The 63,450-nt window shown below is 44.0% G+C and overlaps 1 protein-coding gene and 1 long non-coding RNA gene across 2 annotated transcripts; one reads left to right on the forward strand and one right to left on the reverse strand.

Moving 5' to 3' along the window:
* Positions 1–8,657: 8,657 nt before the first annotated feature.
* Positions 8,658–40,904, reverse strand: LOC137883582 (uncharacterized). Its single transcript, XR_011104582.1, has 3 exons — positions 40,847–40,904; positions 40,381–40,484; positions 8,658–9,092 (listed from the first exon to the last, which is right to left on the reverse strand). It is a non-coding gene; the product is annotated as an uncharacterized lncRNA (long non-coding RNA).
* Positions 40,905–60,195: 19,291 nt separating this feature from the next.
* foxq1b (forkhead box Q1b) lies at positions 60,196–61,785 on the forward strand. Its single transcript, XM_068725058.1, has one exon. The coding sequence runs from the start codon at positions 60,337–60,339 to the stop codon at positions 61,231–61,233; it is 897 nt and encodes a 298-aa protein (XP_068581159.1). The 5' UTR covers positions 60,196–60,336; the 3' UTR covers positions 61,234–61,785.
* The last annotated feature ends 1,665 nt before the right edge of the window (positions 61,786–63,450 follow it).

Consider the following 63,450-nt stretch of genomic DNA (forward strand, 5'->3'; position numbering starts at 1 on the left):
AATAAAAGATAATAATATATAACATAGGCTCATTTTTGCTGTACAAATGTCAGACGACCAAACAAAACACTCAACTGTACACAATAATAATAATAATAATAATAATAATAATAATAATAATAATAATAATAACAACAACAATACCCACCAGATCTTAAAAAGGGATACAAATAATCTTTATGTCAACATGCAACCCTGATCATAATAAGTACGGTAAAAATAAAATATAAATATATATATTTTCTTAACACAAATATTGCGATTTTTTTGGAATCCGAGCAGCATTTGGCTGGCAGCTAGTGTCAACCGTCCCGCCCTGCAGGTCTCCTAACAACGTTTGCATCGCTGCAGTTATCTCTCAGATAATAGGAAAAATAGAGAAGGGAGCCAAGAGCGAAGGAGCAGACGGAGAGCAGGGAGGGAAGGAAGAATGTAAACCTCACAGCGAAGGATAAATAAACCTGGCCTCCCCAATCATTCCGCATAAGCCCGCACAACACAGCGCAGATTATGGTACCAACGAAGAAGCACCCGTGCAAATCAGTTCATGTTGGGGCTGAGCTGAAAGGGAAAGATTCCAACGGTAAAAATTCAAGGGATGTATTTCAGCAGATGTTTGCTAATAAATTACTGCCAGGTCTCAAAAAAAGGGGGGGGCTGACCGATCCGGACTCTCAGTCTGAGCAAGTCTTCCGCCCTTCTGCTCCGAAGCCAAAACACGTCGTCCACAAACAATGCAGCGGTTCACACGGACCGGACCTGAAAGCGAGCTCACGCCGGTGACCCTTTGTACAGTTATACGGTCACTAATTAGGTGTCGGCGTACAGCTGAGGTGTAAGGAGACTTCCAAGTGTCAACGACGAAACGCTAATATCAAAAGGAAATCAAAACCAGTGGAGCACGACACTGATTAGTCTACTGGCTAGAGACACTTTCCTGTGTTTCAACCACTGCCAGCATCAAAGAGCCATAAACCAGGGCTATAAATAACATCGTCTATAAAATGGGAAAAATCTCCAATCTTCAAGAGATCGATTCATCTTCAAGTTGCTAGTTGGGTGAGGCCAGCAGTCTGAAACGCAAACACATTTTGTTTAAAATGAGGTAAAACAGTGAAAAGGAGATAATCCTCACATTAGAGAAGAGATGTTGAACATTGTGGTTTAATAGATCACTGGAACCATTAGTCTGTACTGTATCTGTGACCCGGGAGCGAGACCTCATTGGGGTCGCCTGATATGCAAAAACGGTTACAAGAAGACGACAAAAAAAATCAGATTTTTACATATTACGTTTTTTATTTTAAAAAACTTGTACGCTTTGATTATGTATGTTTTAATTATATACGCTATGAACCTGACACAATTATTTAAAATTCATCAGGAACTATTTTTACGATAGTTTAAGTCTTAAATGTGGAACATTGCTCAGTGTCAGCTTCTCATCCGTGGGGATTCTTTTTGCTTTTCTTTATCGTTTATGTATTTTGGGGGTTTTAGCATTTTACAGACCAAATGATTAGTTCATCTATCAAGTCATTCCTTAATGGATAATGGAAATAATCCTTAGTTGCAACCCTTCTTCACAGGATTGCACTTTAATTAAAGCAGCTTGGCATTGATATTAAAGTCCACTGACTTTAGGCTGCAGCGCCACATACAATCACAACTCTCTCACTGAATGGACTGCATTTATACAGCGGCGTTCCACCGTAACAAAGCGGTTAACAGTCTTCCTCTCAATCACACATTTACACACACGTGTTCATTTTTTGCCGTTGAGGTTGGTGATGGTGTTTTACTGAGCTGCATTATATTCTGATATGTTTACATCATAGTCATGCATGTAAATAAAAGGACAAAAAACGCCTTTCACTACAATGCAGTCCAGTACAACACCACCTTTAACTGTGACCTCAGCAATAACAATAATAAGTTCAATTAAATGCAATTTACTTTCACTTTATGTCACCAAAAAGTGGACGTTATAAACGTTGTAAAGGTAGAATTGATAGCAGAGCAGAGATAGTACAGGTGTACCTGATGAAGTGTTCAGTAAAACATATGCCTGTCTTTTAAAAAGTATCCAATAACAAGGACCTACTTTAGTTGAAAATAGATGATATAGATCAAGTGTAATTGGGACCCGGAGCCAAAAAAGTTGACCTAAATGATTATTTCCCATTGATTTACTTCAACAGTTAATAGACTAATTGTTTCAGAACTTACAACACATCGTATGAAAACCTCTCAACACTGAAGTCCCAGCAGACAACACTTCATGACAGTCGCTGAAGCTGAACACTTGGCTCATGGCACTAAGTAGACTTCTGAAATTGTGGGAATATATAAGTAGAGAATGACACAGCAAAAACACACAGAAGCATTAAAAGCTGCAGTGGGACAGCAGCACATGTATTGACCTAGAAACCTCCTGGAGCAGGAACCTTTTAGGGGAGACCCAATTCTGTACGATTCTGATTCGGCTTCAAGGAGTGTTTCTAGACTACCACGCCAACCCCACCCCACCCCACCCCACCCCACCCCACCCCACCCCTCACCCCGATACATCTGAGAAACACACGTGCACAAACACACAGATAGCCAGCCTGCCCCCCCCCCCCCCCCCCCCCCCCCCCCCCCCCCCCCCCCCCCCACACCCCCACACCCACACACACACACACAAACATATACATACATACAAGCTGGGCAGAATGACAGCTCAGCTAGGTTGCGTGCGAGGGGGCCCGAGCTGGTGTTGTGTGGTCTGTGTGTATGTGCGAGTATGTGGAAGGATCTGCGGAGAGGTCTGGGCAGTGTGTGTGTGTGTGTGTGTGTGTGTGTGTGTGTGTGTGTGTGTCTGTGTCTGTGTGTGTGTGTGTGGTCTGGGTGTGTGGTCTCTGGCGCGGGCCTGGGGAGAGCCTGCTGACGGCTGGGATGAGAAAAGAGCCGCTGTGTTTACTTTACTCTGGGGGCTGTGCATGGACACGGGAACACTGCCCAGACCCCTCTCTATAACGCCAGCGTGTAGAGACACACACACACGCACGCACGCACACACACACACACACACACACACACACACACACGCAACAAGTCGCGCAGAAATTAAGCGGACTCTTGCACAAGTCGAATGTCACACACCACCACAAATGCCCTGTAAACTAGGCAATGCATACTTTATACAGACCGGGAACAAACTGGGTGAATTTTTTTTTCTTCAAAGAAGCATGAAGAGGAAAACAAAAGAAAAGGTTTCTGAAGCTCCAACTGGAAAACTCGTGAGGTCGGCGGCATTTTTCCACAAGCGGAGTGAACGTATTAACCTCTAGGTGGCATCAGAGGATCCCCGCAACAACGGAGCAACATATGTCAAGTCACGTCTTACTGCGAAGGCTAAATTTAATCAATGACAACACGCAACCAGATTCGGCCCATTTTCTCTCACTCCATTTCTCTTCCAGCCAACGACGCCGTTTAGCCCCCCAGCCCCAAAAACCCTCGATCTGGTCACAGGGCTAAAAAGGCAGGTTTGTTTTCCTTGGAGGCTGACGTGCAAACAGCCGGGTTGGCTCTAATCTGTGGAAGTCTGAGGCTCGGGATCTTCTCGCAGCGCTGCTTACGAACGGCATCCCTCCCTCTGCCTTGTGCTGGCGTACGCAGACACACAGGAAAGACTGTGATTAAAGCTCTTTAATGTTGAGACAGTCGGCACACAAAAGGAAAAGGCTACTAGAAAACCAGTTCATAAGCACAAGTATTATTGTCTATAGCTTGTGATATAATGCTTTGGGTTTCAGTCACACGTTCTGATGCATCACATCGTTCCTTATTTACCGATAAATTGTCTAAACACCCCGAATAACTGGCCTGCAGGGAAGAGCGTTTACAGTAAACAAGGCAACTTTCATACAGCGGGAAATATGTAGTATATATATTCTGAATATGCTGCTATTAAGCAAAATATACTAGCAGATAAAGATGTACTTATATGTTCAAAATAATAATTAAAATCCATATTACACTGCAAAAATGTTTTTTAATATTAAAATCCCATATGAAATAGTAGATCAAGTCTACAAATGTAAAACAAACATTCATTTTGCATGGGTTTGAACTACAATAGGCTTGGAATCAATAAGGTGAGATTCCACTGAAAGTATATTAACACTAGCATACAATTATCTGGTTGATTCATTATTAAACATTATGTGATGAGGTTGTGGATTTAGACATCTGAGACACTCTGGTCTCTGAGAAATTGCGATGGATATTTCATATACCATTAACTCATAAATAAACTAAAAAGAAAAACTGACATTCCTTAGTCGCAGATCTACAATGATCAGTCAACAAAGCCACGTCACTTCCATGTCACAGGTTCACATCAGGGAGCTTCGTCGCATCACTCTCTCTCTCTCTCACACACACACACACACACACACTCTCTCACACGCACACCCTTCTTTCTCTCACCCTTTCCTGACTTTTTCCGCTGTGATATTAAATTAAGCGATATCCTAAGAGAAACAACAGTCTAACTTCAGAACACGACGGACTCTGCAGCACCACGACCACGGGCAGCCATCTACCTGCCGCACGACTCTCTCATAAACACGACGTCCACAATCATATGCTGCTCTTGAGCTCAAAGGTCACTCACATATGGCAGTGATTGGCAACTCTCTCTGTGTGTGTGTGTGTGTGTGTGTGTGTGTGTGTGTGTGTGTGAGAGAGAGAGTGATGGGTTTAAGGGGCACAAAGGGACCCATTTAGACAGATCATCACTCCCCCACCCCAAACACACACACACACACACACACACACACACACACACACACACACTGACACCATTTCACTCCGTGCTCCCCAACATTACACAAACACTAGATCTCATCAAAGAGCCCCCTCCAGACTCCTCTGAATGGACAGAGCGGGCTAAACATGGCCCAGCCTGAGTTGACTGGTCTAATCACACAGAACCGGTCGGAGCGTCGAACAATCCTCCACAGTGTTCCCTCACACCCTGGCCGCCACGTGCCTCTAAGATGTGGTGAGGGCAATGTGGCCAAATTGACCGTAATACGCGCCGAACCGCATCGCGTGTCGTATAAATGGATCGCGTCGACGTGAACTGTGCCGGTTCTGTTTGAACACAGACACTGCGAACCGCTGTCCGGTCACCGTTCTTCCGCGATGAGTCAGCATCTCCCGTGCATGAGGACGGCCCCCGGCCTTCACCGGAGAGTCTTTCGTGACAAACAAAAAAAGAAGGACAGAGAGAGATCGGATGTGTGCCTCTGGCTCGCTATCCGACCATCATGTTGTCTGCCCACGAGCTTTGTTATCTTCAGTGCCGTCTGTTTGTTTGTTTGTCAGTCTCAAGTGCTTTTCAGAGCCAGGCCTAACGAAGTGGAGTCCCCAATTTCCCACATAAAAAACCCTGGAATAACAAACAGAAATGTGAAGTATGGGCCCGCGAATGCAGGAAGATGTTTTCAGAGGATTAAGGGACTGGAGACAGGCGGCTTTGCCCAGTGACACGGCGAGATGGAGAGATGTGAACCTCCGTGAGCCCGGCTGTAACACTGCTGCTTTACATAAAACACAGCAGCGTGAGAACCGTCCCCACAGTCACAGACTACCACGAGCTGGACCAACGGCGTCGCTCACAACACAAATCAACCCTTTTATTTAGGAGCATCTTCATTATCAATTAATCCATTGATACATGTTTGATTCATTTATTGTCCAAATGGCTGCAAATGGTCTATTGTAGTTACATTGTGGGTTATTCATAAATTGTTCGTTCAATAAAGACATTTAGATAGATTTTGTGACTTTTTGGTGCTGATTTATTAAGTGAATATCAAAGTTCAGAATCATTTTCTGAAAATGGACTCAATTAAATGGTAAAAAATTAAAGGAAAAAGTAGCCTAATATTAGCAGAAGGGTAACGTCTTAAAAAGGTATTCAATTCACAATATAAAACTTAAAAAACACATTTGATAAGTTGAAACCAGTAAATGTTCATAAATCAATGTTGATTTAAATTATACAATCAATTAGGGCTGCAATTAACAATAGTTTTACTAACAGTATCAAATAACCATTTGGTCTATAAAATTGTATTTATTAATATATAATAATAATAACAATATAATAACTAAATATTCAGTTTGCTATCACACAACACAGCAAAAAGCAGCAAGTACTTAAGTAGTCAGAAACCAAGGGTAAAATAGATATGAGTAATCAATGTAGTGCCACTCTATAACACATTGTGCTCGGATCTACTCTGAATGAGCTGAGTCCATCCGGACTGAGCTCGTCTCTGAGCGGTGCCGTCTGCTGTGACCCGTATTCAGCTCCTCTGTCTGTCTGTCCATGTCTCACAGAACCCACACCGTGAAAACCAGTGGCCCAGCGAGCCCGTCAGCAGGCTACCAGGTGGGGGCAGACTGTGGAGAGCAGACCGGGGGGGGGGGGGGGTGAGAGAGAGAGAGAGAGAGAGAGAGAGAGAGAGAGAGAGAGAGAGAGAGAGAGAGAGAGAGAGAGAGAAGCGCCGCTTCACAAACACGGCTCGGCCTGACCCCCGTCGCTCCATTCACCCCGGGGTCCGCGGAGCAGCGGCACTGAGGAAAAGCCTCAAAAAAACACAACCCACCCGCATTCCACCAAAAACAAACAAGCAGGGCCACCCAATTTTTCAATTAGAGCCCCAAGAGGGGGGCAGGAAATGGAACGGCGTAGCGTTGCCCTCCCCCCCCCCAACCAAGCAGTGCTGACTTTGGGGAAGAGAAGGAGATAGACAGAGCTCTGTAGGCTGAGGACCAGTTAGCATGATGGAGGAGCTCAATGACAACTTATTACTGCGACGTGGCGCCCGCCTTCAACAGACCTGTCGATCAATTGCTCTCACTCGCCGCCTCACATGATCAATCAGTTGCACAAACACACACGGTTCCCCCCTTAAAAAGCCCATTTAAAGAAAGTACGCTAGAACAACATTTGACAAAAGTACACAAGAGCAGAGATTATAGAGGCTTAAGACTCTGCTCTGTTTGAAAACACTTCACTTAATGAGGCTCAGCTGAGAGAAGTGTCTCTATCACAACGGTGAGGACAGGGAGGTTTTAAATCAGGATGTTCTTAACCCCTCAAGACCTACGAGAAGACAGCAGAGTTCAACCACAGCTGAAACAGGGCTTTCTTTTAAAGTAACTCAGGCTTGATCCGACTTCTCTAAAACTAAATAAGCTGAGCTCAAGTTATCACTCCTTACTCCAGCTATTCTGTTCTTTAGACACTGAACAGATTTGGGTTTTAGACTGTTGTTCAAATAAAGCAAGCAACTGGAATACATCTCCTCGAGTTGTTGGAAAATCATTAATAATTAATTAATTTCTAATTCTAATTAATAACAGGCATTTTTCGGTATTTTCTGACATTCTATAGACAAAACAATGAATCGAATAAATCTAGAAAACAATCAGGAGATAAATAAAAATAATAGTTGCAGATATTCCATATTTTCAAAATAAGAGAAGCAGCAACTCCAACCCGTGCAGATCCTCCCTGAACACCAGGGCTGATATACAGTTTGCAAAACAGACAAACAACAAATTGATGCTAATGATGAACAAAGAGTCGGTTCAGTACAGATGACTGATCGTTGTGTGACAAAGGCACGGCAGTGAAACAAGGTAGGAAACGGTTTCACCTGAAATAAAGCAGCTTTATGAAATATTAAGATGATTGGGTATTAAATCCAAACCAAGAAACTAGATGGATGAGCTGCTGATGCATTCCCCTCATTAACAGCACTCTAATGTTTATTCTCATCAAAGCGTCTCCCAATCAACGGACGTCACATGATGTCATTTGATGTGATCGCTTCTTTCTCTTGACTCATTCCCATCTGTGCATGGAATGTTTTTCCACGTATAAGAAAGGTGTTAAGTCCAATACATGTTCTTTGTTTTCGTAGAGCCCTATAGGCAATCATTATTTTCTGTGTTAAAAGGCAGTTAATTCATCTGTTTACACTGGAATGGATTGCACGGTGTTTATAGAAGTCATGCCACCTGGCAATGAGTAACCACTGCAGGTCCTCTGTTACTCACTCACACACACACACACACACACACACACACACACACACACACACACACACACACACACACACACACACACACTCCAGTCCGTAACTGATTTGTGCTGTTTGAAGTTATCACAATCACACTATTGTAATTGCTTCACTTGATGCGAGAGATGATTCCGGTGCTGGTTGGACGACAGGATGGAGGTTTCTGAGGCTGTAAATAAAATACTGTTCTGTTCTGATATAGATAAATATAGCTAGATTGCAGGGAAAGTCTTCCTTTATGTTGCAAAAGTAATTGCCAAAAGTTAAACCTCGTTTTTTCATATTGCTGTTGAGTCAAGTGCTGTGTTTTTCTTACAACTACACTGACTATGAGAATTAATATTAAAACATACAGTAAAAACAGAGATATATCAATAGCATGTTTGCACGATAGAGCCGTTATAAAACCAGTGACCACAGCTAAATAAGTACCGCTTCATGCATCACGTCGAATCTACTAGAAGACGTTAAAGGCATTCATAAAGCCTTAAGACGTGTTATTATTAACACACAACACAACCGTTAAAGTGGCAGACATTTAAATGGAGTATGGTTCAGGTAATCAGAATGCCGTCTATCAGCTGTTTCCTGTTATTATATACGGTGCAACACACTAAACAACCCGTCGGGGATTTTAGAGAAGGCAAATCAGCTTTGTTGACGATTTTGACAGCTAACGTTAGCTTAGGCTAACCTGTGTTCGCTCGCGAGCTATTCGTTGTCCGAAAGGGTTCGCGGTGGCTGTCACGTGAATTCGTCGTAATCTTACAAACCGCATATAATTATCACATTTTCTACCACAACGACGCGTGACTCTACCTGGAGCACTTAGGAGATAAATAGCTTAGATAAAATGGTAACTTACAGTTTTCAACGGTTGGGCTGCAGCGACCTTTTCCGGTATCCTGTGAGTACTTCCGGCTCTCCGGTCTCAGCCACTGCCTTCAAAATAAAACAATGATACGGTAAATTGAAACGCCTGGTATTGATGCAGACACATTCTACTTCTCCTGAATATATACATTTATATTATATGTTTGCATGTATTGTGTCTCACTTTGATTTATAAATCTCTATGACATCAAATCACATTATCTGTCTGTGCAGTAACTGATTACATTTACTTAACTATGTACTAAAGTACAGTTTTGTGGCATTTGTAGCCTACTTTACTTGAATATTTCCATTTTTATGTAGCTTTATACTTCTACACCAAAACATTTCAGTGGTAAATAGTGTACTTTTTTCTCTACTTCATTTATCTGACAGTTGTGGTTGATGATGACGCGTTACTTCCCCAAATTATCTCAAACTGCAACAACATTAAAATGCTTCTATGCGTCTCCAATAATAAGCAAATAGTATAATACATATTAGGACTCGTTGAAAGGGGCCGCTCTGAATAATGAGCACTTTTGACACTGACGGTGCATGTTATTTTTAATACTTCTGTACGTTTCCCTCGGCAGCATTATGAATGCTTGACTTTCACTTGTGACAGTGTGTTTTTACATTGCAATATTGCTACTTCCTACTTTTACTTAATACTAACTACCTGAACAGACTGATCTGTGATCTGGGTAAATGTCTCAAATTTCTCTCTTCTTTTTTTTTTTTTTTTTTTATTGACTTTGACATCATACCGGCTCTTTTGGTGGATTGTTTGTTCTGCAACTCCATCTTGAAGGCCCTTTTTAGGAAGTTAATGAAGATAGTGTTGTTCTGTAACAACATCTAATGAGCCGTTTGATCTAAGGGTCATCTGGTTTGTGCTCAGAGTGGATGTAAGATTAAATGCAGCAGAAACAGCATTATAAGTGTTGGATGTCATTTGTGTGAGAATTCTGAGGCCCAGTGGGAGCTTTTTGCTTCTTTCTTCATCTCTCTTTTCACGGTGCATCACTGAGGTATTTCCACTTGTTCTGGGAAAGGCGCAGCATCATTAGAAATGCAACAGAGACCACCCAGGCACACACTAGAGCACTGATACCATTACATTTATCTCACCAAATTGTGCAGGGCAGAAATCATTTACGTGATAAGGCAAGGCCCAATCCCTGGGGAAACAATATTGTCCAATTAGACGCTGTAATCTGATAATTGAGGGATCAAACTGTGACTCGGGAGTTTGCACAGATGCTGATGCAACACAGGGGCTGTTTGTCTATGTAAACACCGACTTACAGCAATGACGGTGGAAGATTTTGATCTTAGTCTCAGTAGTACAGTCTTTGCCATTGAATGAGAACATCAGTCGCATACCAACTGGTGAATCAACAAATCCGTGGGTTATTTGGCACATTGTAAATAAAATAGTAAAGATGAATATTTAAGATAAGATAAGTTTATCTCAATTTTTATCAGTATTTATCTACCAAGGCCAGTTTTTTGGCATTTTACAGTCTACCGTTTTACAGTTTTACCACCATTTTCTTTTTTGCAGAGAAGAGAGTATGATAAGACAATTGTTTTCACTGTGATATCTGTTGGTTAAATATGAAGGTGGAGTCAGGAGATGGTTAGCTTAGCTGAGCATAAAGACTGGAAACAGGCAGAAACAGTTAGCCTTTCTCTATCGAAAAGGTCACAACATCTCCCAAATAAACACATTTTATCTCTTGTTGTATATATATTTCTATTTTTTTATTTGGTTAATCTGCAAAAAAAACAAAGTGTAAAAAGAAGTTGGAGTTCAACTAGTGGTAATGTGCTGCACAGTGTCTTAAGTGGCAGTTGTTTCCCCCTGTTTCTAGTCGTTATGCTCAGCTAAGCCAACCAGCTGATGGCTGGTTAGCCTCATATTTAATATTTAACGGACAGATGTGAGCGCGCTGTCTTGGCAAGAATGCATATAAGCATATGTAAAACTTTTCCTTGAAGCACCCTCGGCTAGCAACATCCTCATCCAGCGAGGCACACGTGATCGCCGGTCGTCTCTTTAAATAGCACAGGCTCTCTGAGCAGGTGTCCCAGGTGTGCTCCTGAGGGACACCGCTGGTGCCTTGATCCTTGCTGTGACCCCCCAAACCCTCTGCAATCCACATCCCGTAATGGCACATGCTGCGCTGGCACCATTGCTCATCCCTGAACCCTATTGTTCATTGTTTGTCCTCTCCAGTTTTTTCCCATGGGCCCCTGGCCAGTGAGAGGAAAAGGTCACTGTAAATATTGCACTGAAATCCTCCCTCCCTCCCATAGAGCTCCTGAAGATGGAACAGGCGACCAGTGGGTGAGCACTTCCTTCCTGCGTAGGGCATTGCAACTGTAAGACATCAAACGAGCATGAATCCCTCAATGTCAAAGATCGCTGCAGTGAGATCATATGCTCAGTGTTGACATTACAATAACCTGGGCAGGTCTCAGCTCCTTGTGAAGAGCATAAGATCGCATGATATCTTCATATATGGCTCCATGTGCATCGCAAAGCTGCAATTTATCAAGAAGACTGGACTGTACACATTGAATACTTCTATGTGTTCCCATTATGAGAATACTACCCACACATATCCCATATCTGCTTTTTAGTCAGTCGCTATAACTGTTAAATGAGTAATAATATCTTATTAATGACTAAGCATGAATCCAATCCCAGTCTGTACTTTCACTCTCACAAAATACACAAAATGTGGATTCCAAAGAATATTAAGTGAGGCTTAGCAACCTCTGACCCATGTGTGGCTAATCACTAGCCTGTAGCACTGCTGTTAATATAAGACAGGGAGATTTTAAATAAACCCCCGATATTTGGGTTTGTTTTGTTTCTGAGTGGCGCTCCATCTCCCGCTGCTCCCCTTTCCCGGAGGAGTCCAGTTCCCTGGGCTCACAATTTGGGCTCCGGAAATTCAGGCCTGTGCCAGGCTTAGCTTGGAAAAGCATCCAGACGAACACAACGTAGGAGGGAGAGCTGAGGGGAACAGAGAGCCTTTCACACTGAGCGCTGACACATTGCTTGACACAGTGGCAGGATAACACAACCAATAAAGGGATGGAGAGATGAAGTACAGGAATGATTTTACAACAAGGTGGAGAAAAATCGTCTGATATGCCTCTGATGATTATCTTATTTTATTGTATGTTATCCCTCCCATGACCTTAAGGCGTAGTTCAACCAGATTACCAAAAAAAAATGTCAGGGGATCACCGAAGTCACAGATACTGATATATACTGATATATTTCAGTGGTGGACGAACCATGAAGTCGACATAATCATTGATCCAATGTTAAAAACGCAATAGCAGCAGCAACAACAGTGTCCTTGTTCCTCCTCAAGATAATCCACACACTGTCAGCAGTTCTCAGGAAGCATTATTTTCAAAGTAGTTCCAATGAAATCTGTTTACAGGGAGGTCTGTGGACCAGAACCATGCACCATTGAGGACACAAGACACATGTCCAAGGTATTTTCTCTGGAAATTCGGGGGCTCTCCAAATTGCGCAGTGGACACAGTGAATATTTAGCCTTTCCACTCAGTGTCGTCATATCAACAATGGCTTCAATGACCTAATGTAATGTGAAAGGAGTCACTTTTAGACTTGTCTCCTGACTCCCTCTGCTTTTTTTTAGAACGTTTTAGCTCATTGTTTTTTTGGATTTACGGGCACAGCTTCCGTTAAGTTTTCGTTAAGTCTCACCGCTCTCATCACCTCTCACCTGCACCTGCAACAGGAAGCTGTTATGAGCAACAACAACAAAAAGCTCAATAAACCAAAAGTATAGATAAAGTTAGTGACTGTGGGGAACATTCATACTTCTAACTCCTGAGTCTTCCCACACAAGTTGGTGGAGATCAAATTCATCAGAACACAAACACAACTTTAAATGAAGTGCTTTATGTCTACACTGTGTCCGTTTTGTTTTCATCGCCTGTTGCACTGCCCAAAGTGGTCAAACAAGCTCAACTAATTAAAAAACAGAAAAAGTTAAAAGGATATCTTGTATTTCTCTGCCTGAATTACAGTATATCCAGCCGTTGTGCACAATACAGGGATCTGAAACTGCATTTATTGTGTGGGGAGATTAGTTATTAGAGACAATATGATCAAACAGTTATATGAAGCATATGAAAGTTATGACTCGTTAATGAACAGTCAAACATTTCTTTGGGGAGGAGGGGTTGAAGTTGGAGGAATTTGGACTCAGTTTTATGACCTCAGTAGTTCTAAAATCTTAGTTAAGGCCCTGCTGGGGACTATCCACACAGTAACAGGACAATAACATATATGTTTGTTTTATTTCCCTTGTTTTGTGGGTGACGTTTTAAGACACGGGATAGATTGGAGAATTCCTGCAGTTAAGTGTAGAATCGGAATAAAAAGAGTGGGTGTGAGAGGGTATAAAGGGGCATTTTCCCAAATATGTTCAGGCGTTTACCACCCAGGTTAACATAACATGTTCTTTGCCTTCTCATAACACCGCTCCTTCGGCCCCACAGGCCAGACAACAGGCTACTGTGTCTCGGGAGGCACAGGCGGGATCAACCCTGAGAACTGTGGAGGAGCGCTCGCTCTCTGGGAAAAGTCTAGGAAAGTCAAATGAAAAATCCACAAGGGCGCTGAAGACGAAGAGGAGAGACAGAATGATTTCCTCTGACGCGTATTGTCTTCCGCAAAAAAAAAAAAGGGTTGTTGTGGAGACCCGGCTCATGTTTTACTGTTTTACTGTTACATGTTCATGAGTGACATGACTTTGAGAGGAAACAGCTTTCATCCACGGGGGGCCAGCTGAAGCCGTCGATGCATGCTGCAGCGTGCGCTCCGTCTGTGATGAGATGTGACAGGTCGGAGTGTGTTCAGAACTGTTTGTGTTTATAAACAGGTGGACTTGGTTACAGCTCGGGGTTAGTTGTGCGCCGACTGGGCCTGAGCCAATCGCAATCAAGAGGAGAGCAGAGAATCGCACACTCACCTGGCTGATGTTATACGCTCAGGGTATGTTTTCTGCCGTCACTGGTCAGATGTTTAGATTTCTTTTGATTGGCCTGATATATAAATATTAATTTATATTAAAATTCCCACTCTATCTACAGCACTTAAATATAGCTTATTGTACTAAAATAAAAACTTTTTGTAAAGATGAGTGGCTTTAATTTCACACCAACCCCAGTGTCACACGAGGTTATTATATTCTTATTGTGTTTTTGGAGTAACATCTATCTGCAAAGATAATCAGCATATTTCCCTTGTGTGTGTAAGACACATATTTGTTTTGAGTTACATGCAAATGAAGCGCTGACAGAGGGAGAAGTATGCATGGAGGACGTTTAATAAAACGTTGTGAAGCGCTAAGCAGAGATGAGAACCCTGAAGTAAACCGTACAGTATCGTTGGGAAAATATAGGCGACCAAAAAGTAGGGGATTACTGAGACATCAGAGATTGAAAATAGCATATGACTCAAACATGAATTCTAACTAATGTTCCACTGTGTGAAAGGAAGAGAGGGTCTTAAGTTGAATGAGCCCTCTAATGCCACACATGGGTTTTCTATCCCATGGATCAGCCTGTAAGGATTTAACACACTCAGGAGGAACTCAGTCGGCCTCAGTGAATATTAACTGGACTTAATGTGCAGCATATTGGCTCGCAAATGATTTAATAATATGTCTTCATTTCCTTTGTTAAATCAATGACAGTAAGGATTCAGGCCTTATTGGCGGGAAGCCTCGCTGTGTCCTCTTTGTGCAAGTCCAATCATTTCTCCAGGAAATAAACCCATGGTGGCTTCAGACCAGAAGGGGGCGCCCAAGAATGTCATTTCTGAACTCGGCCTCTCCTCCGATGGTCTCGTTTGCAAGAGGAGGAGAGCAAAAGATGCCCGGTGGATGAGAGGAGCACAGGAGGTTTTGTTTTGGTTCAGAGTGGGTGAGAGATCGGTGATCGCAGGGTTGACGTCACACCATATGTGAAACACCTTACAGCATAGAGCAGGTAATAACAACGCATGAAACATCCTCAAAAACCACCGTCTAGTTCTGTTGTTTAGTGTTGTTCAGTACGGCATGAAACCAAAACACCTCACACTGATGAACATGAATACTGCTCAACAAAACCATTTTGTTTTCCATTGATCGAAGAAGTCAACATTTGTCAAAACACAGAGTTAAACTGTGAACATTTTTATTATTATCTGATGAAGGAACACATAAACAAGATTAAAATGTGTGACCAGACATATAGCTTTACGTAATTAGACATATTTTGGTGGGTGCCAAAAGCCTTGAGCCTTAATATTCTGCCAACAACAACAACAATAATAAAAATAATAAGAATAACTTATCAAGCAGGAAAGCAAAGTGCTTTCCTTTAATTAGAAAAATAAAGTTCAAAAACAGGGACTAAGGCTACCAAAAGAAGAATAAAGTAAAAGTAAAATAGATAATATAGTATAATAAACAATAGTATAAAAGTGTTGTTTTCTCCATTCTCTGCATTAATACATGTTGTGTAATGTAAACGATAGGTAGGTGCCTTTAATTTGGTTTTCTGAATCAATGAAGAAAATTTTAAAAAGTTGTGTCTATAGAGTGAATATTTGCCTCCATCAAACACAAACTACAGGTGTGATCAGCCATTGAGTTAATGACTTATTTTGGGAGCTTAAATGTACATAGTTAAGAGTATGCTTATGTGTGTACACAAATACTGTATGTGTATACATTACAGTGTGTGTGTGTGTGTGTGTGTGTGTGTGTGGTGGAGTTGAAGCAGAGAGGCTGTTTGTAGTGAAAACAGTGAGAAAGAAGACACAGAGAGGAAGCTAAACACAGGCCGCTCTTTGAAGTACAGAGCAGGGTTGTGCTATTGTACGTCAGGTTATTTAACCAACACAAACACGAGTTATATATTATTCTGGGCCATATCTGATCCTCTACATCTGATAATATGTGATATATGGCGTAAAACTGTATAAATTGTGCAGATTAAAGTGAATAAATGTCATGGAGGCTATAAATTGTACTAGTAATGGGTTGGAGGCGGCGAGAGATTTCCCCGTGTTAAGTGGATGAGGTAGTGTGGCATACAGGAAGGGAAATAGCATGTGTGTAGTTCAGAGGGAGGTGGTGCAGGGGATGTAAGGAGAACTATAGGCCTGTGTATGTTGGAGAGGTGCGGAGTGCGCAGCGGTGCAAATTGAGGTCAGTTTCAGCCGAGTAGCCTTTTAGCTTTGATCCCTCGGCTGAACTGGATGAAAGACATCCTGCTTCCCTCGCCAAGGAGGGAGGAAGGGGAGGCGAGCATGGGGAGGACCTCAGCTTTCTACCTGACAAATATGGCTTGATGCAGCACAACCCGTTTCCTCTATTACACCGATAATCTTCTTTTTTTTTGTTGCGTCATCAGTCTCTCCTCTCCCCTGACTGTCTTTCGTCCCTTGCCTTTCTGTAGTCCCCCTCCCCTCCCTTTTTTCCCGATCGGCGTTATCAATGCTTTGTCCCGATCTATTCTTCCCTGACTCCCTTCTCCTCTGTTGTTTTTCCTTTATACTGCATTCAAAATCTGAACTTTGATCCTCCCACGACCTGTCAGACGGCAGCCCCGTAGCCCGGAGCGATCCGCCGGTTGCGTGTGTGTGTGTGTGTGTGTGTGTGTGTGTGTGGGGGGGGGGGGGGGGGGGGGGGGGGGGGGGGGGGGGGGGGGGGCCTCGTGAGCGCAAAAGCATCCGAGTTCATGCCAATCAGTGTGCGTGTGATCAGAAAATAATGACTTAATGAGATTACGGTGTTTGGACTTGACTCGCTGTGTCACTAATGTGTCTTCACTGCATGTGAACGTAGTGTGGATGCCATGGTTCAGAGCAGCCGCCTCCACTCCGGCAGTGGGACTATTATTTATTAAAGGGAAATCTGGTTAATGAATGATAATTGCAGTTTATTACAAATTAGGTGTTATGTCTGTGGTTTTTAAGCATCATTTCTACCAGTTACTAAAACGCTGTAACGGAGCATCACTGCAACAAAAACCAACATGGCAAGAAACAGTGACATACTCAAGTTTAGTACGCAAACTATTTAACACAATTTGATGACTGTGGTAAATGAGACTCACTTTTAACTTTGACCCATCGGGCTTACCGTAGATCCATCAGCTGCGACAACGCACGCTAACCCAAAATGAAAAGACTTGTGCAATCACTCCAATGCAGCACGTTTATTGGGAGTGAGCCCTTTAAATGGCAGCCTATACAATAGCCACAGGCGTGGCCTCGACTTTGACGTTTGTTGGAGTAGTGGGTGGTGCAAAGCTGAGGCGTAGACTGCAATGACAGCAAAGACACAAAACAGGTAAAGTGGTTTCTGTGTCCTAGAGACCACCACGCTGTGGGATCACCCCAACGCCCCTTTCTCAGACCTGGCCCATTTCCAAACTCTGCTGTCGTTTTAATCCAAACTGCACACCTGTACATTTTAGTGGCAGCGTCTCGCGAAGCTATCGCGGTGATCAAAATCTGTCCACAGAAATAGGAACGCCTGACAGAAAGGCCTCTGTGGCGCTTCCCGCTACGGTCGGTGTCTCCGGGAGCACATTTCGCCACGATGACTCACACACAGACTCACCGGGTGAAAACAATACCGGCGTCGCCATCGTGGCGGCTAATCATAGCCGCTGAAAGGTCGAGCCCGAGAGCACGTCATCTTTTGTGTGCCATCACTTTCTGTTTCACCTGCAAGTGAAGTGATTTACACGAACAGCTCATTTCATGTCGTAGTGTTTCCTCAGATCTCAGAAATGAAAGATGCTCTGTGGCGTTTACATCCGGTGTCACTCAACAAAACACATTTAAAAAATATCTTGAGGTAAACATCGGCAAATTATCTTTTATTTGAAATCATGCATCGTCTACATACATGTTTGCCAGCTTGCAGTGGTCACCTTCAAAGACTCCACAGGGTATCTTTAACGTGGTGAATGAAATGTTATCTTTATGAATGTGGAAAGTAAAATAAGAACCAAGTCGTGACAAAGTGTCCGGCTCTCGCCTAATCTTCATTTAGCTTGTCCTCACTTCTCATTCGGCGTTCTCTCTTTGTCGTCACCTTTCTGCTGCGAAGCTGAAACACTTCAAAGCGTTTCTTCGCTCTGGAAAGAACGGACACATAAGGAACATAAATGACAGGATGGAACTATAAATTCAAATACAATGGAGCTCAGGAACAAAGAGGATTAATAGAGGGCCACTTTCCTGTGTTTGACATTGGACCAGTAGACGGTAAATGTCCTGTATGTTCTTCATTTATTTGTTCTTGTCAGCGTAGAGCTTGTAAATGATGAAACAATGAAAACAGACATCTGGAAAGAGAGTTTGTACAGTTGAAGTTAATCCATCATAAACATCTAAAAAGAAGACCTCCAGTAAGATTTCAGGACAGAGCTTTTGAGAAGAGGCTCCTTGGATACCTTTGTAAACACTATAACAGATGTTAGACTACCTGGTTATATATATATATATATATATATATATATATATATATATATATATATATATATATAATTATGACAGATAATGATGACTCTCATACGGCATGGAAACTTGCACACAAAGAATGCAATTTTGAAATAGCCTCCATCATAATGCATGACTGACGTTAGCATAAATAATCCGATTATGACAAACAAAAGCAAGCTGTTGACCAGGTTGCTAATTTAGAACTCAACCTTGATTGATGGGTTGATTGATGGGCGGGTTGACGTCTCACACCCAAACGCTAACGTGCCCCGAGGACAAACACAACAACAACAACTGAAGAATGAGCCTATTTCCATTCGGCCATCTTGTTTCTCAGCTTGCCGCAATCACCGGGTTACATTGCATAATGAGACATGTCCCAACCGCTGGGGATCTCTCCGGCTCTCTAAACTAATCTTCCCTGACAACTCCTCCTGCAGAACAGGCGAGCGCCTCGTTCAATGAGCTGCAGTACGGGTCGTTCTGTGACGGATTAGTGTTGGCTTAACTTTGAATTCACCAGCAAACAGGTTGATATTCACAGGTGTTTGTGGCGTTGTGCATGCAAGGCGCAGGTTATCCTTTGGTGTGAGGAACATTAAGCTCCTTTATTCACGTTAAACCAGAAAAACATCAATGCAAAAGTACGACAAGTTTAAGTCAGAGTTTTTCAACAAAATGTACTCAAGAATCAAGAGTACTCATGATGCAGATGATGCAGTAACATATGGACAACTTTAACCACTTTACAGTGTATGTATACTGTTTAGGTATTTAAATCTACAGCAAGTCAAAGTAAAAAGCACAATATTCCCACGTTAAATGTAGTAGTACAAAGTATAGAGCAGCATAAAACTGTGCTACTACAGTAAAGTACAAGTACTTCAAGATTGTATATTCCTTCAGTAAATGTGCTACTCGCTCGTCTTCTTTGCTGACCCTGAGAACTCACATCTGTTGAAGTGTCCTTAGGACGGGACAGGAAAGGTAGTAAACTCCTAAATCAATCTCCCACTCCAGATTTAATTACATCCGGCTCCCACGCCACACATTCCCAACTCCACTTGTGTGCAACAGGAAATAGAATATTAGGCATTTGCGTCGGTTAATACGTTTCATAAGCGTAACAATTACAGTTACATTAAAGAGTAATGATTTCCTCAGAGAACATCCATCATGGGTCTGAACAGCCAGCAGACGAAGCTCTCGCTTTTCACACACACTCACACACACACACACACACACACACACACACACACACACACACACACACACACACACACACACACACACACGTTAGCATATAGACACTGGGACAGAGAATTCCCCAGATTTGCATAATGGTAACTGTCATTTGGTTTACACAAACACACACAAACACACACACACACACACACACACACACACGGTGACGCAGAGGCAGAGCCGTGTTGTGATCTTTCAACACCCAAGCGTTGCCCATCGCGTGTGACTGCGGCGCAGAAAGCGAGCGCACACAGGGAGGTTTCTTGGATGTTTAACATGTCATCCAACCTGTTTCAGCTCATAATGAGGTGGCAGTTGGATAGCTATCAGGGAGCCGCACAAAGGCAGGATTGACACGGGCTGACACCTCAGTGGGCTGCTCATTGACCTGGGATCAGTCTGGCGTCAGGCGCGTCATCAAAGAGCAACAACAAACCCAAACTGTCTGCCATGAAACAGAAGCAGCCATGCAGTACCATACATAGACATGTGTATGGCCATCTTATCATGATCTTATAGCCAAAATGATTTGCACGTACATAATCATAATGAAAATGTTACTGAAAAATGTCAACATGTTTTTTATTTCAATCTAAAATACCTGACTAACGTTTGTGCACACTTTGACCATTCCTTCTATTTTCTTCGTCTTGCCGTGACGATAACGGCAACAACCAAAACTTCCGTATCATTTCAAGTAGAATGAACTTGATACAGTTGATTGATTCTTTTTAAAAAGCAGGGATATACTAAATCATTCGCTGTGCTGTCTGTGCACCAGTTTCCACATGTGGCTCTGTCTCCTCTGAAAATGAACTTGGTGGGAATAAGTTGTGGCCAATGGCCTCTAAAGGTTTGAGCATAATCAATGAAATATTGATCACATAACTGCTGTTGTTTGTAATGAGTACTACTGTTTTGTGGACCTTGGTTGACACATAGTGAGTTGTCAGTAACTCACTGAAGGTATAACGGCCGAATAAAGTAAATAGACGCTTCCTCTGCATCCACCTCGTCAATACACTACAGAAACAATACATGAATGAAACTCGATGGTGGATGCTTAGAGCAACCCCAACAACAACAACAACAACACAAGGCCGACCTCGAGCCTCCAGGAACTGAACCGGACGGTGAGGTGGTGATCTTAGGAGGCTGGATTCAATACATGCATGGTTATGGTTTACTAACAAGCACTGACCCAACGGGGACATTATCATCTGTACTGGAACATAAAGAAAGCACAGTGAGTACGTTTAACTAGGTCATGCCTTTGCACCAGCTACACCAGGCACATTTGAACCAGCGTACTTTCACAGAGTATATCCAGGGTTTAGGAATAAATACATTTTGTACTTCGTGACAAAGATCCATGATTGAAATGTAGAAGAACGCATGAATTAGTTCGTACGGGAGCATAAAGTAAGGAGCGGATTCTGCTTTCCGCCTTTAGTGTATACGATGGACGTTAAGTGTAGATAACATTCAAAGCCAGCACTCAAGGCCTCCTTCAGTAACGTAAATCAGTCTCCGTGTCGTGTCCACAGCAGCAGCAGCAGCAGCAGCAGCAGCAGCAGCAGTGTGGGGCTACAGGCTGCAGTTAGAGTTTCACCAGAGAGGCTGTGTGGTCCTCCGGTCTCCTGCTATTAGTTTGTTTACAGAAGTTAAAGCTGTGAGCTGCTGAGTGCCCGGGGCCAGCATTCCAATACAGTGGCTCATACAAGCATGCACGGGCACACTCTACAAAGCTGTTGTCTCTCAATACAATGTATGCAAACTCGCAGCATCGAGCAGCACGCCCCAAAACTCTCCTCCCGAGCTCTTCTTTTTCCGTTTCTCTCCTGTGAAAGAATCCTTCTTCCTCACCGCACACACACTTCCTCTTCTCTTTTTCTAGTGATCCACATTTCAGAAATCCTTTTGTTCCTCACTTGGAACGTGCACAACCATCTCTTCACGCCGCAAAACTTAACCGCACGCCGGCCCCGCTATGGGAATGGAGGGACGGTGGCCGGTCTGGTCCGTATTGGTCGTCTGAACAGCAGGTGATAGCTGTTGCACGTTGAAATGAGCCGTTACGCGTGCATTTGTATGTACAGGTGAGATGCCGCGTGCTGATAACACAAGAGCAGTGGGCTTGTGTGCATCGTACACAAATGAGTTATCGTCCGCTTTCTGCGACCAAGCGGAACGGGAAAAGTTCACCTCGGAACAGACGAACTGGCATAGTTAATGAAACCAACAGTTGATTGATGAGATGACACACGGGGTGTAATTAGTTATGGGCCCGACAGCTACTTGAAACTGTTTTCAGTCTTGGGGGAACGGACAAAATATGCAGACATAATTCCTATTCTGTATTTGAAGAATCTGTGTATCCATCTATAGCACGCACTGTTATGTACCAACACGTCAAGTAGAATGGAAGGAATGTAAATAGCTTTTAAATGTGCAAGCATACAGTAGGGACAAAGCAATGCAACTAAACTGCAGTAATTAGTCAGGGTCACAGGGTTGTTTAAAGAATGCTGGTTGTATTGAAAAGACTGTATCAACTGCCTCTGGCATGAAATGGCTGTCATTTCACATGCTGATAAGAACGGCATATTCATCTCTCGGTCTTTGTCTGAAGACTTTAGTGGGCAAACTTTTGAGCTGCTTATCAGTACAGGTGTTACACATGTTGACTCGAAAGCGTCGATCTCGAACGACTACACACCTGAGCTGGTAATGGACTCGCCTTATCTCGTTTAAACAGTTCTGATTGTTGATAGGCAGGCGCGTTCACACCTAGAGACAAGAAACAACACTGCTCCGAAGCTTAGCTGCCATTGTTCTCTCAAACTATGGTCGCACATAAACTATTTGCTACATTGTGCTGTCAAAGATTGGTGGAAACTTGAGTAATCTCAAACCAAATCCTCACCAAAACACATATACAGTTTCAGTATCAGACTCTTGTGCAATAGAACTCTTTGCGGAACTTCGATCTTTGCTCAGTAAAACAAAAACGTGATCTTTGGAACGTCTCCTAGTGACCATTTCACCCGAGTCGCTCTGTACCTGAGCACTGCTGGCCACATTGCGTCAACATTTCACTCTCCATTCAACAACCATAAAACTGTCATCTCATTTATGTTAATGTGAATGCTTAGTCATTCCCACACGCAGAAAATTGGACAATATGCAGACACACCCTGCGCTAATGGCCCCAAATGCCGTTGGCCACAGGTATTGCCGAATTCTCCACTACTTGGCAAACGGCCCAGGTCTTTCAAGGCAGATGACGACCTCAGTTTACAGTCAGAGCACTTGTGTAGTCTGCAGTCACGCTATCCACTAAAACGCTGAATAACATCCTTCAGCGGCCCCTCTTCAGTTTCAGATGAACTTCAACGTGTCTTTGTTTCTGTAAACTTGAGGAAAATTCATACACAGCGTCGCTACGTCACTCCTCCGCATTCCAAATACGGTAACTTCTGTTCATCGGTTGCAAAAAAACAACATGGCGACGGTCGTAATCCAAGATGGCGACGGTCGTAATCCAAGATGGCGACGGTCGTAATCCAAGATGGCGACGGTGAAATCGCAAGGCTTCAAAATAGCAATCCGCAAACCAATAGGTGATGTCACGATGACTACGTCCACAGTCTATGGTCAGGACCAATGAATAACTTTTTAAGAATAAATTACAGTTTGGCATTTTTATTAGACTGTAATGACGTTATTACTGTAACATGTCTGTAACATATTATTATTATTAAACACAACGAGGCGTTTTCCACCGGTGTTGAAACAGTCTCAATGTAATACTGAGTAAACGCGACCATCAGTGAGAAGATTGGCTATTTCTATATAATTGTCAATTTTCCCTCAGTTATTGACAAGATTTATAAATAAACCTCTTGATTTAAAAGGCACCCAGGGTGTACCACGCCTTGTCTTTATGTAAGGAATTTAAAAGGCATCTATAATAATTTGGTCGGAAGACTTTTGTTTCAGGTTTTGACACATCCACACCCAGATGTACATGGAGACGCAAGAGCAGAAGAACTCCACATACACCGTCATTATTCTCTGAGTGAAAACTGATGCAACTCAAACAAAGGGCACTTTAATTCAGTATACACGTCAATCAAAGTGAAGTCTAGTCTAGTCTGCATTAATATATTAGACAATGATTACTGACTGCCAAAATACAGCACACAAGGCACGTAAGAAATACCCAAAATACACTGCAACGAAATAAAATACACTTGGAAAAGGTATTACAAATAATATACCAATTTCCCATTTGGGGTGTTTCAGCAAAGTCGAAATATCCATCATAGATCACAAACGGTTTTGCATTAATCACAAAGATCTTATTTGAAGTGTACCACTCTGCCTACAGCTATAGCTACTCATAGCATTTGCATTAACGGATGGATCACTGTGTGTGTTTGCATTGGTACACTGTACTGTACACACATCACCATTCAGGCATGGATAACCTACAGAATAACGACCATGCTTCTCGACAAAGTTCACCGCCTAACCCTGAGGCCACACAACCATTATCAGATACTTCTGCTGAAGCCATTCACTGGTTTACACCTTGATGCCCCATGTGTACACACACTGGAAGTGCAGTTCAGGGCACAGGGAGGAATACGAATATCACGTAAATGAGCAGGCTGCTGAACGTCACACAGCTTATGCTATCGTGAGCAACGTCTGGTCGCACGAGTGGTGGAAAAGTCGTGAAACCAAGAAGCTGTAAACACTTAACCCCTACCACCTTAAACTGTGAAGAAACCTAGCATAGTGAAGCCAATGCAAACACTCCGAGCAAAAACATTACGCACAGTTTGTGCTGTTAATATGCAAATGTGAGCAGATCTTCATGACTGATACCTCAGCCATACAGTATAAGGACGTGTTTGTGGTGCACATGTGACGGGCTAAACATAATACTGGCTGATGACGCCTCACTGAGTCCATTTGAGTTGGGCGATGCTCATTTATGTAAGTCAGTACGTTACCGATACGGCAAAGATGACACGGTCCCATCTCACATGTTGTTCTGTTACGTGACGGAGGGTAATTTATGTAACCGCGCGCTCAACGCGACACGTAAAAGACACCCCCAGAAGTCGCTCAGAAGCTGGGTTGTGTAACTGTCTCGTTCCCAGAGGCTGCCATTGTTTGTGCCGTCCCCTGAGAGCGTCTGTGTCTGTTGTGTAAATGGCTGCCACATGCCCTGAGGCCTCCGCCTGTGAAATAACCATTTCTATTTTTGGCCCTTTCTCCACAAAACCCAGCAGGCATCGTGCAACAAAAAAAAAAGAAAATGTTTTGTGTTTAAGTTTGCATCCGGGAGTGTGTTTGGATTCAACGATTTACAGTAAAGCAAAGCAGTCAAAACAACCTCTCACTTGCATTAAGTGCTCCAGTAAAGACAAAAAGACAAAAAAGATGTAGCAAAATTCATGGGAGATACCGGCCGCAACAAAAACACATTGTGATTTTTAAAAGTAAACTAACTGCTTGAGTTTGCAATGATATCATCACACAACTAGACGCATGATAACGAATTTAAAGATTTGAAGATTTAAAGATTTTTGATTTGTGTTTTCAAGCTTCCTTTAATGTTACCAGCAATAAATCGACTTTACCCCTAGAAGGCACTTCAATTTGTCAGAAAATCTGCACCAAAATCCAAAATATAGCAACCACAGAGTCCTGTATGAAATCAAAACACTGGTGTGAAGGCAGATTGATGAAGAGCAAACATAAACTTCAGTTTTTGGAAGTAGAGTCTTGTAAAAAAACACTTTTGATGATCTTTACAATGAATCTTTAGGCTCCAGTGAATCTCCTGGAATTCTAATCAGTACAAGGCGATTGTAGATGTGAGAGTATTACGTGGGAAAGAGCAGGACTGTGTGTGTGTGTGTGTGTGTGTGTGTGTGTGTGTGTGTGTGTGTGTGTGTGTGTGTGTGCGTGTGTGTGTTCGGTCTCTGGCTGGGTAACCACAGGGCAGGTGAAGTAATGCCTGTCAGTGAACCCACGCAGGATGGCGTGTCTGGCAGAGCCAGCTGCTATAGAGGTGTCGAAAACCTCTCTCTGCTCGCTTGTACTGTACTCCATCTCTGCCCTCCAGCTTCTCTGCTTCTCTGTTTACCTCCCTGGTTCAATTTTCAGTCTCCATCACAGAGAGAGAGAGAAAAAAAACACACACACACACACACACACACACACACACACACACACATCTGTTCTGTTTGAATGTTGTAGCACACATTTAAGATAGTGTTACATTTCTGAACAATTTTGAGCAACTTTCTGCTTTTACTCACTCCATTTATCTGAAGGATTGACTTTAAGGTTTTACATTCAACATTAGACACGATCTTTATTTCCCCCTGACTCATTTAGTTTCTTCGGCTGATCTGAATGGAGACAAATCCCACAAAACTGTAAATATAATCTTTTTGAGTTATGGCAAAACTAAACTCCACTCCTTCACAGTAGGTCTACTTTACAGTAGATATTTGGAAATACATGCACTCTAGTATTCAGTGGTGGAAAAAGAGATCCTTCAGATCCTTTACTTAAGCACCACAATTCAAGCACAAACGTTTAGTTGATGAATTGAACCGTTGGTCTACTGACCCTCCCGTCTCTCCTTCTCTGCTCTTTCTTGACCTCCGTCTCTCCACACTCTCTCCACACACAGTGGGCCTGAGGGAAAAGGGAGAAGCTGCTGAACTACTGCGCTAAGCGAGGGCTGGTACGGCGTGTTCTCTCATATTGTCTTTCCAGCACTCCAGATGTCCTCAGACACACCTAATATCATGTAAAACACCCTCATACGAGAACAGCTCTCATGGTTCACCTGCGAGACGAGGCGAGCTGTGAACTTCTAGAGATCAGGACACCAAAAAAAACACAACATGTACCTCCACTTAACCCGCAAGTGTTTGAGTGACTCGGCAAACAAAGGCTGGAGGTAACACCCACAGCTTATATGAACTGTATCTGCAGTCATTACTCAGACCCGTGGGCCGCTATAACACAAGAGGGCCGACCTTAGCCGTTGTTAGTGGGAGAACGCGCAAGTGTTCATGCATGATATCACCACATCCAGTCACGAAAGGATTGTTTGCGCAGATAAACAGCCTTCTTATTTGATATCTCACTCCCAGCAGTCCAGAAAGCCCCTGAACACATGCAGCTAACTGTGGGAGAGACGCACAAATACCTGCTGGCTTCGGGAACGCGCGACAAGCTACATGCCACTCAAAAACCTGCCTCTCATTGTGAGCGGTAATAAAGCCGTGCATATGCAGAGCGGGGATGTCTAGCATCCTTATTGTGTTCGCTATACACAGGCACTCAAAGCAGCGAGTCACTGAAGAACAGGCCTGCTGTAGATTAGACGCCGTTACAGCGACCCTTGCGTCTAATCCTTGCACGCACGCCACCGGGAATGTGCTACTCCCAAGACACAGGCCTGGATTAAAGCTGGGAGTTATCGGCATGTGCGGCGCACACACAAAGAGAGAGCCATTAACATAGAGAACGGTACAAGCTGCTCTCCTTTGTGTGGGGTGAGATGAAGTCGAGCAGCCACTTCTGCATAAACAGAAGTCACCGGCGAAGGAGCAGCGAGAGGGGAAACAGACAACAGCGATGACAAGGAGTGAAATTTGGTCTGAAACTCCGCCGAGCCATATTAAAATGACAAAGGCTGGAAACTTGCTCTTTATGTTGTTGCCGTGATGCAGCCTCTTAAACTCGGAAAAACATCCTTTCATTTTGCAATATGATTTCCCCAATTTCCCCATGGGGATCATTAAAGTTTCATCCTTCTTATAATGACTGAGCGCATTGTGCTCCAACAACAAAAAACTACTATTTGCAGTTGTGTACACTCTGAATGTGCCAAATACTAGAAGCTTCTTGTTGATATTAAGTTGCAGCATCTTTTACATAAATCAAATCTCCCGTTTCAAAGCTTAGAAATCGTATATAAAAAGTCCTCCTTGGTGGATGGGAATCAATAAGATTAAAAGAGTTGGTTTATCCATGTTACAAAATCATAATTTCTCATATATTTTTAGTGGCATCTAACCATGCAATTTTTTTTTGGTGCAGCTTTAGAGATATCTGTCATTATTTCTGCACCCACACCAATCTAAAACAAATCAATTTGGTTTTTGGTGCTCGCATACATAAAACATCAACCCTTTCCAGAAACCCTACCCCCGTTAAGATGTGTTCACACAGAGAGGGGTCACTCAGAAGAAAGACCTCACTGTATATCAGGGAAAGAGAGAAACTTGTAGCGTTACGGAAAGCCTCCATGCAGCTTCAACACAGCTGTTCTGCTCATTTTCTGTAGCCGGTGTAACGTTAGCGTTAAAACGTGGCGGAATTAGCAAGCTAACGTTAGCTAGCTAACTACCTAGCCGCTAAAAGAGAAACATTAAACAACTAAATGTTTCATCTACACACAGCGCAGGACAGCACAATGCTTTCATTAACAGTGATTCACCAGACCTAGCTTCATGCTGAACGCTTCAGGTCTAGTCCACAGAAAGACGAGAACAGGGGGTCAGACTGAAGAGCGTTAACGTTCTTTTATTTTATGATTTATTGATTCTATCTCAGATTTGGCCTTTGCAAGATTAGGACCGATCTAAAACAGTAGATGGAGTTTTGAGTCATTTTCAACTATGAGATGCAGATTGTTGCAGATGTCTCTACAGTCATATCGTTTAGTTTATATCTTAAAAACACATTTTGTTCAGCAGTTACTCTTTAAAGGAGTCCTGTGGAGATTTTGACCACTTGTAGCGCTACAGAGCAATGCAAGTGGGTGCCTGGATTGTTTGCATGACGCACAAGCACAAGCACACGTGCATATGGGTGAGGCGATACAAAGTCCTGCTGCTGGTTTCACGCTGTTCCACCGATTGACAGTTGATGGACGTTACGCGCAAAGAAGCACAGCAATGAATCAACCAAGGCGGGGAAGGAGAATACTGCAAGCTAGCAAACATGGACGTAAAGCCTAAACAAGTCAGGATTTAAACATTCCAAAAAATTGAGCTTTGTAAATGTTTTATGAGAAAGGAAATGCGTTCAACACATTTGCTAGACTTCAAGGATCTCGTGAGAAACACTGAATAAAAACTTGTCTTTTGTTTGTTTATCAGAAAGCCCCATAGGGCCACCTTGAACTTGTAATAGTGTTCTGTGGATTATCAAGAAACAAGAAACACTGCTGCTGAAAAAAACAAAATTCTCTTCAATTGTTTCGGGATGAAGGCAGCAATTACAGAGACAGATATTTACAACAACCCTATATATAAGATAAGAGAGAATGTTTTGGTTTTTTTGTCATTTGAGTGAACTGACCCTTTAATCATTTGCCCCCAATTCACCCCATCACTATGCCGTTTGACGAGCAACACAAAAATAGTGTTTCTGTGTATATGCAAAAACGCGTCTGTTTGTTTAACATGAAACTGCTTCCTGTCTAACTGCAGCCTGTCACAGGCTGGCAGACGGAGTGTGCATTGTGAGTGTGTGCAACACACTCTGACCGATCAATCAACCGCCCATGTTTGTGTCGAGCTGCTGAGGCTCAGAAAAGGTCCCGAGTTCGGTGACTCACGAAGTTTGGCCGCATGCTGGATGCTGACAATGTGTTTTCGTCTTCTGCTCAGGCATTCATTCAGTATCTGGCCAGGCGTTGTGAAACCTGGGAGTATCCCAGCTTCATTAATCCAACTCCCAGACAACAGCGTGTAAAGGCAAATGTTTGAAACGGTCGCGTTAGTCAACTAACGGGTTGAGTCATTGTTTTGAGCATGCATCCAAACAGCTTGACAAGAGGTTAGAGAAAAGCCCCTCGAATGCCAGCACAGACCCCAGTACCTCAACCCCCAACCCAGGTCAAAAAATAGAAACACGCAACTATAAAATATTTAGAAAAGTGACCAAAGACAATTCAAGACGATGAACAGCAATTCAACAGTCTTCCCTGTATACAAACAAAAGTTACATGGATTATTTTCACACAACGTCAGTTGAATAACATGTAGTAAATCATCACCGTTAACATTTACTTTGGCCGTGTTCAGCCAATACATCCAAGGGAACTTATGAGCCTCAAGAACTAAACCCGGTAGCTTAATATCAATTTTAAAAACCATGACGATTAGGCAAAACAGACTGGTAAAGGAGTGAAGTGACGGTGGTTTGTGTCGTGTTTTCTACCATCAGCAGCTGTTGACTTATTTTGGACATGGCAGCAATGACTGACTCTTCCGAAGCTTAACCAAGTAGTTTAAGACTAGACTAAAAAGAAGTCCAGGTCAATTGACCATCTACCACATCTCATGGTCATCATCAGCGGCGGGAGATTGCTTAGTTGTCGTCTTGTGACATATGATAGCAGGTGTTCGTGTGTGTGTGGGGTTAGGGTTAGTCCACATTGTCTCGCCTTCCTGATTTGACTTTCTCAAACTGCTATTTACATGAGTTGTTTTTGAATGGAGTCGATCTCCGAGATTCAGAACCGCAAACTCCACCTGGATGGTGCGTGAAAATGCAAGTAGTGTGCCTGAGTTCCTCAAAACGGTTCCTGTAAAAGTTAATATAGGGAAAAAGTGCCATACAACTGTAATTTACTATGAAGGAATGCTGCTCAAACCTCTTGTAAAAACAGCAGCTGCTGAGGCGACACAAGGCACCACAATGCTTGAATCATCCTCCAAGTGCTGTTAATCTGCAGCCAACGAGGTTGTGAATGACTTTTGCAACGGTTCTGTTGCTCAAGTTGTTTTGTTTAAATTTTTTGCGATGTTGCATAATAACCCAGTTTTTCTTTAGATTTGTGAGGTCAGTGCACAATCTAAGTTTGCCAATTTTGCAACAGTCAAGGAATATCATTTAATAACCTTACTGACGCCTCGTAACACAACAAATAGCATCCTCCGCTCAAAATGCACTGTTAGATATTCAGTCTCTAATAAATGACATAAAAAGCAGAACTCTGTGAATCACATAACAGTGAACTACAACTCAGGTGATTCACATCTGAGTACAATTTGTATTAACCTCAACCACACCCTGATTAACCAAGCTTGTCTAAGTTGCGTTGACTTAATCATTAGCTAACCTTTCATCACATTAACCAATTTGTGGTTTTAGAATGTTTGTCCGCCAAACACCTAATCTGTGTTTAAGGGTTTAAGTGGAGCTGAATAGCTGTGAAGTTGATGGGATTTTAGTGATTTTTCTCAGTTTTACTATACAAGCTTTTCGTCTCAGTTTCTGCTGCGTTTGTAATTTGGCTTATTGGCCTTTTAATAAATGTCTCCATCCAAAAGGTGTTTCTCTACATATTACCCTTTGGTGAAAGAGGTTTGGGTGTGTCAGAGGCTCACAATGAGAAGGAAAAGGAAATTAAGGTCACGCACAGCATGAAAACCATTCAATAAGAATGTATGTAACTGTATTTTACACCAGTCAACATGACCTGGGTTTTTTGTCTAGAGCTGAACTTTTGGCTGCACATGCTGAGAGCTGCAGTTGTAAAGTAATATCACATATTTTGATAAAGTTGTGAACTTTGTCATGTGTGGCCACAAGCTAGTTCATTTACAGAGAGTCATTAAAGACAGTTATCGTCCATAATCATTACTGTTGACACAGTCCATACATGACTGTTTTACTGTAAAACATGCTTAGTCATGTGGAGTTATCTCACTGTTACTCGTCTACATACAAAACAGTCGACGTGAAATTAAAGAAATACGTCAGTTTGATTTTACAGTGGTTTCACGTTTTTTTTTTTACCTTTCAAGTCAGCTGTACATTTCTGCTGTATTTTACATTATCACAGCAAACCCAGATATAAATCAACAGCAGCTTCACTCTCAGAGCCGGTGGCCGACTACGTGTGAGCCTCGGCTTCGCGGTGCCGACCCCCCCCCCCCCCCCCCCCCGCCGCTCGGCTCCCATTATGGATCGGTTGACAAGTGTGGGTTCAGCGTTCGGCCTCGTGAAAGCCCTATCAGTGTTGACAAAGAAACAGATGACCCGTGGTGCTCGGGCCAACACAGTGACAACACCCGCTGAGGGGAAGAATTGCTCAACGGGCCGATAATGCAGCTCATGCTATCTGCTGCTGATTGCTTTATAGCTGTGTAATCTAGGGACAGCTTGTTTTAGAGCTTAGGCGACCAAATATGGCCGAATGTCACGGCACGGATTCCCGTTGCGTATCAATCCTGTTATCTGTGCAAATAGAAATCACGGTGGAGGTTAATGAACGGTAAATTGTCCGAATCAAATCTGTCGCGTCTGCTCCTGACATGATATCAGCCGTCTGCAGCGACGCCCTGGATTCACTCTATACGCTTGGAAAAGGATGTTGCATTACAACATGATATGGTTTATGTAATAGGCCACATCCCGGTCGTCATTGTGTTGCTGTGTGAAGTGGGTCACGTCTAACAGTGTGTAGCGTACCCAGTTATACTCCGTCCCCAGAGAGCCTCGCTGCCTGTTGACTGGAGCCAGAGTACAGCGGGTTCAGTACGTCCCTCTGGTTCTGCCAGACTGAGCTGCACCAGGTCTTCGTAAATCTGCCACGTGTGAAGTCCTTCCCTGAGTTCTTTGAGGCGACGAGCTTCTGTCAAACACAGGTTGCGTTTGACATTTCAGTTGGTTCTTTCAGCCATTACCGGGTGTGAATATTGAGTAACAGCAACAGCAATCACTACATAAGAACTAGTTCATGCGGTGCAACCAATTTGGATTTTGAGACGAATAAATCTTCCCTTTGTTTCAACTCACAAAGACGGACGGGAGAAGGAATATCACTCGATACGTGTTGTTCTGCTTCTGACGGAGAAGGAATAAATACTGAAGAGCTTCCTGCTGTACTGTTGACGGAGCACATTGCAGTGTTCGTTGTGCGTCTCCTCTCCTTCTCTGGGACCTACTGTACAGCACTGAGCCACACAGAGCGGGACAACGTGCCAAATGGGTGGCCTGAGGCGAGGAACACCAAGAAACCATCAAGTTCGGTGGTTTGACTGCGAGCAGGGGGAGCGATTGGTTTGGTTTACATTGAAATTAAGGCAGAGAAATGAGAAACTGCTGTTTACATTTTAGGTGGACTGTTCTCTGTATTTCCATCCACACCCAGGGAAAACCTAAGTCAAGGAGTTATGAAAAATACATCCTGTAATTGAACATGCGAAATGCGAAACAGAGCTTCGGCTCGCTTTAGTTTACAGTTCAAAATGCAGGCATTATAGATCCGCTGAGGGTTATTATAGCATTCAGCATGTGGACTTTTTAAAAGGTTTTCTGCAACGTGACGTATATATATATATATATATATATATATATATATATATATATATATAGAGAGAGAGAGAGAGAGAGAGAGAGTAAATATGCATAATACAGTTTTGACCATGGCTACCTGGTTAACACCACAGCAATGTTTAACGAGAAAAAGGAATGTCTTAAATGAACAGACACATTAAATATGTTATGAATTAAATGACTCCTGTCATAATAAATGATAAATACATCGACCATTTTCAACAGCAGAGAGATCCAGATTTCTTTTGTACTTTTGTTCTATCCAGGGGGTCATTGCTTTATTTTCAAAATGATATGAAAATCTATTAACAGACCCGTAATACTTAATACTACGTGTCGACTAAAAACTCTTGTTTACAACGTTTACTGAGGTAATAAATCGGGTGAGAAGGTAATTTTTTCATAGACTTCTATAGGATGATGGCCATTAGAAAGAACGCAAGTTTAAGGCAGTTTTGGTGAGTCTATATTGTCATATATTGTGTATATAGCGGCCATTTTTGCCTGTATTCAATTAGAAAAAGACAACAACAACATTGTGCCTGGTTTGAACTGAGGCATAGATGTCTTCACGACATCACTGTTTACTAGGAAGCGGTTTGAGAGCTTCCCTGAGCCACAGTTTATTTTTGTGCAATCGGCTCAGATTTAACGATCATCTGGAGCGGGCTTCGAGTACGAGCAGACGCCATATATTCACGCAGACCGCATTAAACAAGGACATGCAGGTCCATTGTCCTGGCGTATTCCTCATAGGTGTGACCCGGGTTCTGTGACAAAATGACCACAGGGCGTAGTGTGCTCTCTTTATTATGCAATGAAGGCTCTCACCACCTAGAAACCGTAAACCCTGTCATCTAATCACCGGCGACGGAACGAGGACAAAGAGAAGCGGTTTGACTCATGCAATCTGCTGCTGCCGACGTTTTCTGTACATGTCAGTGTGGCGCTGAGCGTTTCCCCCCCGAGGAGCTCTTCTTTCAGTCATGTGCTCAGACAGGGTGGGAAAAGCAGGTCAACGGAGATGTGAGGGGCGACAACAGCAAACCACTACAGTCATGAACCAATGTGGCACCTGTGTTCTTTATGTTTTGGACCACTTACTATAAAACCCCACTTTCTTTACCTCGTTGTTACAGACACCATGACAGCTTCAGCGTGTTCCTCTCAAACTATCATCCAGACATTCGCTTTCATTCATTTCTAAACTCAATGAAGGTTTCTTGACAGATGCTTTATCTAAATTAACATCATGCCTACTTTTGGGGCGTGAATATATTATAGATGTATAGATTTATACTTTGTATATTTCTATTGTTACATTTGATTCTGATTGGCTGCGTTTGAAAATGTGCAGTGACTTTGTATAATGTATAGATTTCTTGTTCTTTCAGATTCATTTGCTCCTTGAACTGAGTTGTTTCACAACAATAATGTCTCTTCAACAATAAATCAAAGTGGATGAGAGATTACTTTATTAAAGAAACAATGGTACAACTACATGTATGACCAGTCCTGTTCCATAGCGTGGTTCAAATCTAAAACAAGACATGAGCCAGTTAGTCCGACAAGAAAGGAATACAACGCATTATGTCATTGTCACCACAATATAGATATCTAACCAACATCCATATTGATTCGATGTTTAATCAATATCTCTGTTATCTATCGACACAATATCTGGAGAAGAACAAAGCCTGATGTACCGTTCCTCATTCAATGAAGCTCAATTTGTACCAAAACTAAAAACACATTGGTGCCACACACACCTGTGGCTCCTGCCTTATGACACGACCCCACTTTGCTGCTCCCATGAATACTTAGTAGCCCAACAAATGTGTACTAAATCACTGTTAAAAATAGTCCCCAAAAAATGCACTATTTACCCATGTTTGAGTTTACATTTCTAAATATTTGTAGCGCTACAACTCCTCGTTTTAATACCGCACAACCCACTTTAAGAACAGTGAGCGCTAACTAAAGCGTAGATGATCTAACCTTGACTTTATAGACTGGACTAGTTAGTATACAGCATCACATTCAGCAGCTGTTTAAATTCCCAGAATGCCGATGCTTTAACCATAAATTTTGTCTTCCTGGGAAACGTTGACGCTCAAGTGTGCATGTGCATGCACCTCTGATGACGGTGACAAAATCAAAGTATTGAGTGTACACCAGAGGATGGCACGCAAGTTTATTTATACGTATCGTTTGTCTACCTCTGTGCTGGACGTGGTTGCGTATGTGTGTGTTTATGTGTGTGTGGAAAAGCAGGTATGCTCTGCCACCTCTAATTAACTTGGTGGAGATGCGTATGACTCAGCAGCAGTTGACAGCATAATCACCCTGTGGCTCACCTGTTTATACGCGCAAACACACACACTCACACACACACACACACACACACACACACACACACACACACAAGCATGCTTACACACATACTTTTGGTCGTAGGCCGGCAAACCCTTTGTGAACCTCTGGGAGAGTTCTCGTTTTGCATCAGGGTGAAACCCGGAGTCTTCCGTGCAAAACGCAACTATAAAACATAGGCGTGCCGTAACCCATCACCGAATGCCAGCCGAGTGAGCGCTCTCGCCAACGCGAGTGCGTGCGTTTGTCTGTCTGTCTGATGTAACCTGGCAGCTCAGGTGCAAACAGAGGGCAACACGGCGTTTAGAGACGGCAACCTGCAGCCACAGGCAAGCACGAAAATGAACGTTCAGGCAAATTAAGCAGCAGCTATTTAAGACACAAACAGACACAAACAAACACCATGGTTTCACAGATCAATCAGACTTTCAGAGTATTTGTACCCGTTAGTGGCTGATGCCCGTTAAAAATCTGGATTTTCAGTTAAGGATGCAACATGTGTGTAACGGAAATTTACAGCATGACTGAATCTGAGGCTGCTGCATGTCTACTATCAAATGTTTCATAGTTAAAAAGATACGTAAAGGCTAAAATTTGGAGATTATGGATACATATGCAAATACATACCTGCATAAAACTATACAGAATACATAAAAACACAGATATGTGCACATAATACCGGCCGTTTCGTTTAACTAACTACATACATTAATTATACTACAACTGCATCTAATGCCGTATATGAAACACGTGCATGCATGTGAACATCTATATGTTAAGTACTTATTTATATATTGTACCTTATGGAATATGAACAATGGTTATGATGGTTTAAATTGCTACAAACTTTCCATCCCCCTTCTTTCATATAGGTATTTATATATATATGTGCTAATATGCATGTACAGCATGTTTTTATATATATTTTCTCTTACTTTCCATTCTATTCCAATACATATTTCAGTTTTTAATCTTATAACTGCTAATAAACAAGAAAGCAGCATGAAGAAGCAGCGGCATAGAAACTCAAATTCTGCAGGTAAAGCACCTGAATACGTCAAACATTTCTTGAGTTCAAAAGGTCTCTAAGTTTCTGTTTCACTGGCAGGAATAACACACAGTACCACTGACACAACAACAGACAGGTGAACGAGACTGAAATGTTCCAAACGCGGTTCATGACCTCCACCGGCATGCAGCAACCATCACAGCCTCATCGTACTTCATGCTGCATCCTTTACCCCGACCTTTGAAAAATAACAAGTTATCAGGTGCCAGGAAGCACCATCAGCGCTGCCAAGCTCTGATGAAAGTGGTGAAGTTAAAGAGATGCAGGTGGTGGCACAAAGGACCTAAAAAGCTGAGTGTGGAGATGTGGAGGAGTGGAAAGTTTGCCACTCTTATTTGTAAAAAAAATCTTCCACTAATCCCATCAGAAGAGCGAGAAGAGGCTCTGGTGTAATCTGTTGATTAGTGATCAGGCTTTGTTTACCACAGCGCTGATTACTGTACAAAGAAAAGAAGATTAACAACTTCTGAACAGAGGAGGAGGAACAACTCCAGTGAACAATTTCACTTTTCACTGTGGTTGAGAGAGAAGGGAGAAGTTTCTTGGTTTCATTTTAACAAAGTTTGAATTCCAAAATGTACGGCAGCAGGTGTTAAGTGAGCCCTTGCAAGCAGATGGGCTCCAGCAGCAGAAGACCACAACGAAAATATCGATATACCTTATGAGAGTGTATCGATATGTCTGCGACTACTATTGATACGTTTAAAAAATGTAAAGAAATTCTGTTCTAAGCTTAAGGCCGGTGACCTGTGACCCGTCACATGATTCGGCCAAAATCACACCATGGCGTCTCACAAAGCAAGCGGCCGTGTGAGACACCGTGTACTACGTCACCCCGACTCGTCGACACATGGCGGATGTAGCAGTGCAGTGCCCAGGATTTACCGCGAGGTGAAGAACCGTGTGAAAACATCACTCAACGTTCGTCACGAACAGCATGAAAGCGCTGATCCGTCCTGCGTTGCACCAACAGTTCAGGCGGCTGCTGGTGGTGTTACGGTGCGCGGGGTAATCATCTCAAAAGCATCTTTCTTGAACATGACAAAGAGGTCACGATACTCAAACGGCCTCCACCAGGCCTGGACTGGGACAAAAATTCGGCCCTGGACTTTTTGGTCCGGACTGGCCCACCACAATCCGCGCGCAGATACTGTGCCAACTCGGTCCGTTGATGTACTGTACATATAATCACACAAGCCCTTAATAACACTACTATACTGAATAATATCCCTTGATATTCTGGAGCATTGAATATTTAGTGAATGAGTGTTTATCCACAACATGTTAGCGAGCACACACACCTGCTATCACCACCACCAATCTCCTCCTCCCCCTCCTGTACCACCATGGCAGCGGGTCCGACGACACCTCCTGAGAGGGACCCGCCGCGCCCGGCGCAGCCAAAGCCCCGGAGCCGGAGGCTATGCCACCGCCGCCGGCCCCCGCAGCAGCAAACATGTTTATTAGATTTCTGCTCTTAGCAGCATCAGTTGCGAGAGCTTTTTTTTCTTCTTTTCCCTCAGTTTTTCTGCACCGCCTTTTCGTTTTTTCTCCATTTTTGCTTTCTCTTCTCTCTCACAGATTGCTAATGATGTGTCATTAGCTCATCATTAAAGGTGATTGGACGAGGGGGGGGTCTGGAAAATGCGTGGGCGGGACTACTGGGCCTATCATAGGGCCACTGGGCCTCTTATGCGTCTTTACATAGAAAAAAAAAAAAAAAAAGGTCAGCCACTGCCGGCCCATTACTGACCGGCCCACCGGGAAAACTCCCGGTACTCCCTAGGGCCAATCCACCCCTGGCCTCCACAGTCAACAGATCTCAATCCAACGGCGCTTCTATGCGATGTGGTGGACCGGGAAATTGACAAATTCTGCAGCAACTATGTGACGCTATCGTGCAATATGGACCAAATATCTAAGGCATGTGTTCAGCACCCTGTTGAATCTCTGCCACAAAGAATTAAGGCCGTTCTGAAAACAAAATGGGTCCGAGCTCCACTAGCAAGCTGTTCCTAATAAAGTAGGTTGTGACCTAGATGTCTAACACGGCCCTGTCACTGGGAATGTGTAACTACACTTTTCACAGGTGTGCTGTACAAACAACACGGTGGTTCAATCCTCCCACACACGGAGAGACGATAGGGGCGATAGGGATTTCGTAAGATAAATTTATGGACAATCAACAGCGTAGGCGTTTATCAGAAACAATCAGATGTAAGCAATGTGTAATAGACTCTAATGAGTCAAAGTAAATCAAATCAAGCGCAGGGCTTGCACCGATCGGCCCTCGCAACAATGAAACCTTGTTTGTTTTAGTGTAATGTGGGCGGCGATAACTCCGGGGCCGCTGCCTTGGAAACAAAATAATTTAAAGTCTGTTGCGCAATGCCTTGACTCTTCATCTACGAAGACAAACTCAGGGATCGCCTCTGCCAAAATCATCAAACAGTTTTACGACTAAAAATGGGAGCCGTGATGGGGAGAGAACCTGTTTATGCACACAAAAACTCTGCATCTTGTACAAATACACCTGGAACACGCCCCGTACACATGGCAACTGAGACCAACAACCACTTTAAACACAACCGCAGAACAGTGGGTTTGTTGCAAGCTGCTGGGATTCACTACACCCCGGTCAAGTCATCCGACAATAACCGAACAGCAAAGCGTGAACCCACAATGTGAGGCTGTTTGATGTTCCGCGGCTCTTGTCCCCCCCCCCCCCCCCCCCCCCCCCTTCTTGTTTTTTAATCTCTCCTTCAATAGAGGGGAGTCTGAAAGGCAGAGTCGAGATGTTTAAGAACACGGTTTGCGGCGGTAAAACCCACAGATAACAATAAGCGTTTTACACTGAGCAGGAATTCAAAGAACTTTGAGGAGAGACACACAGAGACAATACTTGGCTGTGAAAGAGTGACGATCACTCTAACATGCTAAATCTCTGCCTTTGTGCCCCGAGGCTTTGATCCCAAACTTCCAGCGAGCCTCTTGTTGAGTCTGTTTGCTCTTATTGGGATATATTAAGACCTGCCATTATGTGCCGACTTCAGAAACAGCCTGTGGTATTTGCTCAAAGATTAGTTTACTTAAAAAAATAAAAAAACAACCCAAAAAGGTCCTGAAATCAGAGGGGGAAACCTTCCATTGACAGAGATGAGAGGTAATCTGTGCACATTTCAAGGCTGTGCTAGTGTGTGTGTGTGTGTGTGTGTGTGTGTGTGTGTGTGTGTGTGTGTGTGTGTGTGTGTGTGTGTGTGTGTGTGTGCGGTCCGTGTGAGTGCATATGGCTGTTTTTGTGCGGTTTTTTTTGCCGTTAGATAAATATGCATTGAAAGTGTCGGGCTTGAAAGAACAAGCGGCAGGAGCATAAACTTCTTCTTTCATCCTCTGAGTCCAATACACTGTTTACTGAGACACACAGAGGTTAGAGCCAAACAGCCTCTGAGGAGCTGCCACAGAGCTGTCAAGCCTTCGTGTGTGTATGTGTGTGTGTGTGTGTGTGTGTGTGTGTGTGTGTGTGTGTGTGTTTGTGTACTTTTAAGGGCATGTATCGGAGGGCTTGTTTGGAAGATTTGTGCGTTTGAATGTTGCCTACTGCCGTTCATCCAGCGAGCAGTCAGGGTTCACTCGGGTCACCGTGGTTCCCCGAGGATACCCGACCGTGCCGGCGGCCGGCCGGGTCAACGAACATCACTGACCTTTGACCTTTACCCTTGTCCCGGGACTGACCCCGCCAGATGATTGACTGCAGCCTGGGAGGTATCCGAGGAGCCCGCGAGTTTCAATGACGCCAACAGATGACCTGAAAAATATCAGCGTTCACCGTGGATTTGAAGGATGGAGGACGGTGACGCAACGGGAATCACGTTCATTTTCACCCAATATCAACACTATGTTCTCACAGGTTGTGACACACACACACACACACACACACACACACACACACATTCGCACTTACACAAGCACATCTTTAAATCAGACAAGGCATGAAACCATTATGAAAACAAAGGCAGGTGATGGGAGTGAGTTGTGCGCTGAAGTGTGCTAAAAGTTCATTCCAAACCAATGTGTTTGCGTGCATTTGAGCTGCCGATTGCGCAACATACTGTAGGTGCGCTGAATGTTTCTGTTTGATGATTTGCATATGGACAGACACACACTCACCTGGGCCATTAACCCCGCCATCAGAGTCTCTCTGGAAGAATGTGAAGCAATAAGTGTCGTCTCAGAAGTCTCTGAGGAGCTGACAGACTGTGTGAACACATCAGGCAGGTCGGAGGGTTGTGCTGTACTACTGAAGGAGTACAAGGAAGTATTCATCGTGTAAGAAAACACAGAAACAATACACTCTAAATCACATCTTCTTATGAACAAGGAACTACACAACACAAACCTACAATCGGGAAATAGTTAATAATAGTTAGGCACCAGAGTCCCTTTAGAAAACTGCTAATTTTACTGCAGCAGGGCCTGACATTCTGCCCCGCTCGGTCCTGGCTCTGGTTCTCCCGTGCCTGATCTGGGTCTGTCCGCAGTGAAGTCTGAGCTGAAGCAGTTTCTGGTGAACCTGCATGCTGAAAATCATTTCATCTGATTTTGCGGGTAACTGTAGATGACAGGCATTGAGAATAACTATTTAGAAACAGCACGATCGTGTTTGCTTATGTTGGTCATAAAGAGGCATCGGCAGAAGTAAATCAAGACTGTTTCAGTTAAAGGTTTCTTGTAGTAACTTTAGGCAACTGTTGAAGTTTGCTTGGCAAAATTGAATTCCCTCATACTATCTGCACAAGGTCAGAGAGTTTCATTTTTTGCCAACAGTTCAAATTCAAAAATCCAAAGAAAAAATCAAGATTTGAACCTGCCGTCACTTCCAAATGGATTTTAATAGAGAGACTAAGACGAGACTGCGAGTACATCTAAATGATGGATGTTTACTTATGCTGTTAAAGGATTGTTTATATCAGTGATTGCTTGTATACAGAGCTGTAAAACTAGCCAACATATTGAATTATGATTAAATGGGAAACATACTCCGATTTTCCATCAATAACAACAACTCTTCAATTATATAAGTAAATAGAACTTAAAGAGCTTGTCGCTGGACAAAATATTTGATTCCTCAGACATTTTTGGGGTTACAGGGCAGTGAGTTACTGTCAGTGGTGACAGCAGTCACTGTCTAATCTTACCGTGACGGTAACAGAGCTCTTCTGACCGCTCTCAGGCCGGCTGCTGACCTCTCACCTGAAGATTACCTGACGATCACCTGAAGATCACCTGAAGATCACCTGAAGATTACCTGAAGATTACCTGAAGATCACCTGAAGATTACCTGAAGATCACCTGAAGATCACCTGAAGATCACCTGAAGATTACCTGAAGATTACCTGAAGATCACCTGAAGATCACCTGTGACAACCGCGGACCGATGTGCTCGTTTGCTCCGCAAGGCCGGCGTCATTCTGTCGACTGGCTAAGATGAGCAAAAAAGGGGAAAGAGATAAACCCAAGGCGAGAGGGACAGTGATGAAGAATGTAAAGACGATCGTCACACTGAACATTTCAACCCTGGCTGATATCCGCTTCGTAGCTGTCGACATGGGAACCGACAAAAAGCATCGGTCGAACATCTGTTGTTGTTAACTAGCCGGCCTGCAAAAATGTCAAGACACTGCATGTCTTTGTTATTGTTTCTTTACTGTTTTCTCCCCCTATTTATAGCTCTACAGATGAGGGTTTTTACGTCTCTCATGGACAGTAAATTTATTGATGGCCCCTCAGGAGTTCTAAACAGAGTTTTAAAGGAACACTGGGGTCTTAAAGGAGGCATCACATGTCACAAATGTTCATGTAAAGAAATAGCTTTCCTTGCTTTTCTTACTCATCTCTCTGTACACTCTGCAGGCTGTAGTGACAACCCTAAAATCCAGTTAGTGTTGTCTTCCAGTGTTTGGTGGGAAGACAACACTAGACAACGCTGGATGACCTCCGGACCCGCAACAGTGTTCCACGGGACACCAGGAACTGTCCTGTCCAGGAGAACGCCATTCAACCCCGGCTCTTTCTCTATAAACACATTTCACCTGACCTGAAGCTGCAGTTGTTAGGATAGCTGGGGGAAAGTGGCTGGGGCAGAGGCCAGGGTTCACTTCCCAGCACAGCTTCTGGTTTGTGGGAAGACCGTGAGGGATCAGTTCCTTCTTGCATCACTCCACATTCTCTTTTCTAAAATCAAGTTTAAATTTATTAGAACTAAAACGTACAGCAAAACGCATAGCATAGTCCTAAATCGCGTGTTTACCACCTACACGTGGTGCCTCAGCTGACGCACACGTGACCATGTTGACGCGGGTAGGAAGTACTGTAAGGCAAAAGTTGACAGCCTCAACTTTTGTGTGGATAACATATTTTATTTCCATTCTGGTCCATTGAGTATAAAGCTGAACTCATATAAGTGAAAAAGGTAAGGGTCCCTAAATGCGCACACAAGAGAGAATGTGTTGACGGGAGCGTCCGTGTGTGCAAAGTGCAAATGTAAAATGATAAGCGATCCCGTAGGAAGCCGAGTCGGGGCTCCGTCCTGTGATGTAACAGCTAATGACAGTAAATGAGTGGAGTTCTTTGCTCGGGCAGATCAGCAGCTTCCAGAGGAAAAGAGCCCGCGGTTCACTCTAAGTGCTGTGTTGTTATTTCTGAAGTGAACGGAGTTTGTTATCACAGCTTGCCCCCCCCCCCCCTCTCTCCCTCTGTCATTCTGCAGAGTGACAGAGCAAAACCCCTGCTGCGTTTCTCATGCTAAACACCACATGACTGCACACACACACACACACACACACACACACACACACACACACAAAGGAAGAAAGCATGCATGCGCACACATTTGTGTCGCAGTATGTATGGAAGCGTGGAGAAAAGTACCTGAAGGTGAAGAAGATGTGTTTGTGGTTGGAGGAGCTCATGGCGTGCGACTCGCCGGCTACCGCCATGACTTTGCTTACATGTTACTTATCTTATCTGCTTATCACGCTGGCAGACAATGAAACACACACACACACACACACACACACACACACACACACACACACACACACACACAATCTTTTTGGTATGCACCAAAGTAACCAGTATTTTGGCAGGTGTTCCCCAGTTTCCTTTATCAGGTTAAGATAATCTTCCCTTTGAGTACATACACACACACACACACACACACACACACACACACACACACACACACACACACACACACACTAGAAGCAACAAGTAACTAAATACATTTACTCAAGTACTCTCCTTAAGTACAACTTAGAATGTACTGACAAATAAATGCAGGTACATTACTTGAATATTTCTGGTTCAAACAACGTTCTACTTCTTTCCCTTGTACTAGTACTAGTTACTGATTACTTTGCAGATAAATATTTTATCCTTAAAACTTTTTAAAAAGTATACGTGGAGCAGTTGCACCCACACTGTTTTTGTGTTAACACATCATTACCCATGACTACTTTTACTTGTAGCGATCAAAGAGACGGATGGAATGTCCAACCCTGAGAACCCGACAGTGAAACACACTCGGCCCAATAACAACCAACCAGCGGAACAGGTGAGTGAGCGCTGTGCGTCACTCTGCGTCTGTCCTCGGAGCTGCAGCGTCAGACGCGAGCCGTCGGCCGACAGGACGCAGGAATGTCTGCCTCTGCATACCGGCCCGGGCCTGCGGACGTCACGGGGAGGCTGGCTGCAGCAACTGCTGCTGCTGTGTTTGTGTGGGAACAACTGTAGTGGGGAATGAGATCTATTGTCTGGCCAGAGGCATGAAACATCAGATTTAGACTATTATAGAGGGAACACTCTGTACAGGAGGTCATTAAGTGCAGCAGTAAGCGCCGTCTCTCCCTGGTCTGACCCTGCATCTGGGTTGGACACAGACGCATCAGCTTAAAGCTACACACAAGGGCTCCCTTCAGGAAACTGGTGCAGAGGTAGTGAACGTTGCTTTTCCCAATAAATCAGCTGCTGAGCTGCACGAGACAGATGCTGACACATCTCATCTCATTATAAGTGTAGTCACTTGACGCCTCGCTCATCAGGCAGGAAACCTTGAAATGTCGGGGGAAACCCAGCGATGAGTCAGCAAAGGATTCACTAACCAGCACTGTTTAAGTGTAACTAAAGTATTTATCGAGCCTGTTTAGCGGCTGCCGTCGTTCTCCCTCAATACTGGACCAATTACAACAATGGTCGGCCCTGTTAGTCACTTCATTTGAACTTGTGGGGTGTAAAAAGTTCAAAGAGTTCAACACCCAAGGTAGCGCTGCCGTGAGGGCGTAATCGTAAAGCGCGTATAGACGACATTTCACCCAAAATCCACGAAGGTATAAAATAAGAAGATGTGAAAGTGTCTCTAGATGACTGAAGGGCACAAGAAGAAGAAGCATGCTCTGGCCTTCAGATGGGTCACATAATGTCATCTGGTCTCACACTCCGGCAATGAAGACATACTTTTGATTAGCATCATCACGGGAGATAAGTCCGGTTTGTTTGTTTTTTCCAGTTTCAGAATGTTCTAGAAAGAGTCCGCCTCTCCGAACAGGACAGGATAAGCCAGATTCCTGCACGAATATCGAGAAAGTTGATCTTTGTGAAGTCCTTCAAACAGATAGAGGTAGAGTAGTATTGTAAGCAGGTCAAAGCGTTTCATCCCTTTGGCGGATCCTTTTTAGCACTTCACAGAAAATAAGATAAAAAAAACACCCAAGTTGTCGCTCAGCGTCTCGGTCCTACAAACCGCTGTTGAAATTCAACAAATTACTCTTGTGACGTGTTGTTTTTGCTCCAGAAATATGTGAGATTCCACCAGCAGCCAGAACAGTCTGCTGGATCAATCTTCAGCACAGCTCTTGAGTGAAAAGCTCAAGAATATTTGCCCTTAAGGGAAAATTTTGTGCAAATACCGGCAGGATTAGCACATGCTCCGTGAGCTCTGATGCAAAAAAAACACAGGGTGCAACGATGTGGGGCGAGCACCTGGCCCGGACCATGTGGATGAGCACCTGGGAGACAGGCTCAGGTGAGTTCGGAGAGAGCCTGTCAATCCCAGTCCCGGATCGGCCCCGCGGCAAGCTGCCAGTTCAGATTTACTGCCCTGTTTGGGTTTAAACCCGAAGCTCGTGTTCTGAGATCCGTCCTATATAAACATGCAACCACGTATCCTACACACTCGTATGAGAGTGTGCGGCCACAGACACCCGAGCACACAAACAGATTATCTTGGATGTTTATACAGAACGACTCGAGCACAGATCTGATAAGGCTTATCTGAGAAATTCTCACGCACCTGTGTGCTGCTCAGAGAGTGTCTGTGTGTGTGTGTGTGTGTGTGTGTGTGTGTGTGTGTGTTTTAACACAGAAAATAAAGGCGGAAATATTTCTGCGTTTTAAAAATGATGTTGGAAGTCTGTTTTTTGTGCCCTTTCAGCAGCGCATTCCTTTACCTACACGGGGTTCCAGTCGCTCGTATGTGTTTGTCCCCAACAAGTAAAGTAACACAAACAGATTACATGGAACCATTGGTCAATTACAAGTATAAAGTCAAGCTGTTCAATGGCGATAAAGAACGATAAGATAATGATGGCATCCTGTGAGGTCTCGGCACATCCTGCTGCAGCAGTACATGTGTTTATTTCCTGGATTAGACTGGATTAGATATCAACAGTTTTACATGTTACAGTGTCGCTTTTTGTAAAGTTGCCTGACGACACACACCAAGAGACATTCCAGCATGGAGGAAGGGGGGTGGGGGGGGGGGTCATTTGTTAGATTCAAGCCAGACTGTAGGCAGACTTCAGAGAGTTCATGTGTTGAACTAAGAGGTTGAGTTTGCCCCGTGTTTGTGACGCGACGTGTAGCATGACATGAGGTGTGCTTGTGTTGAAGTTGGCTATCGGTTTGTAAGTAATGATGACAAAAAGAGACGCGGTGGAGAGAGTAATGATAACGATAAGCTTTCCTTCTTATTGTGTAAATTCAACACTTTAATGAGTTAATAACAAAGTTAAATTACTCACAAAGTAGCAAATACTGAGTGAGGTCCTTGACTTTTTTTGAAGTAGAACACATTTTTGATGAATTCTCTGGAAAATTAAGACATTTTTCAACCTAAAACATAGCTGACCGAGGAACTGCTTTAAACTGCTCTTACGTTCCACCAAGCGGAAAACTTCTACAAGTAACACACACACACACACACACACACACACACACACACACACACATATACATACACACAAGGACATTTCACTTGTCACACCTTCCAGAAGTCACTTAAAGGTAAATTTCAGTGAAGATGAACCGGCACAAGTTTAAAATGATTCTCCACTTACTGGTCACCATACAGTAGACTTGTCTCTATGGACCAGTCTAACAGATTTTTTCGTATTTCCATGTTGGTCAAGTTTAACAGATGAGTCATGACAGTGTAAAATCAATCAATGAGGATTGATTCATGTACATCAGTCTAAGTCTTGAAGGCCACACTGCACCGATGGTTCATCTGTATGTTGCTCTCACGCGTACCAGGATGTGCAGACAGGGTTAGAAATGAGACGTGCGTGTTCAGTATCTAGTCATTCTAAGTGTGCCACATTAACGCAGAAGAAGCAGCGGCGCTCTTGCTTCAGTCGTTGTTGAACAAAGAGCAGAAACTTCACTTGCTGTTTTTTGTCGCGCACAACATCATTTGAAGATCAAAAGAACACAAATCTAGTTTTCTCTTCTCTTTGAAGCACTAAGACCTCTCGGTGAATTTGACGTACTCTTAAAAGACACACAACTGCGTCTTCAGGGCTTAGTGACGCTATCTGATCGACTGTTTTGTGGACTGTGTACTGTCATGCTATGCGTCCCGGCGCGCTGCAGCGGCTCTCGGCTCAGTCAGATCAGATCTACAGCCCCCCCCCCCCCCCCCCCCACCATCACACACCTTGCTGAGCGTGCCAGCACTCTGAACTGACAGAAAATGCCCGCATGCGCTGGCACGTTATTGTCGCATGCGTGATAATCTGGTTACAGCAGAAACAGAGCGGCGATGAAGGGGGCCGATAGGCGGCCGGCGGAGCCGCTGCTCCTCCTGAGTGTGCAGAGGAGGTGAGAAGGAGAAATGTGATAAGACTGTTGTTACATCTCTGTTTCTGAATGCTGGTAAAGCCCACGGCTCCGGTGGGGGGGGGGCAATTCACAGTAACCTGAGACAACTTGGCATCACATTTATAAATCTCTGATCAAAAGGTGACGTATAAATATACCATATGTGGATATAACAGAGACCTGTGATAGACGACACATTTGAAAACAGATTCAGGTGTGAATGAACTAGAGTGCAAACGCTGTAAACAAAAACAAGCAGACTTCCAGAGAACAGAATGTGTTTTTCCTTTGTGAAGCACTGAGCACACCTCGTACATTAAAGAGGATTAATTGCTCTGGGAGTTGGGAGTTATTCCTGGTAAGGAACTTTTAAATCCAGGGGAAACGTTGAAAACCCGCTCTACACTAAGGTAGTATCTTCCACACTGCGTGCCGACGTCTACCATCCGGAGCTCCACAACCCACGCTCCCCACCTCCCTACATTGAGGGCACATTCCTCTCTGCATTGGCAATGATGATTCTGCAGCGGATGTCCATTCCCCGCTGCAGAATCAGTCGATATCAAAGCACTCAAAACAGGTTTTTTTGCATCAACAAGAAGCTTTCTCTGTCTTTGCTTAATATGTATGAGAGCATAACCGATCACACGATACAGTGCTGGCATGAAGTTATTGCATGAATGTAACGTTTGATGTGATCAAATGTCTTGGGTAAAAACAATGTGTGCAGCTTCTGCACTTTAAGTTAAGATTTGTGAAAGACAATGACTACGGCAAACAAATGTGAAAGAAAGGAGACGTGGCAAACGTTTGAGAAAGATCTTGGTTATGTTAGTGCGTCTTGACTAAACATGCAAACCAGCAGGTGCTACACTCTTGTTACCACTGTCTGCTGAGACACCGTCACCTGATGTCAACCTCAAAGTTATTGTATAGCATGGCAACTAGTAGATGGATTGCCATATCTGTTAATCGCATTCAAGGTCCCCGATTCTTGGTTTATGACCAAATTCATCAAAAACATGCTAAAGATGCTAAAGATGCTAAACATGCGTGCTGCATGTTAAATGATCGTTGTGTCATTTACTTTCAACACTGCCTGAGGCCTTTAGTGGAATTCTGAGAGGTGACAATTCATCCCGAGTGCCACACCTGGCGTGCCGACACAATGGCGGAGCTATATATAAACTGGTGATTGTTATTGAAGAGAACTTCTTGCCGACAGCCGAAGTTTCCACAAATCACAAATATATAAAGATGTTGTGTTTGCGGCGCGTCACAAAATCTGACAGATTGACAGCAGCCATGCTGTAAATCACCTGGCGAACACACACACACACACACACACACACACACACACACACACACACACACACACACACACCGTAAATCAGCACAGGTGAGAATAGGTAAGGGAAGTGTGGGAGTGGAGCAGGAAGGGGGATTTAGGTTAAAACCATAATTACGGACTTTGTGTTATTTTGGGGCCTGCTGTCAGAGAGCTACCATGTAGAACAAAAACAATGACTGGAACTTTTTTTGCAGCACTTTAAGCCACAAACAAACACGTCCTTACCTTCCATCTCAAACCCATGTGAGTAATGTCAGACCTTATTCATCAGCGCGTCATTACGGCCTAAGCCTCAACACCAAACCCGAGACTAAATAACAGCCAGGGAACCCCTGTACCTGGTGATCCCTGTGCTATAGATAACTGTCAAAACAACATTTCAGAAGAACCAGTTTTTTAATAGCACCTACACACACACACACACACACACACACACACACACACACACACACACACACACACACACACACACACTGTCCAAACCTCAGCTGCTAAACACACACGCGATGGCATACTCTCAATAGTGACTCACAGCTATTACCTGACACTATTAAGCATTGTGAAACACAAGCTGGGTTACCCTCAGAGTCACCGTTTCCTCATAGTTCATTCTAATCCTTCTTTCAGACAAACACCGAGGAGCAGCTATAACAGCACAAGCAATGTTTGGACATGTTGAGTGGATGACCAGGCTACATGTGACAGGAGATCTGTCTCTCACACACACACACACACACACACACACACACACACACACACACACACTGTACATAAACCATCGATGAGCACACCAACCCCTCCCCCCCCCCCCAACAATAACTCAAGTCAATATGATAAGATGCAAGATAGGGGCTGCTTCATCAGAGCCCCGGGTCAATGTCAGTCACGAAACATGCTCAACCCGCGATAACAGAGGCACACTAGTTATGTAAAATGCTATCTAAACATTGCACAAAGCAGACTGGCGTCTGGTTTTGCTGGTGTGATCCCTCACCTGTCTTGAAGATGAGGAATACACCCGTGACATGACGTGTGTGTGTGTGTGTGTGTGTGTGTGTGTGTGGGTGTGAGGAATGTATTTTTCCATCGAGAAAAAGGTTCAGCGCTCAGAGGCCTGCAGCAGCTCACAATATAAACTGCAAAGCATAAACAAGCAGAGGGCCAGAGTCCTCCAGTCATAGAGAGGCTTGTGAGGAAGGAGCTCTTAAGAACTACTAGATTATGCTGAGTGTGACAAAAAAAAAAGGTTTAGGCCTATATGGTCTTTCTTTTGCCTTTACTATTTACAAGTCTAACCAGATGGGCGTGGATCAAACTGGAGGTGCAGGTGTTTTGGGCTGCATTGACACTTGACTTGCAAGTCAGGTCAAGTCCAGTTATTTATAGAGCGTGTTAAAGGAAAAGTAAAAACAAGACAATGAGAGGATTAAACAGATGTTTGACAACAGGGTGCAAAAATGAGGGTTAGCATACGGCAGTGAAGCTGTAGTTAGAGCTGAACAATTTCAGAGAAATAGCTCATTGCAATATATTTCTATATACAGTATAGTTAAATATATAATATGACCCCAGTATTTGTGCTCTGCATAGTTTCAAAAGAAGATGTTTGTACATGATTTGAGTCAGATGAAGATGCAGTAGCTTGTTGTTGACCAGAACAGTCCAGTAAACTTAGCTTTCTGTGGAAAAACTGATTAATACAGTATACTGAGCATTACTCAATACTAGTTAATAACAACATTTAATAATCACATTTAGTTGCACTGATACTGAGACCTGACACGTGTTGTATTTCCTAAAAGGAGGATTTATTTGTGATTATCTTCTAGCATCTTTTGAGTTAGTTAGTTAGTTCATAGTTCTACTCCAAACTTCGATTTTATTTGAACACGTGTGCAGATATATTATATCCTCCCCCTGTATGTAACCTGAGAGGGGAAACAGGGTCTGGCTGCTGGACACTAAGAGAGCACTGTTTGTACGTCACTGGAGTCAATACGCAGAATCTATAAGCACAAGTTGTCGGTCCAGTCAGAGTTAAAATGTGCAGATCTCTAAGCTACAGTGTGTGTGTGTGTGTGTGTGTGTGTGTGTGTGTGTGTGTGTGTGTGTGTGCGTGCGTCAGTCTGCTTCATTCCCTCTGTGCAACGAGAACCATTTGGTGCCAGAGAGCTGAAAACACCACGAGTCAGGTCCTCACGGCATCAATAGAAGTTCAGATTTTTGCTAAGAGACAGAAGAGGGAGCTCCCGAAATACGAAGATCCAGGTTTGTGATTGCAGCAGCAGGCCTCTCGACCGGCGCTCCGTTCCCTCTCTCGCACATGGACCACCTGGGTGATCTGTTTATGGAAGCCGTCCCAGCTCCTGGCCCTGAGCACATTCAAGCTATTCATGCCTCTCTTGTTTAAAGAAAGTCAATTTATAAAGTCTCCTGCACAAGCAGTATGCAGATTAGAAACAGAGTGACTTGTCCAATCAGTCCAATGCTTTCAATCTGGACATAAAGCAGCTCGCTCCTACAACACAGCCACCACGACTTACTCCACTGTTTTGGATTAACATTGTTCCTTTGGTGGATTATAGGAGACATCTCCAAAGAGGGTTTTTTTTTCCATGCTCCCAGAGGAGCATCATGTGAACAAAAAAAAGAAAAGAAGAAAAGAAGAGGGGCAGGTATTACGTGTGTGTGTTTCGTGCGAGACCAAAGTGTTTCCACAGGTTAATTTGTAGGGAGCAGCTCCCGCTGTTGTCACGCACGGCACACCACTTTGTTTTGCTGCTGCCCGTGAAAAGTGTTTTTGAGCTAACCCAAACACGGCCTATAGTAACAGTGATATTATCTACCTGAGCACACGGGGCCCACCTGCGGGGCTCCGACACGGCGAGGGAGATGTTTTACCTCGTCTGCACGAATGGGCCCGGAGCAGAGGAGTGAGGCAGGAGGGAGCGGGGGGCCGGGGAGGGGGCCGGAGGAAACACGCAGTGGGGGAGGGGTAGCGGGGGGGGTGGGGAGGGGGGCGTGACGGAGAGTTTTACAAGCTAACACGGCATGATGCTGTTTGGGCAGGTTGAGCCTGCAGACTCACTGACTTTTCATCAGATAGGGTTTTTTTTTTTTCTTCACCTTAACGGCCACACTGTAATTAATCAGATGTCTGGGTTGGATCGGCACGCAAAGGGCTGGGTTCAAGACCTTTTGTTTTGGATAGATGCCTGGTCAGGTGTGTAGCTGTATAAATAGTAACTGCCTGTTTTCTCACAATGCCTTTTAGGAGAAAGTTCTATTAGAGTGGTGAGGTGGCGACACATCTGCCGACAGGAATGAGCCAACAGAGCAGCAATTATGGTCTTTTTTAGCATAATTGGAGATCATTTGACTTTAGTGTAGCAGAGACCTTCGCTGACCCTCTGTCTCTTCGTCTTCTGACCCCTCAGGCAGCGGTCAATGCTTCATCTGAGCACTGAAACTGTCACCGTCAGTTTCTCCTGGCGAGATACAGCAGAGGGTCAAATGGCACAATCGCACCGCTGCATCATAATTCTGTATTCCCACCGTCATCAGGCAGGTGCCTTTAAACTGTTTGTCCTCCCCTCCGTCCACCCGGCTGTCCCAATGGCCCAAACCTGTTCCTCTGGCATGCAGAGGGGAGTTAACGAATCGTAGAGAACGTACATTCAAGGGCCGGATCCATTTCCAAATTAAACAGGAGAGTTGGGGATTGTGCCAAAATTCACACCAAAAAGGAGGACTCAAGCTGCTAAAGATTGGCAGCTCACACTTGGGTGGCTTTTATCCTAAGTGATGGAACAAACCCCCTGAAGAAACCATATCTACGTAATATTTGTCTGGTAAAAATTAAACACATACGTAAACACATAAAAAGAGCAATTCTGCGTGTCAATACATTTTGGGTTCTCCTGGTGTCTCGTAGACAATCTTATATGACTCACATTTCTACATCGGCATAAATCTCTCCCTGGTTAAATCACCAGTGCGGTAGATAAAAACCATAAACTGCTACGACTACCAAGATGCATTTCAGTAAGAAACGTACAATCACTGAGCTTACAATTCTGGACCATTATGCCAAAATGAAGGACAAATCAGGATTCCTCATGAACAAAGTTGAATGGATTGAAACTGCTGGTCACAGTGCCTTTACACTATCCAGCAGAGTGTTCCTCGATCGTTCCAGCGTCTGATGCTCACGCTGGGGGTTGCTGTGCAGCCATGCAGCTGCTGTTTGCTCCGGTGGATCAATGCAGGAGCAGAGGCAGGAAACATTACAGCCCAACAGCCAGCTGGAGGAGATTAGGACTTCTTTTTTTCTTTCCCCCCAATCAAACATCCGATCCTTAATGATAATAATTTACGAATTACCACCGGATCAATATCTAATAGCACTTACTACAAACAGTAGCATCTGCTCAGGAGCCCAGGTGTCTAACCAGCCCTGCAGTGAGCCACGTAAAGTCTACACAGATTAGAACAAGAGAATACATTCAACTCACATTAACTCTACATCTTTGAAAAGAAAGAGTTCGCCTAGAGTTTCTGTGCTTTGGGTGGGGACCCACCGGGGGGGTTCACTTGACCAGTATTTATTATGTTTGTAGTTATGATTTGGTTAAGAATCTATCATTTCTTACCAGGTCTATTAGGTGTAGTGCCCCTTTAAAGAGCTACTGTAACATCTCAAGATACCTAAAATGTCCTCTTTTCTCTTTAATCCACAGCTTGAATACAGTACAGACTTTCTGCATGAAAACAAAACTCCTTTCTCTTCTTTTCAGAAAAGCTTTTAAACACCTTTAAAATCACCAAAAAACTAGATTTAGAATAAAATGTAAGTTACGGCAAAAATGTGAAAAATGTAAAGCGTCACGCTAGTAGTCATGCTCTCTATGATGGGCTGAATAACACCAATGGTTATGTATAAAATGAGCTAAAAAGCCCAGCATACAGGCCTGTGATAGCCCCTTTTAAAACTGTTAATTGTGGTAACACATGCTGGTGAGAAGAACGAGATCTAAATATAACCCACACACTAATGTTGTCAATCAGCGAGATGTTTGTTGGGTTTGTCTGTGGTGTGGCTCCATGGTAACTGTTCAGAATCCGTGCTAAGTTTGCAGAAAAAGGCCCCGGGGCTAGATGTTCCACCTCTCAATCAAAGACACAAGAGGGGCGGTTGAGGTTCAGACGGTGCAAAAATAGCGCTACGGAGCGGCAGGTTGAGAGGCGGGCGAAGCATCTCGTGCAAACCACTATGCGTGAGTAGAGTGTTTGGATCCTATTTCAAGTTTAGACAGAAAAGGGCTGAACGGCTGCCAGGTAAACAGTGCAGCACAGGTACTGATTTGGCCCCGTGTTTATGCTTACACAAAAACAGCCTACAGCGCTGCTGAATGAAGGTAGGTCCTATCAGCTGCAGCGATAAAGCGAGGTGTCTATGGCTGAGATCAATCATTGCTCCTTTATCCAAGCCCTCACCCCCCCCCCCATCCCCGACACTCCCTCCCGGCTCGGCATGCGAGGGGGACTCTTAGCGTGTGAAGAGTTGAATTGGACGATAGCGGCAGATAGGGCAGGTACTGAGCCTGTGCTGCCCGCATGACGGCGGTGCATTGACAGACACGCACTAACGGCTACATTTAACAGGCGGGATTAAGGGAACCACCGTCTGATCTCCAAGGAGACGGTGCACACTAATGCAATGTCAAGGATAAAAGTAGGCATAAATATACACGCAGATAGAGTTCATGTACTCTCATATATACTGTAGATACAGAGGTAGAAGAAGTGGTGAGACCATCAAAAGGGGAACCTCTTCCGTTAGGGTTAGGATTCAGGTTCACCCTCAGGCAAAGGAGACCCGTAGGGAACTTTGTCTGACCAGCGGGCACCGGGGGTCAATGGGGGTGCATCAATATACTAAATGGCCACATGGAGACCAGAGGGCCACTTGATTAAAAAGGGTGGTGTTTTGAGTCAGCCATATTGACGTTTAGGCTAAGAGTGGCATCTGGTTTAACCAGAAGCAAACTTGGGAACCAAAAAGGAGTCACTTCGGGACCAGAGAAGCTCTTTTGCAGACAAGAGGTTCACTCGGGCCAATTAGAGCTGCACCAGCTGGTGCACACATGTCCCAAGTGTAAAAATATATTGCATGTATCGTGGCAATAAGATACAGGAGGGGGGGGGGGGGCCCGAAATGACATCACCTTTGTATGGGATTTAGGTACTGGAGATGCCAGGCTGCCGTTCACCTGTGCCTCACCTGTACTTCACCTCTATCCTTAATTACTTTAATTATATGCTTGTTGGCTCCGTTTATTTATGTGTATCTATTTTTTTTCTTCCTGTTGGTCTGGCAGGGTGTGAGCACCTCGGGTAAGAATGCAGGAAAACCCAAAATAGCAACGCAAAGAGCTGCCAACTGACTGCAGGATACGCTGCTTCATTTCATCAGAATTCATTTATTAATCGCTGACGCAGAAGCAGCAGAGATTTACGCCAGGTTTATGAAAACTCTGAGTCACGGCACGCACTTTATTTGTGTCTCCGCGCGTGTGTGTGTGTGTGTGTGTGTGTGTGTGTGTGTGTGTGTGTGTGTGTGTGTCAGGTCTCCGACAATACATGTTATGCCACATGCAGCAGATTGAGTGCATTCAATAAGGAAAAGTTCTTGCGTTGTGTGTCAAAACAGCTTTGTGTGGAACTTCTTGTTTGTCACTTCGTAAGTGTTCAGGTGTGCCTCTGATTACACGGATGAGGCTCCCCCCACCACCATTTATCTTCCGAAACACAAAAGGTATGATTCCACAGACGCGCAACAAAGCCGGCAGCGAACGTTTAGAGGGCCGCGTTGTCGGGTAATGACAGTAATCACTGTTCAAAGAATAAACTAGATGGAATGCATTCGTCTTTACTTTTCTATTTAGCCGAAGCACATGCGCAATATCGCACATTTCCCACACCCACACCTGAGCAGACGCACAGCTGCAGACACAAACACACACCCACGTACACAAACCCCTGCACCGGTGCCTACTGTGCCGAGCGCAGGAGTTTGTGGAATGGACGTGGAATGTCTTGAGTTTTAGGGTTGGCTGTGAAGTAAACGCATCGCCGTACCTACCAGTGCGCCCCAAATGAAGCATGCCGACAATCAGCAGCCTCCGTCAGAGACTAGATCTGCTGCAGGGAATCTTGGGAATGTCAGCTACGCAGCGCATCTTGTTGCGGTTCCTCCCTGCCCTCTTCACCCACAGCCCGCACTCTGTTTATACAAAGACATGGGGGAAGGGGGGGGGGGGGGGGGGTTGGACACCCTTCACTCACAAAGAAGAAAGAAACGAAAGATGAGAAACAGGTAAGAAGTCGTCCAGAGACACGCAGACAAGGGTTAGCGTGTGAGCACAGACCGCCGCAGAGGTGGGGCTATTTTTGGAGCTGCAAAGGATTCACCCGGTGAATTTACATTACTGGAATTCCACTCATGTCAGCACTTAAAAGAGACTTCTCCTCTTTAAATCTGAGGTGAGCTGAAACAACAAGGTGCCTATTTTAGGAGCGACACATTAACAGGTTGTATCAGCGTGTTCCTCTAGTCCTGCTGTCGAGCAGACGTCACTCCTCTGACCTCGGTGACCCCGCGATTAAAGCAGTTTTGCTGCATTAAATGTATTATTTTCCATTAGAACCAGAAGGCAAAAGATGATCCCGACCGTGTCATATCGTTTTGAAATAAACCCAAGAAGAACGGCAATATGATATTTTACTGATCCCTGTGGGGAAATCGTGTTTCCACCTCGGATTTCAAATTGCCATGTGGAAGATTAAAAGTGAAAACAGGTGTGCTGCCTTTCACACCAAACCACTCCGGCACAGGTGTGTGTAGCCGCCTTGGCAGAGCACCTGAAATCAAATACAGCCTCATCAAACTGCTGCAAAGAAGAAGAAAAAAACCAAACACGCAGGCACACCTACCAGCAGCCCGGCGGTGTAACATTCTCAGTGTGCCTTGTCACAGTGTTGCACGGCGGCGGTGATAATGATAGCACGGCACGCCGCCGCTGCTTTCCTCAGCTCTGGGTTTTCGGCTCACAGCGGTCGGCCTCCTGAGTTTCAACAAAAACATTTCAGTTTCAACTCTCCAGCTGCTGAGGAAGCCGATTCCAAAAATCTAAATGTGATCAGAGGATGTTCGACCACCTCTGGTTTCTTAAGGCCGTCCATCCACCCGTTAGCTATACTCGCTGTATCCTCAGCTAAATAGAATACCGTTCAAACCCTCCTGCAACCAACAGCTGTCAATCACGAGCTCCTGATCGCTGGATGGAGTGTGTTTGTTGTTGATGGATCTCCATCTCAAGACAACTGAGCAAACTCCATCTGCCGATGAAGACCGTGCGATATGGTCGAAGGCTCTTGGAAAAGCTAGTAAGTTGACCTTGAGTTTTATCTCTCCGAGATCGAGACTGAACTTTGACGTTTGAAACGTGACTTGTTTCTTCAGTCAGAAGGCCAAAGATTGAGTGTTTCGGTCATGTGTGCGTACTTTAACGGGCGAAAAGATGGACGGAATACTAACTGACGAGTCAGACTGTACATTTACAGAGGTCCACCGTAAACCGGCTGATTCAGACACACATTACAACCCGGCACACATCACGTTTACATTTCAAATGCTGAGATGAACAGTGACAACCGACAGATTAACATTGTTTAAAAAAAAAAGAAAAAAGGAGCTGTCAAAAACAGACAGACTTCAAGTACGTGTAATTGATCGACTCGCCCTCTGAATTCCGTTGCTTTCCCACACTCACACAAATACCAACAGCTCTGGGTTCACTGAGATCTGTAATCACGCCTCTCATGTACAACCAAGGTGATAATTAGGCCATCAAATTTAAACACGTATACGCAAAACCGCTCACGATGCCAAATATAGATTCATACGTCAGTGCTGTCGGGATCAGACTGGACTATCTTATACATGGTATCATTGTAAAATGCTCGGTTCCTGTAGGGGTCTTTCATGTGGCTTTTGTTTAGCCGCTATGAATCTTTTCATAGACACGGCGTAGAAGCACACACACACGACTAGGTGAACAATGTATAGTTGAACTTACACTAAGTCCTTCAGGTCCCAGCAAAGTCCAGCTGAGGAGGAGGAGGAGCGCTGGAGAAGACAGCTTAATGATTATTACTGGCCCGAGGCCAAGCTCATAAGTCATGTTGACTCTCCAGCATCTTTCTGCGCCATCGACTGGCTGAACGCTTGTTGGCAGCAGAAGAGTTAGTGGGAAAGACATTTGGTTTACAGGTGTCTGGGATGTCAGTTTACTTAAAACCTGTTCGGGTAGCTATACGCTCCATACAAAAAATTTGCTTGTCGGCTAAACGTCTGCAGACAAATGTGACATGGCATACTGATTTACGACTCGTATGTTAAAGAGCGAGTTCACCCCCAGGTCTTAACCTAAGTCCTCCTGATGTGTGGCAGTGGGCAAGGGGCTGAGAGATGAAACCATGCCCTATGGGATCAAAATGAAGGCTGAGTTTGAAGATGGGGGTGGTCTGAACAAGGGGGGGGGGGGGGGGGGGGGGGGGGGGCAGAAGTAGGGGGGTAAAGGTTCATTTGGCTTTGTGGTTAGTGTGATCCCATCACAAGATGGTCTCTAGTTAGCAACTCAAATTCAGCCAGCTCAAAAACCTCGCGCCTCCGTCTCCGGAGCACCCATTGATCCATTTCAACCGTAAAATATACAGATTTTTATAAATTGAATAAGACATTTCAATACCAACACCAGCATGTATGTGTCTATCGCTGTGCACTCATATCATTTAGTTTGTAGCACTGGACCTACAGTCTGTGTTTATGATACTTCCACCAGGAGGCGCCAACCTTGGAAATGACCAAAAGACTTTCAATTGTATTTTACTGCATTAGTTTTGAGCTTTTCAAGCATTATGATGTGAATTTCAGCAATACACTAAAAGTACAAACCATTTGGAGATTCAACACAAATAAAGTGAGACTCTTGTTGGACATGAACTCTCGGTTCCTGATGATGTCTTGATTACTTCCTGCACAACAAGCAGAGGTCGTCAGTGTCAGTAGACCTGCAGCCTCACCAGGGAAATCACCACGCGCCTTCTAGGACCAGAACATGTCTCGATCCGGCCCTGCTTCTCATTCAAAGGTATGGACTGAATTCATGTATATGCTATGATATGATATGACCCTGGTAAGAAATCAGTGTCTTCATATTATACATTTGGATTATGAGGACTCAACCAGTGTGCTTTTTAAAATAGGCTATGATCTATTTCTGAGAAGTCAGCCCTATACTTCCAGAGACATTAAACAATAGATCAGTATTGTTGTTATTCATTGTGCGTTACGTGGAAGTCATCCAAACCCATCTCTTTCATTTCTGTCGTGCGTCAACGTTCCACCGGAGCGCGTGAGGGAGTAACAGGTTGAAGTGAACAGCAGTGGAAGTCTATTTCTGTATTCCGCTCTCTTTTTCTGATAATACGTTTTTTTTCATAAAAGGCGAGTAAATAGAAGAAATAATAATCCGGATCAAGAAAGAAAAAGCATTTGGACTAATTTTACGCATTTCACTGAATCTGGAATCCAGACATAAAAAAGAGCAGCTGATAAAACTTTATGTTGATTAATAATCTATCGAGCATGAATACGTTTATGTGATAGGAACAAAATGCAGTTCAGAAAAAAAGTGCTTCTAAAACTGTAACATGTTGCCTGTGGTATTTATTGTTTTAAAATAAAGGACAGACTAATTATTGTTCATACCTGCCCTCTTTTCTTTCTTCCCTGGCGTGTCACGGTAGCGTCCAATTGTAAACATACACACTAAATCACTCAATCGCTTCAATGGATTCGGGCTGGAAACCCCGCCTGTGGGCCGTCCCTTGCCGAGGCATTATATTATACCAAGACATGCGTGTCTCCGGAGACAGATCTGTATTCTGCTGCTCTACTCTGAGGCTCAGGGTGCCTCCAGCGCTGAAGACGAGCCTCTACAACACACAAACACACAGACGTTTCTGCTGTCAGGACTGCTACACCTGCTCTGCTGCTTAGAGATCATCCTTCTTTTTTTTGGGGAAAATGAAACTTGAAGTTTTCTCGGCACATCACTTCGCGCAGAAGCCGCTGGAGTTGTGCATGGACGCAGAGGGAGGGATCCCGTCACCTCTATCCGGGGACGAGCTGGGGTCGGACGGGGACTGCGTGGCCAACAGCCCGGCACCTGTTACCCAGACCGGCGAAGGCAGCAAAGGGAAGCCCTACACCCGCCGACCCAAACCTCCTTACTCCTACATCGCCCTCATCGCCATGGCCATCCGGGAGTCCAGCAGCGGCCGCCTCACTCTGGCAGAGATCAACGACTACCTGATGAAGAAGTTCCCGTTTTTCCGCGGCACTTACACCGGCTGGAGGAACTCGGTGCGCCACAACCTGTCACTCAACGACTGCTTCCTCAAAGTGCTGCGGGACCCGTCCCGGCCATGGGGCAAGGACAACTACTGGATGCTCAACCCGCACAGCGAGTACACCTTCGCTGACGGCGTGTTCCGCCGCAGGAGGAAGCGCATCGCCAAGAGGTCCGCCAAGGAGCGGGAGAGCCCGGACATCCTCAGCGAGGACACCCGCCTCCCCGCCCCAGAGGAGAGGGTGGGGGCCAAGTTCTCCAGCTCCTTCGCCATCGACAGCATCCTCAGCACACCCTTCAAACGGAGGGAGGACAGCCACGTCGAGGCGGGAACCCACGCCCCCCGGCTCTACTGGTCCCCAGGGGCCCACATACTGCCTTACACTCTGGGCTACCCGGCACAGCGCACGTACCTGTCAGAGGCTGCGTACAGCAGCTCAGAGCCCAGCAGGGATGCGCTCACGTACCTCCAGCAGACAGCGCCGGGCATGGCCGCACCTGAGGCCGCTCTCCACGCGCGCAAGATGCCCAACAAGGCGCGAGGTTTCCATATAGACTCCTTGCTGTCATAAAGCACCCAGACTGTTATCAGACTTGTATGTTTTGACCCATGATGTGCACTTTTGTGGGCGCTCCTAGCTTCCAATACGTTAGCTGTTAAACTGTGTGGGACTTTGTCTGTACTGTAAGTCATTCTGCAGTGAAAAAAAAATATCGACCATGGCGTGTTGTCAACTGTTTGGTGACTTGGCAAATAGTTGTTGTCATCGCAGGACATTCCACTGCGCGTGAGTGTGTGTGTGTGTGTGTGTGTGTGTGTGTGTGTGTGTGTGTGTGCGTGTATGTGTGCGTGCGTGCATGAGTGTATCCATGGTTCTTTGGTCATTTCCACTGTATGACGGCATAGCGCCATGTTGAAACATAATACTATTAATCTATTTATATTTTCATGTTTTGTATGACCTGCTGTATAAATATTGTCTTGTATATATGTCAACCTAATTATTGACTGAGCTACGGTGAGAGTCACGTGGCTGCACTAGAAACGCATGGAGATGCCTGATGCTTTCTTATGATTGATTCATGCATGCCTGGTATTTTTATGAATAAAAACGTGAAACAATGGGACCCTGATGTTCAATGAGCTGTACGTTACACAGACATGAAAGAGAGAGGGGGTTGAGATCAGAAGCAGGTGTACAGACCAGTGAATGGGCCGCACACCTGTTCAACAGGAGAGGTCTGTGGTAGATATAACGGGGGGGGGGGGGTTGTTGGTTTATAATCTTTTGAAACTCCTAAATCATAATCATCAAAGTCAAAAATGATAGAATAAAAGCCCAGCATACTGCGTCTCACACCGATTTTCCCTCAGTACTGATTTTTCCAAATTAAAATATATGAATATTTGTGGCTTATTAAAATAGAAAAAAAAACAAAGTCAAGTCTATTGCAATCAAGGCAACAACCACAGCAAACATCTAAAATAACAGATACAATAATAAGGATTTAACGTAAAAATGTGATTGTTCAAATGATTGTTATATTGTCATGTTATTTAGAGAATAATGCACATGGACTGAAAAATCCCCAAATAATTATTCTCAGGCGCTACAATTGAAATCTTCCACAATAAAGGTCCTCTTCCTGAAAAAAAAAGAGTATATATCTACCCTGAAGCACTCATCATCAATGAACGGTTTATTAAATGATTATTCATGTTTATCATATTTTGATGTTATTGATATTAATGCTTTTGCTGATTTGTCAAAATAACAATATGAACAACGCCACGTATTGTTTACTAAACTATATTAAAATGTGTTTGGTGCAATGGTTTCCACGTCGTGATCAGTGGTTTTTCACAAACTTATAATAAACAAGAAGAAATAAAGATGTGAAACGTATAAATAAAGGAAACTCAATTTGTTCCGTCATCAAAACACACATTTCAGCTCCGATTATTTATATTAATGTTATTTATTTGTATTTCATATCTTCGGATATATACTCACACGCACTATTATTCTCCATGACGCGCGCACACTCCTGCGGGCTGTTTACTGCTCGTGCCCCGAGGTGCATGTTGCTCTCCGCGGTCCTGAAACAGACCCCAGACTCACCAGCCTCCGGTCCAGTCGTGACCTGTAGTTTATGTAAAGTCTCAGATATGGTTCTGAAGAAAAACATTCAACTACATTCAAGACAAAGAAGGAGAAACCCGTTGTTGACTCCGACACAAGTTATGTGTTCTGTTATTTTCAGATGAAACACTGTTCTGCACATCCTCCAATAAAACACGTTCAGTCTCAGTGTTCCTCAGAAACATGGCTGCATAAATAATAAGGTAATGCTGTATGAATTTATAAAATAAGAAGAATTATAGGACACAAAATTAAACCTGAACATATGGATGCCACTTAATTATCATTCTTATTATTATGCAATTTGATGTAGAGCGAGTGTAACACTTGTATTAATATTCAAAATAACAGATCGTCCAAACACTATATCAAAAACTCAAGTCATTTGTAGAACGTTGTTAACCTTGTGTTGGAGTTTTGGACATGAGCTCCTCCGGATGAGTCCAAACGAACCTGCTCATTTCAACACTGAACATCCTGGAATGTAGTTTTTGTTTGTCATCGTAACATTTGACCGTGTTCTGATATCACCTGTATAATGAGTTGATCTGATCAGGTACTCTACGTCTCATGCGCCCCTGCTGATCGTCATGCACGTGCACGTTGAGGCTTCGGAAACAGAAGCCGAGGTCTCTGATCAGAGCG

Source organism: Cebidichthys violaceus, unplaced genomic scaffold, assembly GCF_023349555.1.
Source record: "Cebidichthys violaceus isolate CVI_PGR_0920_01 unplaced genomic scaffold, fCebVio1.0.p SCAF_33, whole genome shotgun sequence".
In the NCBI taxonomy this organism is placed as follows: domain Eukaryota; kingdom Metazoa; phylum Chordata; class Actinopteri; order Perciformes; family Stichaeidae; genus Cebidichthys; species Cebidichthys violaceus.

Coding starts and splice junctions, on each gene's coding strand:
- foxq1b (XM_068725058.1), top strand. CDS start 60,337: ATGAAACTTGAAGTTTTCTCGGCACATCACTTCGCGCAGAAGCCGCTG.